This window comes from Cupressus sempervirens, chromosome 3 (assembly GCF_028749045.1).
Source record: "Cupressus sempervirens isolate cs-2001-9-10 chromosome 3, ASM2874904v1, whole genome shotgun sequence".
NCBI lineage: Eukaryota > Viridiplantae > Streptophyta > Pinopsida > Cupressales > Cupressaceae > Cupressus > Cupressus sempervirens.
In genome coordinates this window covers 159,895,893-159,967,981 of record NC_143120.1, presented here as the reverse complement: position 1 = coordinate 159,967,981, position 72,089 = coordinate 159,895,893, and positions in this window count along the sequence as shown.

The following is a 72,089-nucleotide window of genomic DNA, read 5'->3' as shown; positions in this document are numbered from 1 at the left end:
AAACCACCACACAACAATTTAGAAGTGACCTTTTATTTTTTGAGAAAATTGTATGTCGAGTTTGTTCTTGGGCTAAAAGTGCACTATTGGAGCATGAGGCCTGACCATGGAATAGGATTAGGAGTTCTCTAGGATAGACAATTGCATAGAGGAAGAAAATGATTTCCTACGTTCCCCCAAATAATGTATCCCCCCTCCTCCAGTGCAATATCCTAATGTGATTATAGAAGCTACCTTAGAGGCTATCAGATCCTTTCACTCATTGAGTTCTTTATTAGTTTCCCAGACTAGGTCAGTGTTGCCTCCTCGTGATGATGATGCTTGCATGAGTTCATTAGCCAAGAGCTCACATGTTTGTGTGCCCAATGCTTGCATTACATGCAAGAACTTATGCTTGGAATATTAGCATAAATGCTGATGATACTACTTTGGGGAGTATCTTGAGCATTGGAGAGTATTGACATGTTGCATTCATGACTGTGTTTGTTATTGATATCAACATAACATAGAACCTGTCAAGGCTGGCTAAGTAGTAGACAAAGTTCTTGTTGGTATAGAAAATGGTTTGATTGTATGGTGATGCATATTTATAGACATGTTCAGCATAGTGTCTTGATGACATGGTCAATTGCATAGTATCTACGTCGAAGATGTACAAAAGATGTACCTGACTTATAGAGAGAAGTTCAGAGATAGAGTATTAGGAAAGTAGTTCCTGATGCTTGTTAGTTATCTTACATCTAAGATTTAATGAAGATATGTGCAATCAAGTAGTGATAGAGGACACTCAGTTGATGACATAAATGAGTGCACAAGCGTTAAAATCACATATGTGAATTTTTTGTATAGACTATGAGCCGACAGTGCTATTGTAATTGTAATTAATTAATAATCTTATTATAATTAATTGGGAAAGCCTCAAGGCCAATTCAAGGAATTATTATGAAGATAAGGTTTAAAGGAAATATTTTTTCCTTAATTTTATAGTGTATATTAAAGTATTGTGATCATTTTTGAAGTGCAAAGTATGAAAAGGAGTAGAGTGCTTATTGATTGTGTGTAAGTGATCCAAGGGATTATTGGATGCAAGATCTATGATTTGGTTACAAGATCAAAAGAGAAAAGGTCTGGTTGATAGGACATAGAAAGAAGAAAGAACAATATATTACCATTCTATTATTCTACAAGAAATAATATAGAGACCATTTAGACAGTGGGTTCATTGGTCTTTCCCTTGAAGTTGTTTGGGTAGTGGGTCCAACTCCTAACAGGGTTGGCACAATTCTTAACAAGGTTGGAATCTCCTAACAGGGACTCATATGTATTAAATGTATTCATAGACTCCTATCAGGGTCCTTCCTCTAATAGGGAATATTTATATTAGTACATCATCTTATGAGTATAATCCCCACCAGGGTTTCCCCTTTGATTAATGGTTTCCCTAGTTAACATATCTAGTGTTATTGTTTATGTTTATCTTGTTTTGATTTTAGTTTATATTACTCATATGGTTAAGTTTCTTTAAGGTTGATAATTGTGATATTAGTTGGATAATTGACTAACCCTACCCACCGAGACCCCCCCACCCCCAGTTATATCTATGGACACTATATTCTAACAATTGGTATCAGAGCATCAGGTCCTTGAAGGATAAGCTTAACAAATTTGGGAGATCAATGGAAAATCTTTTTAGAAAGGATAGTCCTAGATTTGATGGGGCCAACTATGACCATTGGAAGGAGAAGATGAAGACTCATTTGTTGTGCATGGGTCTAGGATATTGGATCTTGACAAAGCATAAGAAGACAATCATTGAAGAAGCAAAGTTAGAAGGTTGCAATGAAGAAGAGAGAAATCTATTCATGTGTAACATGATAGCAATAGAATCTCTATTAACAGCTCTTCTAGAGAATGAGTATAGTTAGGTAAAGTCACTTGAAACATCTTATGAAATTTGGAAAGCATTAGAATCTACTTTTGAAGGTGATGATCATGAAAAGAGAATGACATTATAGAATTGGACGTGTGCATTTCAAGATGCTAAAATGATGGAAGGTGAATCTGTAATAAGTTATGTTGGTTGAATATCATAAATGGTTGCAAGAATTCAGTCTTATTGTGGAACCAAGGAAGATGATGAAGTTATATGGAAGATCTTGAAAGGTTTGACACCACTATTCAAGTTGATAGCTTAGATGATTCAACTAGTAATGCCTTGCACTAAGGATTTCACAAAGGAAACATTGCTTGGAAGATTAGAATTGGTAGAAGCATATTTGAGACAGTTTGGTGAACTTGAAAGATTCACAAATTTCAATGCCCTGGACATTCAACCTAATTTGATAAGGAGTGCAAGCACACGTAGAGATTTTTTTGGTAGCAACAGACCTAATGAAGACAAGAAGATTGAGGAAGGAATAGCTCTTCTTGTGAGAAGTGAAAAATATGGTAAGAAAATATTTAAATGTTGGACTTATAATGAATTTGATCATTATGCATCTAAATGTCCTAAAAGATAGAAAAATTATAAAGGAAAGTTTAACTCCAAAAGAGATAGAGATAGAAATTATTTGTATGCAAATGAAGATGAAGAATCAGATGAGAATGGTCAAAGTGAAAGTGATGATGAATTAGGATTTGTGGCTATCAAGGAAGATGATCTTGATAGAGAAATTAGAGAAGAAATAGCTCTTGTTTCCCAAGTAGAATAGAAATTTGATTGGATAATTGATAGTGGTTGTTCACATCATATGACTAGTAATATGAATAAGTTTTTTAAAGTTCAAGAATTGTGAGCGAGGTATTGTTAGAGTTGGTAAGAATGCAATGTATCATATAATAGGAATTGGATCCATTACTCTTGATGGTAAAACTAACACTAATGATGTTTATTTTTTTGATGGATTGAAGCATAACTTGTTGAGTGTTGGAAAATTGGTGGACAAGGGTTATCTGTTGCACTTCACTGAGAAGACCTGCATTATCAAAGGCAGAGATGGTAAGATGATTGGAACTAGCACTAGATCTAGAGGTAATGTATTTTAGTTGAATCCTACTAAAATGACATGTTTGGTAGCTAAAGTGGATAATAGTTGGTTTGGCATAGAAGATTCTATCACATAAACTTTGATAATATTGTGAAAGTTAGTAGCACTTCTGTAGTCAGAGACTTGCCAAAGATTAAAAAGCCTACTAATGTTGTGTGTAAGGAATGTACTTTGGCTAAGCAGAAGAGAGTATTATTTCCTAGAAAGAAGTTCACTACCACAGAGAAGCTAGAGATCATTCACACAGATCTAAGTGGTCACTCTAGAACAAGAGGATTCTATGGTGAAAGGTATTTTATGATTTTTGTTGATGATTTCACTAGAATGATGTGGGTAGCATTTCTTAAAGAGAAATTTGAAGCTTTTGAGAATTTTAAGATATCCAAGAATAAAATTGGGAATGAATCTAGTGCTAAGATAAAGTGTTTGAGATCTGATAGAGGAGGAGAATTCACCTCTACAGAGTTTAACATATTTTGTGAAGAGAATGGAATAAAAAAGTAGCTATCTACACCTAGAACACCAAAGAAAAATGAGATTGCTAAAAGAAGAAATAAATCAATAGCAAAAGTAGCAAGAGCAATGTTGTTTGAGGATGATATGTCTAAGAAATTTTGGAGAGAAGAAGTCAATGTTGATCCCATTTTGGTTTTGACATATGAGTGACAATACACTTAAGTAATTAATTAACATGTACTTAGTGCATGCCAATAAAGTAGTGTATGTTGATCATAAGTTGCCAGATAATGCATGTCGAGCAAGATATATAGTATGTGCCAAGCACCAATATGTGTTGAGTAGATAGTTTGTTCCTGTTGGTGTAAATATGTATTTACTATTTACACTTTACTTAAGTTTTCTTAGGTTAATGCATTATTTTATTATTTATTAGTTTGACACCTAGGAGTATGCGTACTCATATGAGTTGTCTTGTCTATAATACATGAGTTAACATCTAATTTAAGAACATGGTGTCTACAACATCTCTATATGAGATACACCTTGTAATGCTTATCCTCTCATTGTTGCACATACATTCATGCACAATGGAGGATAATACACTTCTGGTGGACATGTGCTTAGTTGTAATACTTATCTCCTAGCTCATTCTAGAGACATTCTAGATGCATCTTAGAGCCTTTATATATAGGCACTCCTAGTGTGTATGTACATACAACACATCAATTCAATTTGATATTGTTATTCTAATCATACTTTATTGGTCTAATTCTATGCTTGGGCTTGAGTTCCTTGATCTTGGATGATTTTTCCCTAAGGAAAATTCTTACATGGTATCAAAGCTAAGGGAATTTATCTTCACATAGCCATTGGAGACCATTTTCTTTCTTCACCTCTCTGAGGACCTTGACTCAGATCCAGAGTATCGCAGTCATTAGGAGTGTCTAGAGCCAAAGCGAACCTTGCCATTGTGTCTAGAGGGTCAATTGGTGAAATTTGACTATAAATTTGCCAACCCTAAGCCATAGTAAAATTTAAGGCAATTTTTTTTTGCAAACTGGCACCCAAAGGCCTGATTTGCAGTATTTGGTATGATCATTTTTTAGATCTACAAATTTATGTTCAGATCTATGTTTATTTTCTTTGCAATTTCTTCAAAGCATTTTGTTTAATTTTTTTTAGGTCATCAGGCCTGCAAAGAAGTTTTTTTTACAGGAACAGTGTGGTGAAATCCTAGCCCCCTACACAAAATATTCTTTGTAATATTGGCATATTCCATCGACACCAACCAACCACATAATCGGTAGTCTCCACACTATTTTTGATCATTTCAACAAACCATGATGGTTACATTTTAAACTAGTGGCATCCAATACATAGGCGGCTCAATTTACTTGGCCTCTGGTGGGCTTTGTTTTTAAACAAAGAAAATATTTTTTTGGCATGCATGTGGGACCAAAATTCACACACACTACCATTTTTCTTTTTTTGACCTGTCAAAGGCTCTCGCCAACCCTCCCGTCGTCGGCCCTCTGATGCTATCAACCTCCTCCCACTTTTAGAAAACCCTACTAGTGCTACATCATTCTTGCCAGTTGGTAACAAGTCCTGCCAGTGATGCCTCCAATTGCTAGTGAATGCAAAAACCCTCATCTGACATCCTATCCAGTTACACACGAACCTTCTACCACATTAGGAGAATACTTGGATCCCAATCAACTGTCGATAGCATACCACATCAACATCAACCCTGACATGTCAGCTTTTTGATAGCTCAACGTCCAATGTGGATCTTGCTCCATCACCTCAACAAGTTAGTAGGCCACATAGATTTTTGTACTATTGATGTCAGCATCCGTACAACTGACATCATCAATTGTACACTGACATCATTAGTTGTAGGCTAACGTCACTACCATGTCACCTTGGGAGGTCATTTTTTGCTGACATTAGTTTATTGTGAGCTTAAAATTGATGGTAGTTTGACCGTCATCAATAGCTCAAATTGTAATACCATAATGACCATTTAAACGTTAAATTTAACCCAGTGTTTTGTTGATCAAGCCTCTCGCTTGATTCAGTTTTGATTTGATAGTGTGACTTCGAGAGGCCATATCTTAGTCATCTAGACTCCAAATCAAGTGCAATTTTTTTGATTTTGGGTAAAATTTCCTAAAAAATTTATTGGTGCTATTATTTTCTAGTTTTGGTGCAAGATTTGTCAAAAATAGCATTTTTTGGTGACTATATCTATCCAATCCTGCATTTTGCAACTTCAAACACTCCATACGGGCTCATTTAGACACATTTTAAGGTTTCATTTTTTTGAAAGTGTATAATTGTTTATCTACTTTCTAGATCTGCAATCAGATTATAGGCTTGTGTGGATAGAAATATCACTTTCAGAATTAGGTCTTTTTTTTGCATTGTATTGCCTTGATTACACTTCAAAATTGTTGTACATCTGAGATACATTGCAAAGTACCAGATTTGAACCTCAAAAGGAGGTTGTAAACAACCAAATCAGAAGTCCACTTTGTACATTTTGACAAGTGGCCTATTGTAAAAACATTACATATAAAGTGCCAAAAACATCATTTTTTAGGGGGTTCTTTGATTAAGTGAATAGGGGGTGTGTCTTGTGTTCTTTTGTCTCTCTTTCTCTCTTGTGCTCTTTTAATTTTTTGCATCATGGGTTCACCTAAAAATCCACTTCTAACTTCACACAATTATACTACATGGAAAGATATTGTATGGAGTAGATTAATGGAAAAAGGTTTAAATCTATATGTTGATGGTACAATTACAAAACTCACTGATGCTACAACACTAGTTGATTGGCAAATTAAAGACAACCAGACTTTAGGAATCATTTGGAGTTGTGTTCATAGAGATCTCTTCTTCTACATTTCCAGAAGAATGTCAAAGGTGCTTGAGACAAACTTGAAGGGTTCTATGGTAAGGTGGATGAGGAAAAGGGATTCCAAATTGAGGATGATCTACTTCTATTGGATCCTAAGAATTTTGACACAATTCAAGGCTATGTTAACAAAGCTAATGAATTGATAGCACTACTTAAAGATTGTGGTAATCCCATGAAGGATGATAGATTGATTCATTACATCTTGAAGAGGCTACTTTAAAAGTATGCATCTCTTGTTTTGAGTTACAACACTTATAGGTTGACCATGGGAAGTGCCTTCACTAAGCCTTCATTTGATGCATTTAAAAAAAATTCGATATTGGAACAATCCAAGTTGATAGATATGGGAATTCTCCCGTCATCAAAGACCAAAGCATTGGTGGCCAGTAATGAGAACTAGTCAAATCAAGGGGGGAAAAGTTCTACTAACAGCAAGAAGAAGCAGTGGAAGAAAAAATCACAATCTAAGACACAACAATATTCCTCCTCACAAAAAGACAATTCTTCTTCCAACAATAAGAAGGATAAACTATAGTGTGCATATTGCAAGAAACTGAATCATGATGAGCATCATTGTAAGACTAAGATAATTGATGAGTTGGAAAACTTACTTAGGAAGAACAAAATCAATGTGCCAAATGCTTCCAAGGATTCAAATCCATCCACTTCAAAGGAAAAAGGACAAGCATTTATGGCAAGTTAAATTTCTTCAGGGGAATGGATTCTTGACTCAGGTGCCTCATATCATATGGGTTCTTCAAAAAGACACTTTTCTTCATTGAAGTAGTCCAAGGTACCTCACATCTTTGTAGGAGATGATACAAAAATGGAAGTTGAAGGGAAAGGACAAGTTGAGATGGAAAATGGAGAGTTCAAAGACGTTCTCTACATTCCTAACCTTAGCTTTATTCTCCGTTCAATTTACCAAATCACTCACTATGGAGGTGACAATAAAGTCGAGTTCCTTCCTGATTTAGTAATGGTGTGAAATCTTAAAGATGATTCGTTGGTTGCAGTGGGTAAAGTCAATCATGACACAAGGCTTTATTCTTTCTCCCACTTTGTGCCCAAGTCTCCTTCACATGCCTTGTTGACACAATCTCAATCACAAAGAAAATTATGGCATAAGTAGTATGGACATCTTGCCTTTTGCTATCTTCATCAATTTAGTTCAAAAAATATGGTCAAAGTTCTACCTAGAATCTACTTTTCTAAGGGTGAATGTTCAACTTGTTCAATGGATATGCATCTAGAAGAAAAGTATGAAAAAGGGAAGTCTTCAAGAGCATTAGTTGTTCTTGAGTTGGTTCACATGATTCTAGTAGGCCCTTTTTCAGTGACATCAGTTAGCAAGGGTCGCTATGTCCTCACTTTCATTATTGACTTTTCATGCTATACATGGGTCTACTTTCTTGATCACAAGAATGAAGTGTTTGATAAGTTTCTAGCCTTCAAGAGTCATGTTGAAAAGAAATCAAGGAAAGCCATCAAGGTTCTTCATATGGACAATATAAGTAGATATGTGAACTCAAGACTTTAGAGACTTTTGTGAACTTGAGGGTATTGATCTTCAGAATCTAGTGCCATTTAGTCTACAAAAGACAAGTGTTGTATAAATGAGGATCAAAACTCTTAAGTCTATGGCAAGTTGCATGATTCAAGCCAAGTCTCTTGATCCATCACTTGAAGTCAAAGCTATAAACAGTGCCAATCACATACTTAATAGGTCTCCTCATTATGTCCTAGATGGAATGACTCCTTTTGATGCATGGTATGGAAGAAAACAAGTTGTGAAGCACTTTAGAGTTTTTGGTTGTCCAACATGGGCACACATCTCTTCATGGGAATGCAAGCCACCACCACCTAGGCCTTGTAATTTCATTGGATATGAAGACAGTGTTAAGGCATATAGGCTTATGGATCTTGGGACTCATGAAATATTCATAGAGAGGAATGTTCACTTTGAGAAAAGTTCACCTAGCTTATCCTCTAATCCTCTCCATACTTCATACATAATGGAAATTGATAATGACAACAATGATAGTGATTCAACAGATTCAGATATGTGATCTAGATATCTAAATATTCCATAATCTAGATATCTAAATATTCCATAATCTAAGGACTTAAAAAAGCTTGCTAGAATATTTAGATATCTAAAAGGGACATTAGATTATGGAATTTGGTATGAAAGATCGAGTGATTTCACTCTATGTGTATATACTAATGTAGATTGGGCAGGCAGTGTGGATGATAGAAAGAACACCAGTGATAAAGCATTCTTTCTTAGAGGAAGATTGGTTTCTTGGATAAGAAAGAAGAAAGATTGTATTTCGCAGAGTATTGCTGAGATAAAGTATGTTGCAACAAAAAATAATTGCAATCAAGTTATGTGGATGAAGCAGATGATGAGGGATATTAGAATTGAGTTTGAAAACCTATTATCATTTATTGTGATAACACAAGTATAATGAGTATGTCTAAGAATCATGTATTGCATTCTAAGACTAAGAAAATATCTAGTAAGTATCATGTGTTGAGAGAGAAAACAATAGAAAAGAAGATCAAATTGGAGTATGTAAGTACTAAAGATTGGATTGTACATATCTTTATTAAGCCTTTTCCTAAAGGTACATTTAAGTACTTCAAAGGTATGCTTGGGGTTATGCCCCTACCTACTTCTGAGTAGATGATGTAGAGAGTGCATCAGTCTAGTAGTACAAAGAACTATTGTCATCTTGGACTGGATACCAATGCTTCCCATATGGGGGAGTATCTATGATGATCTAAGTCACTAAGGACTCTTGGTATTTGGTAATAAATAGTTTCTTTGGACACTCAAGCTAGTTGATGATTTGGTACAACAGATTGGAAACTAGTATTTAACAATTGGTATGTTGTGACATTGGGATTGAGAACTTTGACATTGATGTCAATGGGGGAGAAAATGCATGAAAAAAAATCTCCTAAGGTATGGGAGAGAGATATCTTTTTAGAGAGATTTAGAAAGATTCATGTAAGGAAGTAGGAATATGCACCTAATCTATTATGAATTGTTTAGTGTGAAGTAAATAATTGATGTCTGAGAAGAAGAAGTATGCACCTATGTGCATCTATTGTATTTGAGATGATTTTTAACATGTGGATAGTTGATGTCAGTCTCTAAATCTAGAGGATTTTAGACTTCCTTGATGAAGAGGATTTGAGAAGATGAGAACAATAACATCAATAGAGTATTACTTGGTATTCTTGGAACTTAGATGTTTTTCATCTACACTGTCATCAATGCCAAAGGGGGAGATTTTTACCATGAATTTTGTTGATACTACTATGGGGAGTATCTTGAGAATGGGAGAGTATTGACATGTTGCATTCATGACTATGTTTGTCATTGATGTCAATATAGCACAATTTCTGTAAAGACTAGCTGAGTAGTAGACAAAGATCTTGTTGGTATGGAAAATGGTTTGATTTTATGGTGATGCATGGTTACAGACATGTTCAACATAGTTTCTTGATGATGTGGTCATATATGGAGTGTCTGAATTGAAGGCGTACAGAAGATGTACTTGATTTACAAAGAGTAGTTCAAAGACATAGTATTGGGAAAGTACTTCTTGATATTTTTTGGCTATCTTACATCTAAGATGTAATGAAGAGATGCACAGTCAGACAGTGACAGAGGTTAGTCAACTAATAACATCAGTGATTGCGCAAGCCTTAGTATTGCACGTGTGAAGTTTTCTATAGATTGTGAGATGACAGTGCCATTGTAATTGTAATTTATTAATTATCTTATTATAATTAATTGTTGAAGATATTTTTTTAAAGGAAATATGTTTTCCTTGATTGTATAGTGTATATTCAAGTATAGTGATCGTTGTTGAAGTGCAAAATATGAAAAGGAGCAGAGTGCTTACTAAATGTGTATAAGTGATCCAAGGGATTATTGGAGGTGAGATCTTTGATCTAGTTACAAGATCAGAAGGAGTAGAGGTCTAGTTGATAGGACAAAGAAAGAGGAGGGAACAATACATTACCAGTCTATTATTCTGCAAGGGATAATACAAAGATCATTTGGATAGTGGGTTCATTGGTCTTTCCCTTGAAGCTGTTTGGGTAGTGGGTCCAACTGTCTTCCACAACTCTTAACAAGGTTGGCATAACTCCTAATAGGGTTGGAATCTCCTACATAGATTCAAAGTCTCCTAACAAGGACTCATATGTACTGAATGTATTCATAGACTCCTAATAGGGTCCATACTCTAATAAGGAATATTTATATTAGTACATCATTTTGTGGGTACCATCCCCACTAGAATTTTCCCTCTGACCAAGGGTTTCCCTAATTAATATATCTGGTGTTATTGTGGATGAGCATCATGTCATGGTTTCAATTTATATTACTCATATGGTTAAGTTTGTTTAAGGCTGATAATTGCGATATTAGTTGGATAATTGATTTACTCCTCCCCCCCCATCACCACCTTCTCAGTTATATCAATGGACTATATATTCTAACATGGGTGCCTTGATTGATTCTGATGCATATTAGTATGTATTTAGGGAGAAGGATACAATAGAATTGGGTATAGATGCTGGAGCATCTCATGATGAGGTGTCTCATGTGAGAGGTAAGGAGGGGAAGGCTGAACCATGGTCTCCTTGTGTCATGGTAACTATATACATTTTATTTCACATCATAGTCAATTTAAAATGGTTTTTTTACAACACTAATTTTAACAATTGTACACTAACACATTGTACATGTTTATGTGATTGAAATATTTACCTAGTGGCTAAGAAGGAGATGAGACAAGTGAATGAGTCCACACTTTGGGCCATTTCATTTGGCCTCGGTATGTCCATGGTATAAATTGTTTCTCATAAGTTTATTACTTTCCTAATTTATACTAAATCCTATATGGTTTCACATCTTGTTTTTATCTTGTAGGTTTCATCTTTCCTTGGAGGGAAATATGAAGGGTTGCAGCATGTCACATTGATAAGGGGAAGGTCATGAGGTCTTTTGAAGAGATTAAATGTAGCATACTTTTAGGTTGTGTGTACTAACAAATTTTTATTACATTCTTTATTGTACAAGGCCCAACCACTGATGATGACTTCATGTAGATTTGGCACTATAAACCCTTAGGCATATCTATTTATAGTTAGAGCCCTATTGTATGTGTTAGTAAACATTTTTTTCCCTTTTAGATTTGAAACTTGAAGAGAGAAAAACTCTTGTTAAAATAATAGATTTGAAATTCCCTGAGTGTGTAAGGAATTTATTTGCTTAGTATTATTTCACAATACTATAAGGTGCAACAACCAATTTGAAAAGATGTTCATTGATTCCCCCTTTGAGGGAAAATCTTGCCAATCAGTATTTTTAGAGAAATATTGAAAATTTTAAACAATCAATTCATAGAAATGAAAAGAAAGTGTATATTGAAAAACTACTTAAATTTTATAACCAAGATCATCCACATGATTAATCCCTATAGATGAAAATGATTTAAAATCCACTTTTATCACTTATCAATTCAATTTCTCTCAACCTCAATAACAAGACTCCAAATTCCATCAAGAAAATGTAAATCTCTTCACAAATGATCAATCTCCTCAAGGATAGAAATCATTTACAAAATAGGCAATATTATCTATTCTAGAAAAGATTTAAAACATAAAGCTACAAAATCTTATATTTCCTTATCATTTTTTAGAATGCAGACATCAAATCCAAAAGTATTTCTAGTCTCGTACCCACCGAGAGTTGACCCTTTTACAAAAGGAATTCCTTCCTTTAAAGAAATCCCACTCAAGTATTTTTTTCAACTATCCTAACTCCCTTTCCTTAAAATCCATTTTCCAATCCCTTACAAATTTAAAATCTCTTTCCAATTTACCCTACCAATGCAAATTACAATAATAACAATTAACTCTTTAAAAAGAATTAATTATTTTAACATTCCTTTCCAAATATAATTTGCTCCATCAACTTACCCAATTAACTCTTTTACTTTCACCCTCATATTATAATAATAATTAATTCTTTATAGAATTAACTATGTGAGAAATTAATGTTAATTTGAATTAATTTGATATTTAATTACTTTGCATTTAACTTGAATGAATTTAATTCATTATAGAATTAAATAATATAAATGTAAAATAATTTGTAAGTTTTAAAGGTTTCTAATCTCTCATGATATTGCGTTAAGAGGGGGGATACTTAGGGTTTCAAAACCCTAGGTAACAATGGCTCTCTTGGGGGCTACATTCTATGCTAGGATGTAGAGAACTCCAAAATCTTTGGCTGTCTCTATCCAGTGTCTACAATGGTCCATAGAGTTGTTAATCAATGTGAGTCTGAAAAATATAATATAAATAAAGTCACCCATATCCACATCACCAAATATAACCAAAAAGAACCATACCAATGTAGAATCAACCTCATCACAACACCTCCTATTGCATTAGCAAGAAGGCTTGCAACTGTCACTATTCCATTTGTTTTATGTGGAACCTGCTTCATATTAACACAACCAAGGGTGATGTTTCATAGAGTATAGAAACTTTCTTTACACATGTTGGTTGCATTCTCTCTTTGATCTTTGGTTTGCATGATAGAAAAAAAATGTAGCTAGCCTTTAAATTTCCCTTGGAAACATGGCAATGAAAATCATGGCTTGTCTATGACCTACTAGAGGCATATCCATCTGTTGAATTATTTTATGGATCTGAGGCTCAAAACCTATATCAAGAATACAATAAACCTCATCTAAATCCAAGTAACTAACCATAGACAGTGACACTCTTGCCCTTTCAAGAAGATCCATTGGCCACCTAGGAGTTGCAACAAGGATATTAAGAACCCTCTCCAATTCACGCAACTATTGGTTAATGGACACACCTCCATATGCAAAAACTACCTTCACATCAGTTTGATATACAAAATTTCTAGCCTCCTCATGTATCTAACTTGACAACTCTCTTATTGGGGAAACAATAAGTGTTAATGACATTGATGTCTGTGCTCCATGAGGTCGCTGGGGTGTTTGGCCCCTCATAATTCCTATGATTATTGGGAAACAAAATGCAGTAGTCTTCCCAAAACCTATTTGGGCATAGGCTATAAGATCATGTCCAACAAGAGAAATAGGTATTGCATACCACTATACAAGAGTTGACCTAACATACTTGCACTTGAGGGCATCCCCCAAATCAATTTTTGCAAATGTATTTATAGGAGGGGGAACATTTTCCCCACTAGTGTCCACAAGGATATCCTCATAAGCATCAAAGTTGATACTAGTATTTTCCCACTCTTCTAGCTTCTCCTTTTCCAATTCATCATCATCACCAAAAGGATCAAATGATCACCATCCTCAACATAAAGTGAGTCTTTTATAATCTACACACATTCACATATTCTCCAATTTTGTGGCATATGTCTAGTGTTGGCCTGTGTCCTACATGTGCACCATGCCTTACCATTTTTAATTCTTTTGAGATTGAATATGTCACTGGTCGTGCACATTCCTTGTGCTTGCCACCACACTCATGTATATATTGATTTCATTATAATGGTTATAAAACTTCATATCTACACAACTATTAAGATGTCTAGTGGGATTCATTCAAATATAGGTCCATTAATATTATTACCATGACTTCAGTGTTTAATTGAGAAACTATGATTTGTAGTTTGTCAATTTGACTCTGAACCTTTCAACTAGCTTGTGGGTCCATATGTTATACAATATTGAAGACCTCTCAACCATTCTCTATAATGTGCATTATTTGTCCTTCATGCTAAAATTATTGCAAATGCTTGACTCCAAATTTTGTTCACCCTAACCATGTTTGACTAGCACTGATAATATATATGTTAGTAAGAATGAGAATACTAACACCATTGGAGACCTCCACACTTAATGCAGTGTGTATCAAGATAACCACCTTCTGACTAAAATCAATGCACGAGATCCTATCTACCATATGGTGCCCCTTCACTATAAAATATCTATTTATTCTTGCAGTGTCTTTATTGAAAGCATGAGTTATTGCAATTTCCCTTTTCTAGTAAACTAGGAGTTATGCCACTGCATTTTGCTTATTATTTTGGCAACTATTTCATTTAGAAGCAAAATGCTTGTTGGATTCTCATGAAAAGAGATAAACCTCTTTACATTTTCATATTGTTTCTCTAATGAGAAAAAGATCTCAAGGAAAAACTCTTAAAGATTTTCAATCCCAGTCACCCTTGTTGTTTATGCAAACCGAGCCAATAGCTTGTCTTCCAAATCTTTTGAAACTTGATATATTTTAAGTATTAGATGCCTTCAATAGAAAGGATTACTTCAAAAGTACTACTTGTGCATTTGAAATGACCAGATTAATAGTCTCCACATTACACTTTAATGACACCTTATTACCGCAATTTCAAAATTTCTTTAACTCTGTACAAGCTATAGTCCCAAATGCTTGATAAAGAAGGCATATTGCTCTAGATTTTTGCTTTGACCTACTGCCATATACCCTCATATGAAAAGGCAAGATAGTTACCAAATGTAGGTGAGATATGATTCATGATATTATACAAAATTCCTCCAAGTCTTTAAATAATTGATTTTTGACCATAGCCTAGCACCAAATATTTGTTTGCACATTTAACCTTGTAGGGGGGTCAAGCTATTATGTGTGCAAAATATTGAACAAGACCCTTGAATATTAATATTAACAAAGGTTCTACAAATTCATTGACTTCAAAAAGGTAAATGTAACTCCATCATATAAGCTATCCACCATGAATATTTTTTGAAAACCCTAACTTCTTGAAATAAAAGTGCATAAATATCCAAAAAAATTGTACTTCCATGTTGTTGGGTGTCCTTTACTATGTTATCATTATGTTTCCACATATGGCCCTAAAAATGAATTTCAAACAAGGAATGAACCTTACAACTTTGACAATGAAACTCAATGAGCACGAGATATGACCAATCAATGGGAGGGCCTTTATTTCTTGAAACTCCTCCACATATGGATTACCTCAAGAAAAGGGGGAAGGTTCAAAGTTGAAAAAGCATTTATTGAAACAATAAACCAAACCAAACATAAACAACCAAGCTAAAATTTGCAAAAAAATGTGATTATTTATAATGGAGAGGGGAAAACCCTAAAAACTAATTGTGACCATTAACATGCTGGAGAAAGTAAGAGCCTTTCTAAATCATTTTTTGGAAAAATGAATGCATATTTTTTTGAAGGGAAAGTAACATGACCAAAGTAAAATTCATCTCATCTATGAAAGATATATGCATGGGCGGGAAATAAAAATAGAATCACAATTTCCTTCTACATTTTTCAAATCCACATCTTTCATAAATGTAGATGAAATGCCAATAAAGGTTTCCATACCTTGAATTTCTTGAACTATCAATTGCTTATTTGATTTTTCCACTGTAAACTGTTGCATTGATTCCTCCAAAGGAAGATAGTGGAAAATATTTATAGGAGGCTGAAAAATATGTGAATCTTTTTGTTCCTCTTGAGTGTCTTCGAAGTCCTCTTCAAGAGCATTTTCTTGTTCATGCATCACTTCACCAACTTCTTTTTCTTCACACATCTCTAATTTTTTTGGCTCTTTCATAGGAGATCTTCTTTAGATGAGGATAGCACCATAAAAAGATTTTAAAAATGCTACTCATTTTGCCACATCATCTTCATTTCTTGTAAAAATCCAATCCTTCAAGATATCTAGATATCTTTGAAATACCTTATGGTATTCATCTTCAATAGAGCTACCAACCTCCATCCTAGGGGAGGTACCTCAAAATTTTTAGAAATCAACTGCACAAGGCACTCTAATTTCCCTAGCAGAGTTGCCAAAAATTGTTAGTAATCAATTTTTTCCCTTTTAAATTTAAAACTTGAAGAGATAAAAAATCTTGATAAACTAACAGATTTGAAATTTCCTAACTGTGTAAGGAATTTCTTTGTTTAGTATTATTTCACAACACTATAAGGTGCAACAACCAATTTGAAAAGATATTCATTAATTCCTCCTTTGCGGGAAAATCATCCCAATGAGTATTTTCAGAGAAATACTAAAAATTTTAAACAATCAATTCATAGAAATGAAAAGAAAGTTCAGATTGAAAAACCACTTAAATTTTATAACCAAGATCATCCACATGATTAATCCCTATAGACGAAAATGATTTGAAATCCACTTTATCACTTATCAATTCAAATTCTCTCAACCTCAATAAAAAGACTCCAAATTGCAATAAGACAATGAAAATCTCTTCACAAATGATCAATCTCCTCAAGGATAGAAATCATTTACATAACAGACAATATTATTTATTCCAGAAAAGATTTAAAACATAAAACTGCAGAATCTTATATTTCCTTATCACAACCAAAATTTTGCATCAAAGTTTTCTTTTTAGAATGTAGATATCAAATCCAAAAGTATTTTTGGTTTCATACCCACTGAGAGCCGACCCTTTTATATAAGGAATTCCTTCCTTTAAAGAAATCCTACCCGAGTAATTTTTTCAATGACCCTAACTCCCTTTCCTTAAAATCCATTTTCCAATCTTGTACAAATTTTCCACAATTACCTCCTATTACAATAATAATTAATTCTCTAAAAGAATTAATTATTTTAAAATCTATTTCCAATTTACCCTACTAATGCAAATTACAATAATAACAATTAAATCCTTAAAAAATAATTAATTATTTTAACATTCCTTTCCAAATACAATCCGCTCCATCAACTTACCCAATTAACTCTTTTACGTTCACCCTCATATTATAATAATAATTAATTTTTTATAGAATTAACTATGTGAGAAATGAATGTTAATTTGAATTAATTTGATATTTAATTAATTTGCATTTAACTTGAATGATATTTAATTCATTCTAGAATTATATAATATAAATGCAAAATAATTTGTAAGTTTTAAAGGTTTCTAATCTCTCATGTTATTGCCTTAAGAGGGGGGATACTTAGGGTTTCAAAACCCTAGGTAACATCATGCATATTTCTCATTTTTTTTCTTTTTTCTTGTTTTTGTTGATAAAATTATACAAAACTAATTCTCATGATTGTTAATAATTATTCTCTTAAGTAAGAAACACTACTTGCGATATAGGGAGGATGTTAGCGTTTCATTTTTTTGACACAGTCTATGCTTCTAGAGGAAACGTCACCACAAGTAAGTTTAATGTGAATTCTTGATTATGTGATGAATTTATTATTCTATCTCTAATAATGTTATATGATAATTCTTATATTAATATCACAGTGTATACAAACATATATAAATCAGAGCTGGCAATGCTCAACCATTTTTTGAGGACATATGTGAGGACTCTTGATTGCCTCAAGAAGACATGGAGAGAGGTATGTATGAAAGTTTCCAATTGAAAATTGTCATTAATTGATTGATCAATGTGTATTTGAAGAATTAGTTTAGCTAGTCTAACTTGGGGTTTGGCTTTTTCATGCAGGAGTTATCAGACCCAAAGAGCACATCAAAGAAGTTGCATTTTGATGATCCACAAACATCATGGGACGTTATATGGTAGTTTTGAGATGCCCCTAATACTTTTTAAGATGGCATACTTGTCATATTGTATCTGTCAAATTTGATATTGTAGATATATTTTGATGAAATGTTCCACATTTTGTAATTTTGTTCGAGATGGCATATGTCTCATAGTTGTATATGAATGTATTTTTTTATAGACAGGTGCATATATATGACATATATTTACCATATTATTATTTTTATATTATAAATTATTGTCATTTTTTGTTCATATGTATATTATTGATGTTTATGTAATCTTCTCTCAAAGTTAACTTGAACATGGATAATTGAATGTATGATTAGTACTTTCATTTAAGTTATTTTACTCTGTTTATTGTATGTAGTGGGAGAAGAATTAGATTTGGAAACTTGCTAGTGGGTCACTTGGATGACTTAAACCAAATGAATACTAGAAGATCCTAAAGATCTCAAAGCAATGTAACTTGGGTCATTAGTGCATAACAAATGTAAATGGAATCATGAAAGGTCCATGTATGCAATGTTGGCATTGTGAGGAAAATGACCCTACAAGGGTCACTATGTAATTGGATGAGGGTAGGTGGTCTTTGAAAGGTTTAGACGGAGTGAATGTATATAATAAGGTCATTCTTGGTCATGCAATGATGTAACAAATATTGTTATTGTATAATGGGCTCAATGATGTAAGAACAAGTCTTGCTCCTTAACCCTAAATTCTCCTAGCGTCTACTCTAGGCCTCTTCTATAGCCTTTCAGGGTTCTTGAACTAGCCCCCACTTAGGAGGTCCACACTCCTAATCCCTTCATCTTTCAAATTGTTTGCACCAATGTAAAATGTAACATCAACTAATCACCACTCCTTAGGTTCCTTACTGGCTCATCTACACCAAACACCCACACATGGTTACAATCCACTCAACATGGAGGGATAGGATTTTTCTTATGAATTTGAGTCCATTCCAACAATAATCCACCAAAAATTCATTGAAATCTTTATCGATTCCAAGAAATTGCTCCAATTTAGGCGTAAAAGGGCTACAAGGAATTAGGCCTCCAAAATCATCTTTTGGCACTTAACTCAGGAAAAGGCTTAATGAGGTGGAAAACTAACCTCATATCTTGATACCCTTTTTGAGACCTTTGAGATTCACCTAGTCACACTTTCTCAATTTGTCCGTATAGTAGGATGTTAATTCTAAGCCTAAAATTAAGGGTTTGCAAATTTGTTGACAAGATTCATACGGGTTTGATCAAATCCTTATCTAGAAAAGAGGTATCATTTGGCAGGAGAATTCTCCACTCTCATGACCTGCTTTCCATCCACTTAGACTAAAGAATTCATTGCACTCAATCCCATTAAGTGTTATTTCAAACCTTGTGATCCATAACCATGCTCACTTGGCTTGCCTAGGGCATAATTGCAAAATAACCAAACTTTCTTTCTAAAGCCCAATCTCTTGCACAATTATACTACAAGGAGTCTTCTCACACATTCCAAGAGATTGTACCATTTCCATGGTGGAAAGGTGAGTTCAGACTCCATTTTCCCAAACTACCTGATTTAGGACAACACCAATGCACAAACCAAAGTATTTACAAAAAGGAAATGAAATTGATTCCAAAAAATATATATTCAAACAAAAAAATAGTAAAAAGCACCTAAAAAAAAATGAATAAGGTACAATATAGAATTCAATTCATCAAATGCCCTCAAGAAGCCAAAACTCCTTCCATGATAAAATAACACTAAAATATGCTTGCTCATTCAACCAAATCCTTCACAATTCAATCCAACCCTTTTTATAGGTTGAGGGAGGCCTTATATAGGTCTATTAGACCTGATCCAACTTCTTTAGGTGGTTACTCAACTATCTGATTGAAGTTGCACTTTTTGCAACAAAAGTTGATGACAACTTTTGCAAATTTACAAAATTGTCAAGCAACTTTACAACTTTTGTCCTAATTAGGGCAAGCTTGGTCCAAACCCAAGGAAATTATATGAAGTTCTTAGATATGTCACTTATGACATGAAAACATTATCCCAACCCTTAGTTGACTGATCTATCCCTCCATATGCATAGTTTCCATCCTTAGCAATAATGACAACAATTTGAACATCACCTAGCAACTTTAGAAAAATAAGTAGTAATGAAGGCCCAATTAGAAATCCTAATGGCTAAGTCCTACTCTAGTACTCTCTATCCCCCTTTATTTCACTAGTGACTTGGCTAAGGAAACTACAAGTCAATAATCAATTAAGAACCCTAGGTTGTTAGATAACCTTACCTAGGTGCTCCTACACCACTCAATATTGTCTAGTTGTCAATATGACCTATAAGGGCTAGGGCATAAGTTAGTAGTGATTCAATTGTTTTAAAAAGAAAATGAAATAAAGACATCAAAAAATTTCTTACTAAATTATGATGGTTGAAGAGGATCATAATTTTTGAGGTTTTCAACTTGATAACATTATATGTTTCAGTTTGTGGTCAGTCAATAATTAATAGGAAGTTAAGAGACCACAATTGGTCTAGGATGGGCATAGCTATTATATTATCTCAATAGCCAAAATGGGGTTTTCACTAGTGTTAGCCCTCCCATATGGAGCTAATGGAGTAGAAAAATTAATGCCATGATGCATTTTTTGAAAGATATATAATGTGACACCATTTATTTGATCTCCACTGCAAGATTTTGCATCAAGCAAGATTGTTATGCCATATGTAAATGAATATGAATCTCCCAAAACTGAGAGAGGTTATTGTAGACCTTGGAAACACAACACTTTAGCACTTGAAATTTCATTTGTACCCCTCATGAGCTTTTACCTATGACCCTATATAAATTTATTCTCAATATTGCATAGGGTACCTTGGGTACACTTTAGTCCAAGGTGGGTGCAGGTGTTCTATCGACTCAACAATTGAAATGAGGTTGTCACTAGGGTTCACCCATCCATCTATAACTAAATAAGTAGATAGATTGATACCATGATTCATGGTTTGAAAGATATGCATCGCGACACCATTTAATTGATCTCCACTACAAGATTTGGCATCAAGTGAGATTGTTGTGCCAAATGTAAACAAATTTGAATCCCCCAAAATTGAGAGAGGTTATTATAGACCTTGGTAACATGGTCAACATGGTCTTGTAAAACTTGAATTTTTTTCCATACCCTCACAAGTTTTGAGATATGGCCCTCTATAAATTGCTTCCAAATATTTCTTAGGGCACCTTGGGTAGACTTTGGTCTAGGGTGGACATGGATGTTATATTGACTCAATGACCAAAATGGGGTTGTCACTAGGGTTCACTTGCCCATATGAAGTTGACGAAGTAGAAAAATTGATGTCACAATGCACCATTTAGGGATAATTGACAATGTTGATGCTCCCTCTACTTTATTTAATGATTTTTACCACTTTGACTAACCTTTGACCAATTTAGGGACTAAGAGGATAAATGCTTCACCTTAAATGTCTAAATTAATTAAATCAAGCAGTTCACATTTGTAATTTTTCATATGTTCCATCATTATAAGTATTCAAACAAACAAATTATGAATTTATGTCTTCACCATGTACAAATATGTTCATAAAAGAAAAAGGTACTAGTACATGTAGTATTATAAATGTTTACAATAACTAAGAGAGGGGAGGTAATTAGTTACTCAAGGTCCATAAGTACCATTTGAAGAATTAAACATAAAACATTCACTATTATGCTTATCATGTTGTTGCTCGGTCTATATTTCTTGCATGTTCGTGACACCAATCTCTTTCCTAGAAAGAATGTACCTCCACTAGTGTTGTTTCTGTCATCAATATTTCATGTCCAATCAGAGTCAGTGAATACCTTTAGTTCAAATATATCACTTCTCTTGTAATAAAATCCATAGTCTTTTGTACCTTTCAGATATATAATTATCATTTTTACTTTCATCATGTGATTCTCCTCAGGATTCACTAAAAATTTAGCAACTATCCCAACTAATAATGCAATATTAGGTCTACTATCAAAAATATATTGCAATTTTCCAATCATGGATCTATACAATGTCAGGTTTACATCAACAACTTCATCATTCTTAGATAGCTTATGTCATGTAGAGATAGGTGTGCTCACTGGTCTTGAATATTCCATTCCAAATGTCTTTAGCATCTCCTTGATGTATTTGGATTGAGTAATGAAAATACCAAACTTCATTTGACATACTTCTAATCCAAAAAGGAATATGATTTCACCAAACATAGACATTTCAAATTCCTTCTTCGTTTCATTAGCAAATGATATACACAATGCTTCTATTCCTACAAATATAATGTCATCAACAAATATTTTAGATAGCAGTACTTCATTATTTTTACCATTCTTCAAATATAGATTAGTGTTATCATTTGTCCTTTCAAAACCAATCCACCAAATAATTATGTAGTCTTTTATACCATGCTCTTGGGGCTTATTTCAATCCATAAAGGGCTTTTTTCAATTTACGTGCCATATTCTTCTTAGCTACAAATCCTTCGAGTTGTTCAAAGTACACTTCTTCCTCAAGAATGCCATTAAAAAATGCAAATTTGATATCCATTTGATATACCTTGAAATTATTTTTCGCTAAATATGAACGCAAAGTTCTGACTCCTTTAAGTCTTTCTATAGGAGAAAAAGTTTCTCCATAATCAACTCCTTCTTGAGCATATCCTTTGCATACCAGTATTTCTTTGTTTCTTGTTACTTCACCATTTTCATCAAGTTGTTTCTAAAAAATCACTTTTTTCCAATAAATTTTTTGTCTTTAGGCCTTTGCACTAGGGTCCAAGTATTGTTCTTCTCAATCTATTCAATTTCCTCATTCATTGCCTTAATCCAATCTTCATTGTCTAGAGCATCTTTTACTGATTTGTGCTCAAATTCACAAACTAAGCATATATCATATTTGAGATTTTTCCTTGTCATAAAACTTGATTGAACATCGCCAATGACTTTTTTAGGTTTGTGATGTCTTATTACAAACTTTGCTAGCATAGGTGGTTACCTTCTCCATTCTTCTACAAGTTCATCTTGGAAAATAATCTCAAGCTCATTTTCTCTTTCTTGTTCAAGTTTTGGTCTAATTTTTTCATGCTTAACATTCTGTATCTAAAGAATGACATTAACTATCTATGACTTGACATCTTCAATCTTTTACTCAGTTCCCACTATCTATTTCTTGACAATTTTTTATTGCCCTACATTATTTCCTGTCTACTAGAGAACTATAGCTTGATTTGTTTGTTCATTTGGAGTGTTGGGAACACCATCATCCATAAAGATGAATGTACTATAATTTCTAGGTTCTTCATTGCATGTAATTCACTTCTTTTTGCAAACTCATCAACTTTCACATTTACACTTTCCACAAGTTTGTTAGTGTTAGAGTTCAACGCTTGTAAGCTTTACTCTTGGTGGAATATCCTAGGAATGTACCTTCATCACTCTTTGCATAAATTTTTCCATTCCTATTATCTTTAAGTATATAGAATTAATTTCCAAATATTTTGAAATATTTTACATTAGGAGCATATCCATACCATAGTTCAAAAGGTGTAGCATCTGTACCTTTATTGACTTGTACTCTATTTAGGGTATAGACAATAGTACTAACATCTTCTCTCCAATACTTCTTTGATATAATCTTCCCTACCATCAATGTTCTTGCATAGTCCATTATTGATCTATTTATCCTTTCAACTATCCCATTCTGAGGAGGGGTCCTTGGTGTTGACATCTATCTTTTGATTCCTCTGTTATTGTAGAATGTCTTTAACTTATTTGAAATTAATTCACCACCTCTGTTAGATCTCAAGAACTTTAGAATCTTCCCTATTTTTTAAACTATTGCTAAATACCACTTGAACAACTAAAAGGCATCAGATTTAGCTTTAAGGAACATCACAATCATCATCCTAGAGTAGTTATCAAAAAATAGAATAAAATACTTGCCTCCACAATAGCTTTGAACATCAATAGGTCCACATATCACTAGAAGTGTATGCTTTTCTCTTAAATCTAGACTTGGTCATTTTTCCCAATTAACATTGTTTACACATAGCATTGTTAGGCTTCTTCAGTTTAGGCAACCCTCATACTTTTTTCATTTTACTAATATTCACCAAACTGTCAAATTTCATAGGACATGAGCTCTTATATTATAACCAAACATCTTCTTATTGTAAAAACAAACATGCTTCATTAGATAAATTTAGATAGAACAAGTTACCTCTTGTCTAATGACCACTTCCAATTAGCTTACCATCAACATCATATATCTTAACCTTCTTGTAATGGAATTAAACATTGTAACTTGATTTGTTTAGCTATGAAACACTCAATATATTATAGTTAAGTCCTTTAACCTAGTAAACATTGTCACATTTTATCTTGTTGGTTAGTTGAATAGTACCTTTACCTTTTACAACACATGGGATATCATTACCAAATTTAACACATCCAACTTTGTATGGAACAATATCCTCAAATTTATCTTTATCATAAGTCATATCATTGGATCATCATACGATATTACTAAAATTTTCTCATCTTCATAATGCTCTTCTTTCATAGCAATATAGACAACTTCATCATCATTACTTTCAGATTCATTGTCAGTTTCTTCTTTAGCAATATAACAAGATTTCTTACCTTTGTCATCTTTGTTTCTCTTGTAGTCTCTATCATATCTTTTTCCTTTGTACTTTCTTTCATTTCATTCATCCTCATCCTCTCTTTCAGGATACCTAGCAACAATATTGTTAGGATAAACCACGAACAGAAATAAAAATTACATGCAAATATAACCAATAATAGAAAATAATAGATCACATAGAAATGAACATAAGGCACCAAGATTTAACATGGTTCACCCAATCCTTGGGCAATGTCCACCAAACAAGTCTGATCTTATTACAATACAGTGATTACAACCTGATTACAATCAGTAATCCCTTACAGCTCAATACTGCCGCAAGAACCAATTTCGCATCACAACATAATGAAAAATACCCAACCCTAAACCCTTTTATATAAGTATTAAACCATTTTAGGGTTATAACATGTTGGCCATAATTAGCCATAACTTTAGTGGCAAATCTACGAATGGCAAATAGTACCAAAACGATTGGCAAATAGTACCAATTTTTTTTTTTGAGGCGATGCCCAAACCCCACTAATTATGAAGTATGTATAGTACTTTCCTAATCAGTCACCATAATCTAACAATCTCCCACTTGAGAACTGATTAGGCTCCACACTAAACAACAATCTCCCACTTGGAGACTGATCCTGTAGCAATACCACTACCACATGGGGCTCCCACTAGATCAAACCACCCTGGACTCTGTTGTTCTTTTATTCATGTGCAGTCTAAAAGACCAACCAAAGCTGAAGAGGAGTTCAACATCTCCCTTGTTACAACCTTTATCAACATATCTACTAGATTGTCATTGGTATGTATCTTCTCCAGCTTTAACTGTCCATCCTCCAAAATTGATCGAATGAAATGGTACCACAACTGTATGTGTTTGGTCTTAGAATGCAGAGCTAAATTCTTAGCAAGATGAATGGCACTCTAACTATCTGTGAACAAATAATTATCCTTCTGAGGATGTCCCAATTCTTCCAAGAAGAACTAAAGCCATATCATCTCCTTGGCTACCTCTATAGCAGCAACATACTCTGCCTCTGTAGTGGATAGAGCATTAATCTTTTGTAACCTAGAAACCTAGCTCACAACTATCCCACCAAAAATAAAGACATAACCTGTAGTACTTTTCCTGGTATCAATATCCCCTACCAAATTTGAGTCAACATAGCTCTATAAATAAGTAGTAGAGCCCCCAAAGTGTAAACACTTATTGGACGTTCCTCTCAAATATCGGAGAATCCACTTGACAGCATTCCAATGCTCAAATCCTGGATGACTCATATACCTGCTAACGACTCCCACTGCATGTACAATATCTAGCCTAGTGCATACCATAGCATACATCAAGCTTCCTACAGCTGAAGCATAGGGTACCTTGGACATTTTATCCTCCTCTTCCTATGTCTTGGGACACATCTCCTTAGTCAATTTGAAATGACCAGGTAAAGGTGTGCTGACAGCTTTAGCATTCTCCATAGAGAAACGTTGCAACACCTTCTCAACATAATCAGCTTGAGATAGTGTCAATGTTCTGTTCTTCCTATCTCTACAAATCTTCATACCAAGGATTTTTTTTGGTGCCCCCAAATCCTTCATAGAAAATGCATGTGCTAACTGGCATTTTAGCCCCTTAATATGATCCATGTTAGACCTAGCTTCAAGAATATCATCAACATATAGACATAAAATAATGTAGCTATCATCATCCAACCTCTTAAAATAAACACAATAATCTGAACGACACCTATTATAGCCATGCTCATGCATAAACCTGTCAAATTTCACATACCATTGCCAAGGTGCTTGCTTCAAGCCATATAAACTTTTCTTCAATTTGCACACTAAGTTCTCCTTACCTTTGAACTCAAATCCTCGTGGCTGGGCCATATATATTTCTTCATCCAAATCACCATGAAGAAAGGCTATTTTAACATCCAACTGCTCTAAATGCAAATCTTCAGTAGCCACAAGACTTAAAACAGTACGGATAGAAGTCATTTTAACAACAGGAGAAAATATCTCATCAAACTCAATTCCCTTTTTTTGTGCAAATCCTTTTACAACTAACCTGGCCTTAAATCTTTCCTTACCTCCTTCCTCTTCTTTCAACCTGTAAACCCACTTATTTTGTAAAGCCTTTTTACCTGCAGGCAACTTGCATAGATCCCATGTCTTATTCTGTAGGAAAGAGTCCATTTCATCTTTCATTGCAGACTCCCACTGAATCTTAGTATCCACCTGCACAGCTTCATCATAACTTTCAGGTTCACCAGCATCAGTAAGTAAAATAGAATGCAAGGAGGGAGAAAATCTTTGTGGAGGTCTAATTTGCCTCGTTGACCGTTTAACATTCACTGGTGTGTGTGGTATTTGTTGTTGCAGTTGTTGCACATCATGAGGAATGGCTGGAACATCAGCTTTTGGAGTATCATCCAACACTACATAATCATCTTCTTTCTTCTCATGTTGCTGCAACAAATCTTTGTACAACCACTTTCTCATTGAATATGAAATCTTGACTTCTAACAATTTTAAGATTTTCAAAATCCCAAAGCTTATAACCAAATTCATTAATGCCATATTCAACAAAGAAACATTTCTTTGATTTAGCTTCTAGCTTGGTTCTATTTTTAGAGTCTATATGAGAAAAAGCTCCACAATCGAAGGTCTTGAGAAAAGAATAACTCACCTTCTTACCAGTCCATGCTTCCTCTAGAATACCATAGCCCAAAGGAGTAGAGGGACCTCTATTAATCAAATATAGTGCAGTATTGATAGCCTCTGCCCACATGTGTAAGGGTAACCCAGCATGCAACCTCATGCTCCTTGCGCACTCCATTATAGTCCTATTCATGCGTTCAACCACTCCATTTTCCTATGGAGTCCTTGGAACAGTTTTCTGTCTATGAATACCATTAGTGGAGCAATAATCTTCAAATTCATGACTGCAATACTCACCACCATTATCAGATCTGAGACATTTTAATTTCTTACCAGTCTCATTTTCAACCAAGCATTTCCATTTCTTAAAAGTTTGAAATACATCAGATTTTTGTCTAAGGAAATAAACCCATACTTTTCTAGTTGTGTCATCAATAAATGTAGCATAATAATGAGAGCTACCAAGGGAAGATAACTGAGCTGGTCCCCATACATTTGTATGCGCAAGCTCTAATTTCTCCTTTTTGTTTTCCTTCCCAGTCTTTACAAAACTCACTCTCTTTTGTTTTCCATACACACAACTTTAACAGAAATCCATATTAACACATTTCAGACCTGGTAAAACTTTCTTTGAAAGAAGTACTTTCATACCTTTCTCACTCATGTCCCCAAGTTTGTTGTGCCACAATGCTGTATCAGAATCTACAACAGCTATTTGTTCTCCTTGCTCAACTGCAACAATTGTTGCTGAATATTCATTTTTCTCTGAAACAATCAAAGTAGTAGGAACAATATGACCTATACAAAGATATAAGGTGCCTACTTTCACATATTTTTCTACTATAAGGGAACCTTTTGAAACCTTCCAATTTTTATCATTAAAAGTAACTACACAACCCTCATCACCGAGTTGCCCAACTAAAATTAAATTTCTACTCAGCCTTGGAACATGTCTTACCTCATGTAGTAGCCAATGATTCCCATTCTGCAACTTAATTTTTCCCTTTCCAAAAATCTGATAGGGTTCATTATCCCCCAAATAAACAAGCCCAAAATCCCCTTGGACATAATCAATGAAATAACCTCTATGAGGTGTAGCATGAAATGAAGCACCAGAATCTAAAACCCATGAATCATCAACACTCTCTAAAGACAGAAGCAAAGCATCCTCTTTGAATTTGTTACTTACCACATTTGCCTCCTTGTCTCCATCTAATTTATCTCCTTCATTTTTCTTTTGATTCTAGCAATATTTCTTTGTGTGCCCTGGTTTCCCATAGTACCAGCAATCATTTGGTCCTCTCGATTGAGACCTCCTCCCCTTTGACTTTCCTCTTGATTTTCCACGATTTCCAGAGTTACTTCCTCTTTCAGTCATTTTGCCCCTGCTTTGTGCATTCAAAGCACTTCCTGATGTAGATCCACTTGAGGATTTCCTATGAGTTTACTCACTAAAAAAAACATCGATCACATCTTCATATTTTAGGGTACTAGATCCAGGAATAGAATTACTCACCACCATTACCAAGCCATTCCAGCTTTCAGGCAAAGAATACAAAATTAAGAGAGCCCTAATTTCTTCATCAAAATTAATACCCACAGAAGATAACTGACTAGTAATAGTATTAAACTCATTTAAATAATTTGCAATAGATCCACCTTCTGCCATTTTCATATTAAATGAATGCTTCATGAGAAATACCTTGTTTGAAGTGGAGGGCTTTTCATATAGTGTTGCTAGGGTTTTCATCAAATCTTCTGTCATCTTTGCTTTTATAATATTAAATGCCACCGATGGTGCCAAGCATAACCAAATGCTTCTGAGTGCCTTTCTATCCAAAAGATCCTATTTAGCCTCTGACATAGTTTCCTGATTCTTGGCTTTGCCTTCTAATGACCATAAATCCTTCTGATATAGATAGTCTTCCATTTGCATCTTCCATAACTAGAAGTTCTACAAATTAAACCTGTCAACCCTCAGCTTACCCTCATCTTCCATCGCTCCCACTCAACCATGAGACTCCCACTTAATCGTGAGACTTTCCTGTAGAGGATAAGTGAAAGACAACCTTGCTCTGATACCACTTGTTAGGATAAACCATGGACATAAATAAAAACTACATGCAAATATAACCAATAACAAAAAATAATAGATCACACAGAAATGAACACAAGGAACCAAGATTTAATGTGGTTCACCCAATCCCTGGGCTACATCTACCAAATAGCAAGTTTGATCTTATTACAGTCCAGTGATTACAACCTGATTACAATCCATAATCCCTTATAGCTCAATACCGCCACAAGAACTAATTTCGCATCACAACATAATGAAAAATACCCAACCCTAAACCCTTTTATACAAGTATTAAAATGCTTTAGGGTTATAACATGTTGGCCATAACTAGCCATAACTTTAGTGGCGAATCTATGAATGGCGAATAGTACCAAAAGATTGGTGAATAGTACTTTCCTGATTAGTAACCACAATCTAACAAATATGACCAAATTTTTTCCATGAGAAACAAATAATAGGTAGTTTACCTTTATATTTACCTCTTCCTCTTCCAAATCATTTTGCAATAAGGGATTCAAATTCATTAAGCTTATAATCAAAACTATTAATGTCATTCTTCACAAATTTTTCTTTCCTTTTGCTAAGAACTAGTTGTGACTTAAAGGAAGATTCAATAGTAGTAGGTGTATAGTTAGCAAAGTTAGACATCTCAAAAAAAGTTAGTCTACCAATTACACCTTCCAATGTCAAAGTGTTACCTAGTGTGCATCTCAGTTCCTAAATTGCAAACACTCTAATGGCATATACAGGAAGTAGAGTTCTCAATGCGTTTCTTATTAATATTTTATCTTTAATTTCTTCATTTGTACCATGAATAGAATGTTAGTCTCAGAATTTTTTTGACATTTGAGTGCCAACACACTTAACTACTTTCTACATTGAAGCCGAGCACACTATGCATGCTGAGCCACAACAGGTGCCGAGTGAAGATCAAGTGCCAAGTGATCTTCAGATGCCAAGTGAAGATCAAGTGCCAAGTGACTTCAGGTGCTATGATACAGGAGCCAAGTGACATTAAAGTGTCAAGTCACAGACGATGCTGAGCAAAATAGAAATGTAATAGGAGCCAAATGAGATAGTTTTGTTACATGTGTCGAGCATCAAAAATTAGTAAGTGCTGAGTAACGCAGAATGCACATATGTGTTTGTAACTTCACTAATTTAGATGTAAATTGTTTCTATGGTTGACATTGAAGATCTAGAAGGATCAAACAGATAAGATCGAATATTTCATTTTTCCTATGCAAATAATTAAAAAAAATGAAGAAGGCATGCAACCAATAACAAAAGTGCAAGGAATGAGTAGGAAACATAGATTCAATATGGATCATAGATCCACACCTAACCCTAAGTCTTTGAATGTCTTTATAAGGAAGACATAATATCATTGTATTATGGATGGAAAAAGGAGTGTATGGGGAAAATATAGTGGAGTTCAGAGTTCAGAGTAAAAAAAAAAGCTTAGAGGAAGAGAGCAATAGTTAGACATTCAGTTGATCAAAACAAAGCAAAGGATACAAACAAATGTCAGATCTCAGAGGATCAAGATTAGAGAAAGTAGATCAAGTGCCTGTATTTAGCAATCAAGGATTGTAAGCTATCAGGTTTATTATACCTAATACTCTCTAGACATTGTATTAGAAAGGAAACCCTATTTTGAATAGGTTAGCTTAACAACTATTTTGTAGATCTTTTAAAAAGGTGATTAAATCCTTTAACAGGTTAACACTTCATGTAAAGTGTTTATAAATCCTTTAACCAGGTCACTATTGACAAAGTGTAAATCCTTTAACAGGGCAGAGCATCAAAAGTGGTCAAACATCATTGCTGTAGTGATTTTGTGGGTATCATCCCCACCCTAGTTTTACCTTCTTATTCCTGGAGGGTTTTTGGGTAACCAAAATCTCAAGTGTTATGTGGTGATGCATGTTTGTTTCTCATGATTGTTTAATGTTTATATACATGCATGATAATTTTAGTTATATGTTATTAAGGATTTTAAATAGGTTAAATGCCAATACTTCTTATTCACCCCTACCCTCTCAGAAGCATTCTTCCCATTTGGATATTCCAACAATTGGTATCAGAGAAAAGTTCTCTCCAGAAGGAGCCTAACAGCTTGGAGGAAAAGATCTAAAGATGGAAGTTTTCAAACTTGGAAAGATCATTGTGAATTAGGTGATTGATGTGCAACTGGCTCTACTCAAAGTAGAAGAAGTTAGAGAGGAAATGAGAAAATCCTTGAAAAGAAGAAAGGAGATTGCCATAGTTGAAACTAATATAAACTATAGGGAGATTGATACCACACAAGTGTTTTCCAATGGAGAAACTAAAGAGTTTGATGCAGCAATAGTAGAATTGATGGAGAAAAATAGAGTTCAAGCAAAAGAGATAAGATCTCTCAAGATGGAACATGAATCATAGGCCATAATGTTATGTGAAATCATTGAACAAAAGAAAAGAGCGATTGAGGATAGAGTCATGATGGAAGATGAAAAAAGGAATCTTGCAAACAGACTTGAAGAAAAATGTACTAAATTAACAAGAATCTCAAACATGCAGATGGATACACTTTCGCAAATGATGAACCTTCATCATGAGCTGGATATGAAGGACATTGAGATCTCTACACTGAAAATGCAAAATGAGCAATTGCAGAATGACTTGAAAAGAGAAAAGGAAATTTCAAAGAGCTTCAACAAACCCAATGAGGCCATCAAGTATTTTGAGCAGTTAATGAAATCCCCAAGGTCCAACCATGACACTCAAGGATTAGGATATACCAGCACTGAAGAAGGAGAGTCATCCAAGACTGTAGAAGAAAGAAGCAACAAAGGTAAGAACACCAAACCTACCTATCATTTCTATGGTAAGAAAGGACATACCTCTAATGTATGCAAAAGCAAGAATGCCCATTAGCATGATAAGCCTTAGAGTGCAAGCCATTGTCATAAGTGCAAGAAGCAAGGACATCAAGCACATGAATGCAGAACTAGGACTATCAAGACACCAAGATTTAAAGGTCACTATTACAACTGCAAGAAGTATGGATACAAAGCCTTTGAATGCAGATCAAAGCCTATGTGGACACCAAATCAACATGTAAGAAGGAACAACTATGTAAACCATTACAATCGGGATTACAACACTAGGTATAGCTATCATTATTGTCAGGAATATGGACATATCCCTTAAAATTGTATAAGGACACACTTTAGAGGGAATTATAGTAGGTGGCTAAGTCAAACTACTTGTTTCAGCTGCTTGAAAACTGTCCATATTAGCAGAAACTATCCTACAAGGTCTAATGCACCAAAAATTGAAGCCAACAAAGGAAAAGAAAAGATTGATGTCAAAAAAATAAGAGGGCAAATGAATAAGACTTGGAAGAAGAAAGATGAGTACAACACATCAAGTGAAGAGATCACTTCCCCCAACGGGTCAAGTGATCACACTTCATCAAACTAAACATGAATAGATGCATGGGACTGATATACAAAGTTATATCATACACTAGTCCCAAGACAAAGAAGTACTGAAAAGAAGAAATCAGCATAAGCAAAGATACCAAGTCATAATATGAAGATTCTTACAAAACTGCCGAGTTGTCCTCAGAGGCCGAGTAAAACTCTAGTGGGTGTCAAGTTCCTAACAGCAATTGAGTTGATGACTGATGCTGAGTTGAGTAACTCCAATAGAAGTTGAGTGAAGTAGAAATGTAGTGTTGAGTAATGCTAAAAATCCTTCAGAAGTCGAGTGGGTAGTTGAGCATTTAATGCGATGGAAATAGGGTATATTATCAAGATTTTAATCATTTTTCTTCATCGTGAATGAGAAGCAAAGAAGAGAAAGAGAGCAATGTAACTTCATAGCGAAGAATCCAGTGTTCCAAGTAGATTCCAACCTCTTACAATGCATTTTCATCTATCTTGAGGTATTTTCATTTGTGCCGAGCTATGTAGTTTCATATTTCTTTATAAGGAAACCCTAGTTTGCACAAATGGTTTTGAGTTCTAAGAAAACCCATGAAAAAGAGTCATTTGAGGTCCAGCTAGTATCTAATGAGGTTAAGCAACTTGATTTCCATCCCATCCCTGAAGTTTCATATAAGAATGATCCCACTGGAGCCCTTTCCCGCATGCCCTCAAAAGGTGTAATGGTTCAGGACATAAGGAGATGCTATAATTGTAAGATAGGAGCCATAGGAGATATGGAAATAAGGGAAGCCTATGAGAAGTTGAGTGTCGATGGAGTTTTGAAGGATGAATATAAAATTGGTGAGAGGAAGGGTTTAACACAAGCTTTGGGATTTCCCACAGTATTTAAGATAGAATGGATTAGACTTGTGTTAAGTAGAATTCATGATGGTAGTCTGTGGTTAGAAGATGTTCCCATAAAGATCACGAAAAGAATCATTCATAGGGTAACTGGATATCCTACCCTAGATCGGTACAAGACCTTGAGAAGTGAATCCAAGGAGGTTATTGAGAAAAAAACAGGTGCCAAGTGAAATAAAAGAGGAATGACAATTGTCACCGTTCAAGATCCTCTCATTGAATTTGTTGTTATAGTTCTTGCCCATAAATTCTATCAATCTAGTAGACTCAACAGTGTGTCATGTATCATAGTAGATGTAGGCTACAAATTGGTGAAAAAGGATCATACTTATGATCTTGTAGAGCTACAACTACAATAGATTAATGAAAATTTAGTAGCTATAAGAAGGACAAAGGGTGCCTAGTTCAAATTTGGTGCAATTTTGGTTCGTGTATTCTTCTATGTTCAGAATGAATTTCCTTCTTTTGGAAAAGTTGCATGGAGAAATGATAGAAATATCATAGCCCAAATTAATGAATATATAGAACAAATGGAAGACAATTTTGACATGTTGATGACAAGTTATTTTGAAGATTTTAAGAAATCAATGAAGCAAAGATTCAGGATTCTAGTTTCTTTAGTTGAGAAACATGTAAATGATGTTTGTTTTCTTGTAGATATTGACTATACCTATGTACAAGTCATCCTACCAAGAGTGACATGGTTAAGGCCTCTTGGTTATGAGATCAACATAGATGAAACATCTACAACAATAACTGCATTATTGGTAGAAGAGATAGACAAGAGTGCCCCACACTTTGGCACTTATGATGTGGTAAGATCAAAGGTGACTATGGAGTTAAAGACTACCTCCACACTCAAGAAAAAGGACAAATTGGTTAAAAATCTAAAAGCAAAACTTGGTGAAAGCACAACAAAAGGGGATGAAGAAGCAGAAGGAGATGAAGAAGAGCAAGAGAAAGGACCACCTACATTAACCCAAGACATGGGTGAAGATGTTGAAGTAGAGGAAAGTGAAGAGAAGGATGCACCCAAGGCCGAACCCAAGAAAAGGAAAGCAAAGAAGCAACCAGTTGCACGGCCTAAGGCACAAAAAACTGGAACAAAACCTAGCCCAGTAAAGCCAATTGCAAGGGCAGATACAAGGGGAACAACCAAAGCAGAAAAAGAACAAAAAAAGAAGAAGGCAATAGAACAAGGTGGGCCTGCAGAGCAGAAGAAAAGAAAGTTCATTACACCATAGGAGTCAGAGGGAGAAGAAACAGAATCTGATTAAGAACAATTCAGAATGGTAAGATGCTCCACTTCATCCAGATTATAAAGCATTTATAATGATATTAGAGATAATGCATATTTGTTTGGTCTTAAGACCATAAAGTTCAATAAGTTGTCTATAGAACAACAAAACACAGTTGAGGAGTCCATCTACACTATGATGGAAAAGTTCAAGACTACTCCACTTGAACTTGATGACTCAATACCCAAGGAGCTAAGCACATTAATTAAGAATAAGTGGCATTACTTCCTCGAAGAGGAAAAGGAAATAAGAGAGTCAACTTTGGCTCCTGTAATGCCAGACCTTACAAAAGGTCAAATCAATAAGGCAAGCAAGAAATATGCAAGCAAATTTGTACCTAAATACCGAGCCTTCAGTATCCTGCAGAATCAAATTGAAGATGTTATCAAAAAGTCAACACAAATATGGAAGGTAATCTATGGATTGACTACAAGAAAGGAGGGAGAAGAGGACCCTTTTGAAGGGAGAAATGAAGAAGAAGATATTGATGAAAGTGAAAAAAAGGAAGATGCCCAAGAAGGTGAACAAGCAACAGCTGAGGAGCAGCAACAAGAATAGAGTGTCTAAGACACCCAATTGCCACCACCTAGTCCTCCACATATTGCAACTACACCTGCAGAATTTGTAAAAATAAAGGATGTTCCTGACACCTCTTATCAGAACATTAATCCACTAACTGTAGAGAATCTCAAAAAGATTCTTCACCAAACAACATTACAATCACAATTGTGCACTAGCCCTATTTTGGTGAGTGTAGATGAATTGCAGAAAGCAGTAGCTAAAATTACCAAGGAAAAGGTGAATCCACAAGAACCACCTTCACAACTTCCTACATCTACTAGCACTCAACCTAAAGAGCATGAAGTCAAAGATACAACTACTAAGGTTGACACTTTAGTAAGTACACCTCCAGGGGAGACAGCTAAAGAGAAAACAAGATAGAAAGATACCTCAGTATCTACAGCACAAACACAAGGTGCATTGCCTAAGATAACTATCATTGATCAAGGTAGAAAAGAATAGGACAAGGAAGGGGAGAGCCCTAAGGAGAAGGAGTAGCAGGAAATTCAAACATTAGCCAACTTGCCTAGAACAAGGACTCCCACTAAAACTTCATTGTAGCCGAGCTTTGCAGTACCATTACAGATATCTATACCAGGCTTGAGTTCTACCAAGGTTGAAAGGGTACTTCACTGTGGAGACCCTACTCTTGATGAAGAGATAGTCATTCTCAGGTATGACTTTGACACCATGACCATTGCCCAAATGACTAAAGTGCAAGAGGCACGTGAAAGGAAAAAGAAGCAAGAGGTACTTAGATATGAGTACAAATAGAGGCAAGCATTAGTAGAAATTAAGGATATATTTCTAGATGCTCTCAACTTACAGGTACCTGATGAAACAAAGCCCATAATGGAGCAACTAGCCAATATAGTGGAACAGGTACAAAGTGAAGACCAAGAGACTAATGTAAAACTAATGGAATGATCTAAAAAGTAATTTCAAGGGCAAGTAAACAAGAAAATTGCAAATGAAATAGCACTATCACAAGTTGAACTGGCCAAGAAAATTGAAAAGGTCAAATAGGTACTTGAGAATATATTCTCATTGTACAAAAAGTTGTGTCAATTCTCATATTTCACACAAGAGACGAGCTAGAGGATAATGAGCTTGGAGAGGAATTTGAATATTTTAAGCATACAGCTACCTAAGGATCTAGCTCAAAGTGAGAATCATTTTGCTCAAACACTTCATACTCAAAAGGAATTAGTTGAATTGACAACAGAAGAGAACACCATCAAAGAAAAATTGCTACAACTTCAATCTTCCATCACCCCACACTTGGAAATCCTCCAAAAGTAACAAACCTATGCAAAAAATGTTCTAAAGAAAGACCCTAATTTTTCTAATTTAGATGGTCTTGTTCATCTTGCTGGAGAGACTGCCATCCAGTACAAATCTCTTGAAATTGTTTTAAGTAATTGAGATGCTTCTCTCAGGATGATTATGGAGGTAAATAGTACATTTTTGGCGAAATATGGTCTTAATCCTTAGAACCCTTTGACATAAGTGTCAAAAAGGGGGAGATAAAGAGAATGGGGGAGGATGAGATATAATGTTATATCAACATTCAGCATGAGACACATCATGAGACATATTCAACACAACAATTTTGGTTACCAAGACAAAATAGATAATGGCACAATCAACTTAGGGGGAGTTACAATAATTTTACAGTATATATTATTTCTTACAAAATTTTGATCAATTTTTTTTTAACTTTTGTATATATATCAAGAAGATTAGTGAATTTACTCATAAGGTCAAATAAATAATGCTTAGTTAAGTGTTTTTGTCACTCATGTCAAAGGGGGAGATTGTTAGTCTCAGAATGGTTTTGACATTTGAGTGCCAACACACTTAACTACTTTCTACATTGAAACCGAGCACACTATGCATGCTAAGCCACAATAGGTGCCGAGCAGCCTTCGGGTGTCGAGTGAAGATCAAGTGCCAAGTGAATTCAGGTGCTGAGCATGATACATGAGCCGAGTGATATTTAAGTGCCAAGTCACAGATGATGCCAAGCAGAATAGAAATGTAACATGAGCCAAATGAGATAGTTTTGTTACATGTGCTGAGCATCAGAAATTAGTAAGTGCCGAGTAACACAAAATGCACATATGAGTTTGTAACTTCACTAATTCAGATGTAAACCATTTCTATGGCCGACGTTGAAGGATCTAGAAGGATCAAATAGATAAGATCGAATCTTTTATTTTTCCTATGAAAACTACATGTAGCCAATTAAAAAAAATGAAGGCATGCAACCAATAATAAAAGTGCAAGGAATGAGTGGGAAACAGAGATTCAATATGGATCGTAGATCCACACCTAACCCTAAGTCTTTGAATGTCTTTATAAGGAAGATGAAATCTCATTGTATTATGGATAGAAAAAGGAGTGTATGGGGAAAATATAGTGGAGTTCAGAATGAAGCATTAAAAAAAAGACTTCGAGGAATAGAGCAACAGTTAGACATTCAGTTGATTAGAACAAAGCAAGGGATACAAACAAATATCAGATCTCAGAGGATCAAGATCAGAGAAAGTAGATCAAGTGCCTGTATTTAGCAATCAAGGATTGTAAGCTATCAGGTTTATTATACCTAATACTCTCTAGACATTGTATTAGAAAGGAAACCCTATGTTGAATAGGTTAGCTTAACAACTATTTTGTAGATCCTTTAAAAAGGTGATTAAATCCTTTAACAGGGTAACGCTTCATGTAAAGTGTTTGTAAATCCTTTAACTAGGTCACTATTGACAAAGTGTAAAGTCTTTAACAGGACAGACCATCAGAAGTGGTCAAACATTATTGCTGTAGTGATTTTGTGGGTATCATCCCCACCCTAGTTTTACCTTCTTATTCTTGGAGGGTTTCTGGGTAACCAAAATCTCAAGTGTTATGTAGTGATGCATGTTTGTTTCTCATGATTGTTTAATGTTTATATGCATGCATGATAATTTCAGTTATATGTTATTAAGGATTTAAAATAGGTTAAAGGCAAATAGTTTTGATTCACCCCCCCCTCTCAAAAGCATTCTTCCCATTTGAATATTCTAACATAGAATTGACAAATTCTTTGATTTTTATGTAGTATTGCACTATATTCTCACCTTCCATCATTCTCATGTCATCAGATTTACCTCTCAGACACTTTGATTTGGCTATGAAGACATTGTCATCACCTCCATATGCAGTTTTCAATTTGTCCCACATCTTCTTTTCACTGTCACATTATTTTAAATAATCAAACTTGGAATAGCTAGGGTTAAGGAAATCTCCAACATTTCTTGATTGTGTTCTTTCTTTTGCTTTAGTTGTTCAACTATTAGAGGAGTAATTATTACCTCTACATACTCATTATCCACAAATTTGATAACAACATCACTGATATTGGATATATGTAACCTCATCAAGGTTTTCCATGCAAGAAAGTTGTCCTTGTTCAACTTTTGTACCTCTCTTTTGTGAATCATGTTCTTTAGCTTTGAGTACCTTCAAAATTTTCTCTGTCAGCACTTAACTTTGATACCAATTGTTAAAAATGTTTAGATTAACTAGGGGGGGGGGGGGGGGGTGTGAATCAATTACTCAAGGTCCATAAGTACCATTTGAACAATTACACATAAAATATTCACTATTCTACTTATCCTATTGTTTCTTAGTCTCTACTATACTGATATAATTATTGTCCTAAACACAACATACTTTGTTGAATGTAAACTTTAACAAATGTAAAACATATAAAGAATTCAACACAAGTTTGACACTATGATTTTTATGTGGAACTCCAATTTGGGAAAAAACAATAGCAACATGTCACCATGTTTTCACTTCTTTTGAAGCAAGCTTTGTTAAGAGCCAATCCTACTAAAGGTTTATAATACACATTGTTAAATGTTACTTGGTCAGAGGATTTAATCACCTTATTAGGAGTGACCTTGTCAGAGCAATTTGATCATTCCATTTACAATGTCACCTTGTTAAAGGATTTACATAGACTATTAAGTCCTTCAAATGAATGTTAGGTCAACCTCTCTTAAAAGGACTTCAATAAAAAATGTTTACATTGATTAGAAAGGAAACAATAGGGTTTTGATCTATATGATTGCAACTCATTTTGCAAGTTCATATCACTACTCAGTTCATGTGTTGATTTACTGATAAGCTCCCCATTGTCATCTCCATTCTTGATTCACTTGGAAACCCTTTAAGCAATCAATCTTCTCCTTTCAACAAAACTTAAGCCATCTACTTAGATTCACTTATCAATATCAGCATCATCTGTGCAAGCAATATCCTTATGCTTTTCTCTTCCTCTTATACACTTATGTTTACACTTGTGCATCTCTGATCCACATTCTCTATGCACATGTTTATGTTTGGTTCTCTACCTCTTTAAATATGCCATTCTTTCATTGTCATTTTCCATGATCACCATAGATATTAGGGTTTACCATCTAGCTCATTAGGTTTATTGTATTTTTTCATCTTCCTTCTTTTATAGAATATTCTCATCATTTAATGATCCAAATCATCAATCTCATTTTCAACACAATTTACATCTCCCAAGAAACCAACTGAGTCGGCTAGAAATCACAATTTTCTCAAATTCATTCCAACACTATTACTTGGAAATCACTAAATTCTGACACTCAATCATCACTTAATCACTCGATCATTGTAAAAATATTAGCTTGACATCAAATATCTTTCTTGGTTGATACTAATGCTTGATCAACACTAGATTTACTTGACACTTACTATGGCTCGGTTGACACTAGTCTCACTCAAAAATTCTTAACCTTTTGCTCTGTTTCTCAGCTTATCTTTACAATCTTGATATAAAAAATCACTTTGTCTTATCAAAGTCTAACTAATCAAATGTCCACTGTAGCTTCATTTCCATAACTCAACCTTTCATCTAGGTGTTATTGTTATGAACAATTTCTCAAATACTCTCTTCATCAATTAAATAGATATGACACTTAGATTAGGTAGCAATTTGTCTTGTTAGTAGATTTGACATCAATGATAGAACAAATTTTTTTCCAATTGTAAGTTTCCAACATGTACATCCTTGTACAATCCAAGTTGCCACATAAAATTGCATTTTATATATTATAATATTCAATTACATGAATGATAAGATCTTTAAACTCAGATATAACACTACAAAAAATTCTAGACTCAAAAATAGTATAAATGTCTATGATTTGAAATGAATCTAGCTCCACACACTACTACTGTTTATGAAACCTAGATTCCAATATCATAAAAAATATCAGTATTATAGTCCCATTATAATAAATAAATAGTGATCAATACCCCAAAAAAATATATAATCAAAAGTACGGTAGAGGAATTTCATACATCCATCATATTTTTAACCACTACATTTGGAAAGCATGAGGATAAGATCAGTTAATTGGAAAATAATATATTTATTGGTTCACTTAATCATTGTGAACATAACAAACTAAATGAAGACAAAAGCATAACAAGAGAGTGCACCATGGACTTTACTATCAGTTTGTTTACACTAATCAAGTGTGTTTGAATCATCTATATCTATGATATACGTATCCAACTACATTCACAATCCATATATTTACAAAAAAAAAAATATTAAAAAAAAAATGTAGCAAATGTACAAAGGAAGAATTGAATTTAAGTGTAATGAACATTATAAACCCTTTGTGTGAGTTGCTATCACCTAGTGAAGTGTTTCTATAGGGTCTTCTATCTTCTTGAGGGTCTCCAATAGGGCTTCATGATTAGGAATACTAATAGTAAAAAATTCCTTTGTCATTTGTCTTCCTTGACACTTCAAAAAATGTCATTTGTGTGCATATATGAGAATGGTTTTGTGCTTCTTATAGTCTTTGAATGCAACAATCCCATTCCTTTAAGCATGTATGTTCACAACTATGCTCCATAAAAAACAACTGAACTAGTAGTATATGTGAATCCATCATCATCTATGATTAGTTGTGCAAGCTTTTTTTTTTTTAACCTCTTACACAACGTGCTGACCAATAATCTAATTTATGATCATTCCCATGTGGTGCAACAAATGAAAATACATGTCTTGAATAAACAAGATTTGATAAATGGTTGTACTCAACTAAACTTTCCATGTCATCATTTTTGATAGAGAGCATGAGAGACAATGGAGTAAGATAATGTGGAGCTCATTTATCTACCCATTCAGTCATCCCTCAGCCTATGACTATGCCTTGCATGCTTATAGAATTTTTTTCTTGAAATTTGAAATAAAATAAGACATGTTGATTTATTTTGCAACCAACTCACATCTGGAGCTCTCATCTCCACTCTTTAATGTGTATTTCACCATTTAATATACCTTTTTTTGCACTATTGCCCTTCCAAGATCTTGCTCACACCCCTCATGGAAACATGTTATAAACTTGATAATACACCACATTTTGAGTACTTCTCATTTAAGAAATCATTTATATAAAAGAAACAACCATCAAATCTAAGACATAAAAATTGATCTAGTAAGTTTTTTGATGATTTTAGAAGCCTATTAGCACCACAAAAATTCAACATTTCATTACTATGCAAAGTAGAATAGATGGAGCATAATAGTTCATGGTGTATATAAAATTTGACATGATATTTACAACATGTATTTTGACGTGCAAGTGGAACACAATAAAATAGATTTAAGGATTCAAAAGCCCTTTGTGATATATGCAATGTTTGATTACTCTCACAAAATTGTTTGAACAACATTGTTTGACTTACCACCAAATAATGTTTAGAATGTGGGCTGTGGTCTCTATTGCCAATTCTCAACTTCAACATGTCCTTAGCATTTGGTGAGTTTCTTGAGCTAGAGTGTCAAAATTGTGTAATTTATTTCTTCACATCATTGGTTAGCTTCTTATCAAAATGTGGAAGTCTCCCACCATAAGCTCATTTATCATTTTGAAGAGGGTCATCAAGTTTCTCTCTTCTAGCAAGTGCTCTGTTCAAAGTTTTACAATTTATGTTGAAGTCAAGACAAGTCTGTCTCATAAATCAAGCCTTTCTCAATGATTGACTTACATGGGAGGTTGTAATAACCCTCTGAGTAGCTCTCTTGTCCTTCTCCCTTGTATTTTTTCCAATTCTATTGAGAGAATTGAAAATATTTTCATAAAAAATGAAATTCTCTCATATTTCTTATTCACATGTATCTTTAATTTTGATAGCATAGGTCTCATCTTATGCATCTTAAACAAATGCACAAAAAATTGGCATTGCTCCACCATCATCTTTTTGCTAAATTTATAATGAATCCCACAACCAAATGGTTCTATTTGATCTCTTCCCTTTGAAATTGCTCATAATGGTTTCATCAATTTCAAGTAACCATTTTGATGTTCCAGAAGGTCTTTAATTTGAATTTTCTCTCTCTTCATTACAAGGGACTCCATTTTGATTGTAACTATGAGATGTGTAACCTTCTTGTAAAACATTACTATTGTCAATCAATTCATATTAATTCCTTAATTCTGTATTTATATTGTCTAACTCTACATTTTCATCTTCAATCCCTGTAGGGTCATTCTCAATTGCTACATTTTAAACTTCCAACCTTATATTTTCATCTTCCAACACTACATTTTCATCTTGAATCAATATATTAACAACCTCCATATTTTCAAATTCAACATCATCTTCACTAGAAACCATAGTTATATGGGAAACTTCAATCACATTTAACATACCTTGTCTCTTCTTCCAATGATTATCTTTATCCTTTTCCCTATAAGCTTCAATTTCTTCAATTATCTTCTTCCTCTTGCATGTATTCTTTTGATGACCATTTCTCCTCATGTTGACAAAAATTTTAGGATGTCAAACAAACTAATATATCTATATTTAAAAAATAGGGATCCCAAAGTTTTCTATTTCTGTGCAATAGTTTGAAGCTCACATAAAACTGCAAAAAAAGTCATGATTGTTGGGTTTGGGGACCCAAAGAATCATTTTCAGCATTTTGTGAGTAAAAATTATTAGATGCTTGATTTCTCTAGCCAAATTTTGAAAAACAAGTCAAATGTACATGATAAAAATAATATATATTTTATATATCTAATATTATGTACATGTTTCACATATATTTTATATATTTTTAATATCAAATTCTCATTTAACATATGTTTAATCACATATGTTAATTTAATATATTTTGACCACATGTATTTCATAACACATGCCATTAAACATATGTATATTAGTAATTTCACATATGTTTTCTTTTTAGGCCAAAGTGGGCAAGCCACTGGATATATTTAATATATTAAGTAAAAACTAGTTCAAGAGCTCAACTAGGAAAGAACCAGAAAGAAAACCCAACATCATCACCATATTTACAATTGACTTAATCATTGATACATACAATATGGTTGTATCAATGAACAACCTATCAAACTTTGAAAATTTTCAAATTTAACAAAGTTTCATCACATAGCAGGTATGATGGACTCAAAATCAATCAGAACAAGAATTTCAAAATTCTAAAAAACATGCCATAAGTGAGGAGAGGAAAGCCCAACAAGACAGAAAGATACCACTAAGCTATCTTTCATTCATATCTTCAGTAGGAGTAGCCATTGTAGAGAAATCCCATCCAAAATCTAGACATGATGCAGGGGAAACATCCTAGCCTAAGCTTGAGCCCTAAGAAACAATAACATCCCAGCCCAAACTTGGGCCCTCAGCAACAAAATTTGAAGGCACGTGCCAACCACTAGGTGTATTAACATATGGGTGCAGAGGACGAGTGGTTTCTACTGAAGCAAGGTGACTAAGACTAGGTTCTTTGGAAGCCAGGAACAAACAGGTGCTAGGTACACTAACCAAGTGAATAGGGGTGGCCAAGGGTGTCTTCATTTTAGAAATTTTTTCTTGTGCATCAGAAATTGGAATCCCAAAAATGTCAATAAGAGCAAATGCAATTTTCTTCACCTCCTAAGTCAACTAGAAACCTAAAGCACAAGAAATGAATTGCAAGGTCTTGAGCAAGAATTGAGTGTTGTGCTTCTCAAAGGTTTTCTGCATTGCATCAAAGGTCATCATGGCCTAATGGTTCTTCATGAGCATTGTTCTTGAAAAAATGCCACCAACTAAGGCATTGCCAGTCCATAAGTCATAATTTTGCATCGCATGTTTCAGTTTATTGTTTGCCCATAATTTTGGCTGAACCATCTTGATGGCAATAATTTCCAGTCTTGACAAAGATTGAAGAAGGTCCATGGCATTGGAGAGAAATATGGAGACCAAGATTGAAGGAAATAAAAAATTCCTTGTAGATGCAGAGAAAAGATCCTCCCCAATTATGGTTTGAATCGCATGCCAGATGTTATATGAGTGTATAATAAACATACTATCCAGAGCTACATCCTCATGAGGATGAGAAATTGCATCTTCATCCAATGCCGATTGAAGCTTGATTCTAAAGTTTTTGGGCAAGATGCTGCAATGAAATTGATGGAAAGAGTTGCATTTCACACAAACATCTTGTGAGGATGACATGTTGGAAGTAGTTTGAATGGAAAACACAATAGGTTGGATAAATATTTTAGATTGAAATCCATTTTGCATCTTAAATTAAGTCCCTCAGCATACGCACATAGGAAGTGGAGTACCTGCACTCATGTGTAATGAATATAGTACCATTAAATCAAAAATTAGTTGCAAGTTGAGCAGGGCAAAGCACAAATATGACATGCCCAAAATTGAAGATTGAGCAATTTGATCTGCAACCATGTATGTTGAAATTAATTTTGTCGAGTGCAAAATGCCACATGACCAAATTGAAACAAAGTCGTACTCAATTAGCATCAACATTCTTTTTACTGATCAAGATTTTTCATGATTTTGCCTTAATCTCACACATGAGAGCCTAATTTATGAAAGCTACAATAAATGTTCAATGTCCAAATTGGATGGTGCGCAATGACCATGGGATGATGTCAGACTATCCACTATGGCATACTCAACACAAATGATGATATGAATTTCTTGGCATCATCCAAAATATGACACATGAAACACTCTCGACACATGGAACACATTCTTCATCTAAATCTTCTCAGCACACTTGGCACTAGAAACCCACTCAGCACCAAAAACAAACTCGACATCTGAAACAACTCGGCAACAATGATAATTCAAACTCAACATCAGTAGTAACTCAACACACAAAGTGTGTTGGCTTACTCAAGTGGCTTGGAACATGCATTATAGAAACTTGGCATCAGTAGTGACTCAGCATAAATGATGATATGGTTTTCTCACCATCATCCACAGTTCAACACATGAAACACTCTCGGCATGTGGAACACATTTGGCATCTAAATCTTCTTAGCACACTTAGCACCAAAAACCTACTGGGCACCAGAGACACACTCAACATTTGAAACAACTCAGCAGCAATGATAATTCTAACTCAGCATCAGTAGTAACTCAGCATGTGAAGTGTGTTAACTTACTCAATTGGCTTGGCACATGCATTATAGATGGAAGTTGACACCTAAGGTCATTGGCTTAGTAGGTGTCAACCATGACTTGACATATGATAGAATGTCCACTATAGCATACTTGACATGTATGACTTGGCACCTAAGGTCACATCATCCATAGTTGAGCACATGAAAAACACTCAGCATCTAAGTTGCACTCGACACCTGAAGCAGTTTTGAACACTCGACACCTGAAGCATGCTCGACATCTTAAGAAACTTAGCACACATAAGGATCACCCAGCCCCTGAAGACCCTAACAAACCTAGCATTAGCTATGTCACAATTCATATTGATCACTCAGCACATGAATCACATTTGGCAATGTTCTGGTTTGCATAGCATCATCCTCAGTTTAGCACATGAAAAACATTTGGTATCTAAGACGCATTTAGCACCTGAAGTAGTTCTGCACACTTGACACATGGAGCATGCTCGACATTTGAAGCAACTTGGCACACATAAAGATCGCTCAACCCCTAAAGATCTTGTCAAACCCAGCATCAACTATATCACAACACATATTGATCACCCGACACATGAATCCCATTTGGAACCTAACATATAAGAATTACTTGACACATAAAGGCCGCTCAACCCTAGAAGTCCCTACCATGCTCGGCCTTAGCTATGACTCGACACATAATGAGTGCTTGGCTCCTATAGTCTCTTGGCACCCATAGGAAAATAGCTTGGTATAAACAATAAACTCCTCTTCTAAAGGTCAATGACCATTAGTTCCTGTAATTCTTTATAATGCTCTATGATTGAAGAAGGGTTAAGTGTAGAAATTGTAATCCCATCGCATCCTAAATTGGAAAGATAATCTGCCATTTTATTGTCCTCTCTGTATGAGTGTGAAACTCTAATCTCCTAAAATTGATCAATAATGTTCCAAATTTGCTGGAGCACATATTTGAGTTTCCAAGAAGATGATTGTCTCTTGATGCAAGCAGAGATTATAACTTTAGAATCACCTTCAATCTGTACTATGAATAATAATTTAACATGTTTTATTCACATAGATATTTAATAACATAATATAAATTATATTAAATCTGCTATATATGTTTCATATGTTCCTAGGACCCCTAGGGACCTATTTCATGTGTTCATATGGGTCAAAAGGGATCATATGAAAAACCTATGGACCCTTTCAAAACATTTCATTACAACATATGTCCTTAGAGGGGTCAAATTTAATTTGTTCAAATGGGTCAAAAGGGGTCATAAGATAACCTATGACCCCTAGGGACCTATTTCATTATTTTGAATGGGTTGAAATGGGTCATATGATGAGCTATGATCCATCTCAACACATTTCATGAAAAAATATATCCCTAGATATCCTAGGACCCATAAGGACCTATTTCCTTTGGTTGAATGGGTCGAAAGGGGTCGTAGGACAACCTATGACCCTTTTCAATGCATTTCATGACAACATCATTCCTAGGAGTCCTAGGACCCTTAGGGACCTATTTCATTTGTTCAAATGGGTAAAAATAGGTCATAGGATAACCTATGACCTCTTTAAACACATTTCATGATAATATACATCCCTAGGGATCTTACAACCCCTAGGGACCTATTTCATTTGGTTGAATGGGTTAAAAGGGATCATAGGAACCTCTATGACCCCTTTCGACATATTTCATGACAACATATGTCCCTAGGGGTCCTAGGACCCCTAAAGATCTATTTCATTTGTTTAAATAGATAAAAAATAGTCATAGGATAACTTGTGACCCCTTTCGATACATTTCAAGACAATATATAACCATAGGGGTCCTAAGATACCTAGGGACCTATTTCATTTGTTAATATACATCAAAAGGAGACATAGATTAACCCATGACTCCTTTCAATGCATTCCATGACAATATATGTCGCTAGGGATCATAGGAACCCTAGGGACCTTATTCATTTGGTTGAAGGGATGGAAAGGGGACATAGGAAAACCTATAATCCATTTTGATGTATTTCATAACAGCATATATTCCTAGAGTCAATGCATTTCATGATAACATATGTCCATAGGTGTTCTAAGACCCTTAGTGACATTTTTCATTTGTTAAAATGAGTTGAAAGGGATCATAGGATAACTGATGACCCCTTTAAACATATTTCATGATAACATATGTCCCTAGGGGTCCTAGGACCCCTAGGGACCTATTTCATTTGGTTGAATGGGTCGAAAGAGGTCATAGAACAACCTATGACCTCTTTCAATGAGTTTTAATGAAAATATATGTCCTTAAGGATCCTAGTCTAGACCTATTTTATTTGTTTGAATGGGTCAAGAGAGATCATAGGATAACCTATGAACACTTTGACATATTTTAGGACAACAAATAACCCTAGATTGTCCTAGGATCCCTATGAACCTATTTTATTTGTTCATGTGTGTCAAAAGGGGACATAGATTAGCCTATGACCCCTTTTAATGTATTTCATGATGACATATGTCGCTAGGGGTCTTAAGTCCCCTAGGGAACTATTTAATTTGGTTGAATCGGTTGAAAGGGGTCATAGAACACCTTGTTATCCCTTTTAATACATTTCATGACAACATATGTCCCTAAAGGGCCTAGGACCACTAGGGACTTATTTCATTTGTTTGCATGAGTTAAAAGGGTCAATAGATTTCATGACAATATATGTCCTTAGAGGTCCTAGGACCCTTAGGGACCTATTTCATTTGTTTGAATGGGTCAAAAGGGGTCATAAGATAACCTATGACCCCTTCTCACACATTTCAAGACAACATATAATCCCGATGGTCTTAGGATCCCTAAGGACTAGTTTTATTTAGTCATATGTGTCAAAAGGGGACATAAGTTAACCAATGACCCCTTTCGACACATTTGATGACAAAATAAGTCGCTAGGGATCCTAAGACCCCTAAGGACTTATTAAATTTGGTTGAATGGGTCAAAAGGGGTCATAGGACAACCTATGATCCCTTTTGACACATTTCATGACAACATATGTCCCTAAAGGTCCTAGGACCCCTATGGGCCTTTTTCATTTGTTTGTATAGTTTGAAAGCGGTTGTAGGATAACCTATGGCCCCTTTTGACATATTTAATAACAACATATATCCCTAAGACCCCTAGGAAACTATTTTATTTGTTCATATGAGTCAAAGGGGTCATAGATTAATACATGACACTTTTTTGACACATTTCATGACAACATATGTCCCTAGGAGTCATAATACCCTTAGGAACATATTATAATTGTTCATATGACTTGAAAGGGGTCATAGGATTACCTATGACCTCTCTAGACACATTGTATGACAACATATGTCCTTAGAGGTCCTAGAACCCCTAAGGACCTATCTCATTTGTTCATATGGATTGAAAGGGGTCATAAGATAGCCTATAACCCCTTTTAACACATTTCATGATGACATATATCCCTAAGGGTCCTAAGACCACTAGGGACACATTTTATTTGTTTGAATGGGTTGAAAGAGGTCATAAGATACCATATGACCCCTTTCGACACATTTCATTACAAAATATGTCCCTAGGGGTCCTAAGACCCCTAGGGACCTATTTCATTTGTTAAAATGAGTAAAAAAGATTTATAGGATAATTTATGACCCCTTTCAATATATTTCATGACAACATATATCCCTAAGGGTCCTATTTTATTTGGTTGGATGGGTTAAAAAATGTCATAAGATAAGTTATGAATTCTTTCAATTCATTTCATGACAACATATGTACCTAGGGGTTTTAGGACCCCTAGGGACCTATTTTATTTGTTTGAATGGGTTGAAAGAGGCCATAGGTTAACCTATGACCCCTTTTGATGCATTTTATGATAACATATGCACCTATGGGTCTTAGGACTCCTAGGGACTTATTTTATTTATTGAAATGGGTTGAAATGAATTTCATAACAACATATGTCCCTAACCTATTTCATTTGTTCATATGGCTGGAAAGTGGAAAGGGTTGATAGGATAAATTATGACCCCTTATGACACATTTCATAACAACATATGTCCTTAGGGGTCTAGGACCCTTAGGGACCTATTTCATTTGTTCATATGGGTTAATAGGGGACATAGGTTATTTCATGATAACATATGTCCTTAGGGGTCTTAGAACCCCTAGGGACATGTTATAATTGTTCATATGGATTCAAGGGGTCAAATGATAACTATGATCCTTTTCGACACATTTTATGACAAAATATATCACTAGAGGTCTTAGAACCCCTAGGAATCTATTTCATTTATTCTAATGGGTCAAAAGGGATCATAGGATAACCTATGACCCCTTTCTACACATTTCATTACAACATATGTCCCTAGGGGTCCTAGGACCCCTAAGGACCTATTTTATTTGTTCATATCCATCAAAATGAGTTGTAGATTAACCTTTTACCATTTTTGACACATTTCATGAAACATATGTCCCTAGGGGTTAGGCTTAATATGGGTCAAAAGGGGTCATATGATAACCTATGACCCCTTTCCACACATTTCATGATGAACATATGTCCCTAGGGGTCTTAGAACCCTTAGGGACCTATTTCATTTGTTCATATGAGTCAAACGTGATAATATGATAACCTAAGAGCCCTTTTGACACCTTTCATGACAACATATCTCCCTATCGGTCCTATGAACTCTAGTAACATATTATAATTATTCATATAGATCGAAAGGGGTCATTGGAAAACCTATGGAACCTTTTGACACATTTCATGACAACATATGTCCTTGGGGGTCCTAGAACCCCTAGGGACCTATTACATTTGTTCATATGAGTTGAAAGGGATAATAGGATAACCTGTGACTGATTTTAACACATTTCACAAAAACATAAGTCTCAAGGGGTCCTAAGACTGTGAAGGACATCTTTTAGTTGCTTGAATAGGTTGAAAGGGGTCATAGGATAAACTATGATCACTTTTGACAAATTTGATGATAAGATATGTCCGTAAGGGTCATAAGATCTATAGGGATGTATTTCATTTATTCAAATGGGTCAAAAGGGGTCATAAGATAACTGTGACACCCTTTGACACATTTTATAACAACATATTTCCCTAGGGGTCCTAGGATTCCTATGGACCTATTTAATTTAGTTGAATGAGTCGAAAGGGGTCATAGGACAACCTATGACCTCTTTCGATATATTTCATGACAACATATGTCCTTAGGACCCATAAGGACCTATTTCATTTGTTCAAATGTGTCAAAAGGGGTCATACCCATGACCCATTTTGACACATTTCATGACAGCATATGTCCCTAGGGGTCATAAGGCCTTGAAGGACCAATTTCCTTTTTTTGAATGGGTTGAAAGGGGTCATAGGATAACATATGACCCCTTCCAACGTATTTCATGACAACATATGTTCGTAGGGATCTTAGGACCCATAAGGACCTATTTCATTTATTCATATGGGTCAAAAATCATATTTCATAACAACATATGTCCCTAGGGGTCCTAGAATCCCTAGGGACATATTATAATAGTTCATATGGGTTGAAAGGGGTCATATGATAACCTATGACACCTTTTGACACATTTCATGACAAAATATGTCTCTAGGGGCTCTAGGTCCCATAGGGACCTATTTCATTTGTTCAAATGGGTCAAAAGGGGTAATAGGATAAGTACCTATGATCCCTTTCAATATATTGTATGATAGTACATGTTCCTAAGGATTCTAGGACCCTAGGGACATATTTCATTTGTTCAAATGGGTCAAAAGGGGTCATGGGATAATATATGACCCATTTCAACACATTTCATGAAAACATATGTCGCTAGGGGTTCTAGGACCTGTAGGTCTCTATTTAATATGTTTGAATTGGTAAAAAATGGTCATAAGATAACCTACAATCCCTTTTGGCAAATTTCATGATAACATGTCTCTAGGGTTCCTAGGATCCCTAGGGACATTTTATAATTGTTCATATGGGTTGAAAGGGGTAATAGGATAACCTATGACCCCTTTCAACACATGATCCTATTACATGGGTCTTAAGTCACATATTATCATATCAAATGGGTCAAAGGGGTTCATTTAGGATTCACTACCTATGATCTCCTTTGCCCAATTAGAAGCATATTGTACTAAAAAATATATAATTATATAATCTACAATATTCTACTAAAATATAAAAATAATATAATACAATATACTATAATATATAATAATATAATGTAATATGTTATAATATAATATATTATAATCTACTATATTATAATATATATAATAATACATTATATTATAACATAATATATTATATTATAACATAATATATTATATTATAATAAATAAATATAGACTATATTGTAATGTGTCATATATTATATTAAAATATAACATTTTATAGTATATTGTATTATAGTATAACATGTATTTGATTTGAAATGAGATAAAAGTCATTTAAATTGAAACATGAAATATATTTCAAATTTCAAATACCAAATTTGAATTGGCGGGCATTTTTGGGTACCAGATATCTCGAGTACCCAAAATATTGGGTATCTAGTTAGACTCGATATATAATGATCAACACTCAAAAACCACCAAAAACATATTTTTCCCTCTTTCTTTGAGTTTTATACTTTGAGGGTGCACTGGCAATTTTCTTCCACTCAATTTTGATGAAATGAAAAGGGTTTCTTAAGGACATGGTCATCTTTCCATTGATATAATTTCTGTCAAAATACAAGCTCATTAAGTAATTATTACTTATTTTCTAATGGAGTTACCTATATTGTGCTGACTGACATAGCAATTAAAAAATATCTATAACTTTCAAATGACACATCCTTTTTACAATCTAAAAGATACATTACATTATATGCTACACTTGCTGCAAGGATTATTATTATTTTTAAGTTTTGAATGGTTAAGGTGGTTAGATATGAGAGATTTTTTATTCTAAAAAAATTGTAGTAGAAAATTCATAGTTAATTATTTAGTTAGAATAAAATTATTCAAAAATATGCATAGCGTCCATACATGAGTCTACTTGTTATATATAGAATCTTATAAAAATAATATTTTTTGATTTTGATAAAGGTTTTCAGACATACACCTACTTCTTATTTTTCACTTGATTATTTTGTACCACTACATTGAAATATAAAAAATGACCAATCAAATTAATTTTTTTTCCATAAAAGGACTATTAGTTTAGAAACTACATTCAATTTCCTACATATTGTATTCTTACAATATTTTTATATAAGATTCATAACTACTTCAAAAATTTACATCAAATTGACTAATCTTGATTTGCTAAATTTTCATTGCCACTTAAGGCCCTAGTTTAGGATACCATGACTCTTTACACACACACACACACACACACACACACACACACACACACACACACACACACACACATGTTTGTGTATGTATGTATGTACGTATATAGCTCACTTGAGAAAAGTGAAAATTTTGGGTTGTCAATTCCAAGTGGTTTTTATCTTTACAAGGTTTCCACATTAAAAATCTTCATGTAAAATGTGTGATTATTTCTATATTGCAAGTTAGTTTTCATGTTATTTATTTTTTACTACCACACTATAACAATTAGGTAATATAACAATTTTATTATTGATGGTAAGTAATAAATGAAATTGCGAATGAAAAGTTTAGAGAAAATTGATTATAATTGTTAATTAAGAAGTTGAATGAGACCACTAAGTGATTTTATATGATATTTATATAGTTTGTTTGGTACTGAAATTTTTGAAGGGATGATAGGATAACTAAACATAACAAATTCACCCCTCCCCCCTCTTAGTTATCTCACAATCGGTATTATATCACAATGCTTGCAGAAAGAAGTTTAAAGGAACTTTAACTAAAGATATGAAGATGTATAAGAGATAGGTACTAAATTTAAATAACAAAAACTTCTCATCATGGTAAGATAGTGTTAAAGTTGATAAAAGATAAACCCACAGCTCCCAAGAATCACCTGCATAAAACACCTATCATAGAAAGAGAGAAGCAAAAACTATGGAGGCAAGAATTTCCAAATCCATAGATGAGACATTCTTGATGAGAAAATAAGAGATTGCTATTATCAACAATGAATTGACTAATTACAAAGAGAGATCATCCTTATAAAGGAGATCGAAACCCTAAAATTCTCTAACTTGGGTTGCATAATAATAATTAATAAAATAATTAATTATTATATGCCTAAATCTTAGCTTAAGCAACTAAAGTTAATTAAGAAATATCTAATTACTCTTACACCCCCCTTAAGATAAACTTAGGGAGTAGTTAACAACCTAAAAACTACTATTGAAAGTAGATTTGGGTCTCAAAAACTAGGCCTGGTGAGATACCCAAGCACAACCAAATATTTGAAAAGAGGAGAAATAGAGAAAACCACATGGGAAAAACCCTACTCCAAAAAGAGATGGAAAACATGCTGAAAAGAACTAGTGAAGGACTGAAGAAGCCTCCAAACCACAGAATGCCCCAAAAGATAGGAACAAAAGATGATCATGAAGAACACCACTGGAGCATGTAGAAGATGCAAAGCTCTATCAAAAGTAATTGGTGATTTAAAGAACCTCCATTGAAATAGAACTTGACTAGCTAGAGAAGATTGTAATCTGCATCGAATCAGGAGGCACACAAAGGAAAATAACTAAACTCAAAGATACAGATGGCATGAAACACTAAAGCTTGAAGAGATGATCAATCAAACTAAGGAAGCATAAGAAGCAATAGGAGAACCCCTCCAATGCAGACAAGGCTAACGTGACAGGGAACTAGAAAAGTGGGCCAAACACTAGTATTTTTGGACATCTTTTTCAATTCGCATCCATCAAAATTGCAACTAGAAAATATCAAAAATGACTGTCACTAAATTGGAGTCACAATTTTGATGCACAAGACAGGTGTTGATGTATCGACAATAATATCTGTCAAAAAATATTTCAATCATTGTCACATGGTGATGCAGGAGCATCCAGAGGTATAAGGGAAATCCTATGTCACCCAAAAAAATGTACTTAGACTTAGTTTCTATTTCATTTGTTTTCACTTTTGGATACCCATTTGGGTCAAATAAAGGTCCCAACTCTCACAGTTCCACTATCAATGTTCTAGGATAGAGTATTTGAGCACCTTTGGATATGTGTAAATGCCAAAAAAAATAGGAGTATGTAATTGAATCATAATTTTGGTGAATTAGAGGGTGTAAATTGGCTAAATGAATGTAATTTTAATTTAGAGCATTCCAAAAAAAGAACCAAGTCAAAAGGCCGCATGGTTTGAAAGTTGTTGCAATTTTTTAGTTTTTGGAGACTTCTTAAGAATGCTTCAAAGTTAGGTTAGGGGCATTAAATGACCTCGAATAGGGCCAAAAATGGGGGATGAGTCAAGTTGGTCCATAGGGCTATAGAGTGCTTCGAGAGCTTTCTATAAATGTAAACAATTCGTCAATCGGAGCTATGGTTCAAAAGTTATGCCTCCCGAAAGTTCGATTACCGTTTCTAGATTCTTCTAATTTTGTGCCGACTTCTAATGCAACTTCTGGAGCCTTCTATTTGGTTGGTGGATGCCAACTAGCACTTTCTATAATTTATTCCTAATCCTTAACCATTTGAGGTCTATTTAAGAACATTTTTGGCATTGTAAAAGGCAGTTCGGAGTGGAGTTTGAGAGAAGGTACTGGGAGAAGAATTTATCTCTAGATTTATGCTATTGTAAGCCCATAGGGCATGTTTTGGAGTCTATTTCTCTTCACTAAGTGTACTAGAATATTTTTATAGTTAATAAAAATTTCCCTTTCCTGTTGTGTCCATTTTGTGCTTGGGTTGTGTCTCCATCAAGTGGTATCAGAGCGGGTTTTCCTGAGTGTGTAGACAGAGTGCCGACTATGAGGTAGTTTGCACCAAGACTGTGTGGTTGTGGGTTTGAATTAAGAAGATGCCTCCATGAAGAGAGCATGGTGGAAGGGCCAGAGCTATTAATCCTGAGGGGGTTAGAGCCCTCCAAAGGCAAGTACAAGCATTGCAGGAGGAGCTCCGTAGAGGAACAAATGTTACTGCAGGTGACGAAATTGAGGACGACAATGAAGAAGAAGAAATTGGACCAGAAGGGGAAGTTGATGAGGAAGTTCTAAATCAGGTAAAGGAAAGGCTTTTTAGAGCCATTAATAAGTTTTGGAAAAGACCTACAATTGATGTGGGTGTATTTTTAGGAAATCTGAAACTAGATGAGTTGATCGACTGGATCAATGAACTGGAAGAGTACTTTGAGTATGAGGATATCAGGGACCCAGATAGGGTTAAGTTTGCAAAGACCAAACTAAAAGGATATGCCAAAATCTAGTGGAAAGAGGTTCAATTGGAAAGAAATAGAAGAGGAAAGGAGAAGATCACAAGGTGGGATCGCATGGTGGACAAACTAAAGAAGTTGTTCATTCCTGTTGACTATGAGCTTGATTTGTTTAAGAAGATGCATGGGTTAAATCAAGAAAAAAAATCAGTCTAGGAATATACAGAGGAGTTTTATCAACTTCTAATATTAGCGGGGCATGCAGAAGCAAATAAGGAGAAGGTTGCTCATTATATCAATGGGTTGCGACCTAACATCCAAGAGGAATTAAGTCTAGTAAGAATGACCAGCATTGAGGAGGCATACCAGTTTGCCCTACGAGTTGAAGAGAAGCTAAATAAAAGGTTTGAAGGGAGACAAAGAGGGCATGGTCAAGGAGGAAGGGGTAGTGGTAGGTCATCTGGAGGTCAAAATGAAACTCAAAAGAAAAATGAAGATGTGGGTACTAGCAGGAACTAGAGGAACGAGGGTTTCAACTGCTCCCATGATCAAGACTTTGGAAATAAGAGAGGAAGAGGTAGAGGATGTGGAAAATGAAGAGGAGGCTTCCATGGTACATGTTTCCATTGCAATGAAGAAGGTCATCGTGCCTTTGAATGCCCTTAATGACAAGGAAGGATAGATAGGAGAACTAAGGGTCAAGCTAGGGTTTCTCATGTGGAAGAGGATGCACAATCATCACATTCAAAGGATGCAGAAAGAGGAGAGACTTTAGTAAATGAAAGGGTCCTACTAAGTGGTGAGATTGAACCAGGACAAAGGAGGAGTTTATTCCGTACCAGGTGCAAGTGTGAGGATAAATTTTGTGATGTAATCATTGATTGTGGTAGCACTGATAACTTGGTATCAGAGGAGATGGTCTCTAAGCTAAAGCTCAAGAGGGAGAAACACCCCTAGACCTATCATATTCCTTGGGTGAAAGATGATCATAAGGTCCTGGTAAGTGAATAATGTTTAGTGAAGTTCAAAATTGGGAGTTACCATGATGAAGTTCTCTGTGATGTTATTCCAATAGATGTTTGCTATCTATTGTTGGGTAGACCGTGGTAGTTTGATAGGCATGCAACACATGATGGTCATGCAAACACATACTCTCTAACAAAGGATGGAGTTTTCCACAAACTAAAGCCCATGAAAAGGGAAGGTGAAAAAGTATGTAGCAGTGCTAGGATTTGTCTTGTTGATGGAAGGAAATTTTTAGATGGCATGAAACATTAACGTATGTGCTATTCTTTGATTCCTAGGAAAAATAAAGAAGGTAGTAGTGAAATACCACTTGAAGTTTCAAATTTACTAGGTGAGTTTGGAGATATCGTCTTTGATAATGTTCCAGAAGGATTGCCACTGGTAAGGCAAATCAATCATCAGATAGATTTAATCCCAGGAGCTAGTTTTCCTAACAAGGTTGCTCACAAGATGACTCCTACTGAAACTGAGGAGCTAAATAGACAAGTTCAGGACCTATTGAGGAAGGGCTTGATTCGGGAGAGCCTGAGTCCATGTGTAGTACCTGCAATACTAGCACCAAAGAAGGATGGAGAGTGGAGGATGTGTATAGACTCTCAAGCTATAAATAGGATAACCATCAAGTATTGGTTTCCTTTACCAAGAATGGATGATCTTATGGACTACTTGAGTGGAGCTCAGTACTTCACAAAGATAGATCTAAAGAGTTGCTATCACCAGATACAAATATGAGAAGGAGATGAGTGGAAAACTACCTTCAAGACCAAGGAGGGTCTTTATGAGTGGTTAGTCATGCCCTTTGGATTGACGAACACCCCAAGCACCTTCATGCAGCTTATGAATGAGGTACTTAAGAAGTTCTTGGGAAAATTTGTTATTGTTTATTTGGATGATATTTTAATTGTTAGAAAGACTTTGGAAGAACATTTATTGCATATTCGTATTGTTCTTGAGAGGTTGAGGGAAGAGAAACTATTAATTAATTTGAAGAAGTGTACCTTTGCTAATAAGGAATTAGTCTACTTGGGGTTTGTTATATCACCTGAAGGTCTCAAAATAGATCCAGAGAAGGTAAACACCATCTTGGAATGGCCTACTCCAAGGTCTGATACTAAGGTAAGATAATTTCATGGTTTGGTTAGTTTTTACAGGAAGTTTGTTAAGAATTTCAGTGGCATATGTGCACCCCTGACTGACACAATAAGAGCAGATAGAAAAGAGTTCAAATGGATTGCAACAACTACGAGAAGTTTTGAATTGCTGAAGGAGAAGCTGACAGATCAACCAGTGTTGGCACTTCCAGATTTTAGAAAGGTGTTCCAGGTGGATTGTGATGCTAGTGGAAGTGCTATTGGGGCTGTATTAAGCCAAGAAGGTAAGCCTATTGCATATTTTAGTGAAAAATTCAATGATGCGAAAAAGAAGTATTCTGTTTATGATCAAGAGTTCTATGCAATAGTTCAGGCCTTAAAGAAATGGAGGCATTACTTATTGCCAAAGGAATTTTTTTTGTACAAGGTAAATTGAATCAGAGGCATATAAAGTGGGTAGAGTTCTTGCAGAGCTATACATTTGTGTTGAAGCATAGAAGTGGAAAATCTAACAGAGTTGCAGATGCACTAAGTAGGAGATAATTTTTTCTTACAGTAATGTAGGTTGAAGTAGTTGGGTTTGATGAACTCAAGAATCTGTACCCTGAGGATCCTGATTTTGTTGAAACGTGGAAAGCTTGTAAAGAGCATGTTGCTGTAGATAGAACCAAGTGGCTAGACTATTTGATTCAAGATGCTAAGTTGTTCAAGGGCAGTCAATTGTGCATTCCAAGGAGTTCCATGAGGGAAAATATGATTAAGGAGAAATAGAGTGGAGGGATGGCAGGACATTTTGGTCAAGATAAGACCATTTCCATTCTCAAAGAACATTATTTTTGGCCTCAAATGTCATAGGATGTGAAGAAGTTTGTACATAATTGCCAGGTTTGTCAAGTGGCGAAGGGATTTAGTCACAATACTGGACTATGTCAGCCATTTCCTATTCCATCAAAGCCATGGGAGGACATAAGTATGGATTTTGTTCTTGGATTGCCAAGGACACAAAGGGGTAATGACTTAGTATTTGTGGTGGTTGATAGGTTCTCCAAAATGACACATTTCATTCCATGCCACAAAACTCATGATGTTGTCCATATTGCAGACTTGTTTTTCATAAAGGTGGTAAGACTACATGGTCTCCCAAGGAGTATAGTTTCTGAAAGAGATACTAAATTTGTGGGGTATTTCTGGAGAACATTGTGGAAGAAGTTGAGAATATACTTGAAATTCAGTTCCACACATCACCTACAGACTGACAGCCAAACATAAGTGGTAAATAGAAGTTTGGGCAATTTGCTGAGATGTTTAGTTGGGGATAAGCCCAAGGGGTGGGATTTGATTCTACCACAAGCAGAGTTAGCTTACAATAGCTCTATAAATAGGAGTACTGGTAGATCACCATTCCAAATTGTATATGGAAGTAGCCCAAGGACTACACCAGAATTGAGGAAGATAGAGCAAGGGGAGAGGACAAGTGCTAAAGCTGAAGAATTTGCTGAACATATCAAACATCTACATGAGGATGTCCAGGCACACATTACCAAGATGAACCAACAGTATAAAGCTAGGGCTGATCAAAGGAGAAGACATAAGGAGTTCCAAGTAGGGGATCTAGTCATGGTACACTTAAGAAAAGAAAGATTTCCAGTCGGTACTTACAAAAAGCTGAAGATGAAGAAATTTGACCCCTACAAAATTTTGATGAAACATGACTCGAGAAATGCATATGAAGTAGAGTTGCTAGATGGAATTCACATTTCTCCTATTTTCAACATTGCAGACTTAACAGAGTATCATGATGATGGTGCAGATGAGTAGCTAATGTTAGAGCCATGTTCGATTCCTACTTCTAAGAAGGAGGAGATAGAGGAGATTCTGGATAGTCATGTGGGTAGGAGTACTAGAAATAGGCAGTATGAAGAGTATTTGGTCAAGTGGAAAGGATGACCGATAGAGGACTCAAGTTGGATATCAGCAGCTGAGGTTTCCCATTTGGGATTTCCTTTACCATTCATAAAGTGACAGGGTCACTTTTCAACCTACACTAGGTGTCTGATGCAAGAGCATCCAGAGGTATAAGGGCAATCCCGCATCACCCAAAAAAATGTACTTAGACTTAGTTTCTATTTCATGTGTTTTCATTCTAGATACCCATCTGGGTCAAATAAAGGTTCCAATTCTCACAGTTCTACTATTAGTGTTCTAGGATAGAGTATTTGAGCACATTGGGATATGTGTAAATGCCAGAAAAATAAGAGTATGTAATTGAGCCATAATTTTGGTGAATTAGAGGGTGTAAATTGGCTAAATGAATGTAATTGTAATTTAGAGCATTCCAAAAAAAGAACTAGGTCAAAAGGCCCCACAATTTGAAAGTTATTATAGTTTTTCAATTTTTGGAGACCTCGTAAGAATGCTTCAAAGTTAGGTTAGGGGCATTACATGACCTCAAATAGGGCCAAAAAATGGGGGACAAGAAAATCTGGTCCATAGAGCTATAGAGCACTTCAAGAGCTTTCTAGAAATGTAAATGGTTCATCAATCAGAGCTATGGTTCAAAAGTTATGCCTCCCAAAAGTTTGATTATCATTTCTGGATTCTTCTAATTTTGTGCCGACTTCTAATGCAACTTATGGAGCCTTCTATTTGGTCAGTGGATGCCAACTAGAACTTTCTAGAATGTATTCCTAATCCTTAACCCTTCAAGGTCTATTTAAGAACATTTATGGCATTGTGAAAGGAAGTTTAGAGTGGAGTTTGAGAGAAGGTACTAGGAGAAGAATTTATCTCCAGATTTATGCTATTGTAAGCCCACAGGGTATGTTTTGAAGTCTGTTTCTCTACACTAAGTGTACTAGCATATTTTCATAGTTAATAAAATTTTCCCTTTCCTGTTGTGTCCATTTTGTGCATGGGTTGTGTCTCGATCACATGGAGGCATCAAACAACTAGTTTAGAATGTCAAAATTACGATGATCATGAGAGATGCTTCGATGGGTATTGCACACCATCAATGGTAGGATTCATCAAACTATCAATGACTATCAAAGATGATTTGATGGCTCTATCATACTCTTGATAGAAGGATGCATCAAAATATCAATGGGTTTCTTATACCATCGACATCAATAAGCATCATAATATTGATGCTAGTCAAATTTTTTAAAAAAAATCTTATCCTTTGACACTAATCGAATTGATTTCCATTGATAGCCCATTAGGGCTCGAGGATTTTCCTATAGAAGCTGCTACTATCAATTTTTAACTATTTCTTATATGTGTATGGGTACTCCAACTAATACTAAAAAGTTATGGTAGCTCTGAAGTAATTAAGGAGTCAAATATGCTAAGAATTTATTTGTAAATGGTGATATATTTCAACTTCAATATTGTTTGAAGACTTTCATATATTGGATTTAGATTTCATAAATTGGTATAGTAGTAACAAGTTTTACATGGGGTTTATAACATTATAGACAACATTATTGTAGAAATTGAAAAGAAAAAAAATTGCATCAATTGGGAAAGAAATTTGATTATAATACATAGAAGGCACAACAAATAATACTCTATTTTGAGTAGAGGAGTCTCTTTTATTAACAACTGGTACAATACTTAACAAAATACATGCCTTTTATTGAGTCTACCTACTTCAATCATAGACATCAGATTGAACACATGCCCAAGGTTGCGAATGAATAACCTATACTAAAGGAACTTGAAGATCATAGGTGAAACTACAACTAAAGTAACCTATAGTGAGAGTGAAGAAAATAGCATTGTTTGAATAATAGTTTAACCAATTTTATTAACTGCTCAAGTTATGGTGGAACTAAGTCTTAAACTCATCATTCTATAGAGCATATTACATGTAATAATCACATTTTATTAAAACTAAAATAAATTGGAGAATTAGTGGTGAAGTGTTGGAGTTATCAATGCAGTAAAATAGTGAAATTGAAGTTGAAATCAATTTTAATACTCCTCTTGATGCTGAGAGGATGCACAATCTTATCCCATAGTGTCAAAAATAATCTTATCATATAGAGTTTTAAAAAAACAAAAATCTTACCCTTTGATTTGCATCAGTGGTCTTTAGTTTGGAAGATGCTTCCATCTTCACTTTTGTCACTTGTAGCCTCCAATATACCTTTTTAGCATAAATTCTATAGAATGTGGACTCTTTCATGCACATAACTCTATATCAAATCAATGGGAGTTCTCAACATTTTCCTATCATTCTTTCTAAAAAATATTTGTTGTATTTCTTAAGTTAGCCATCTTAAAATGTTTACAGTGATACTGATTTCATGCTTGAAACATTGCCTCGATCATATGTTTGAATGAGAAACCAGAGTCGTAGTTTTATACTTAAGGGACAATTTTATGACTACATTTTCCAAGTCTAATAGTGGCCAATTTTGAACACATTTTTGATGTAGCAAGTCAATCATCAATATATGTGAATAATGCACATGCTGGCAATAAACAAGATTGAGTTAGAGAACTATGACAACATAAGTTCATTTATGTCAAAGCATATCAAGAAAGGCTTTGAATATGAGAGTGATTTTAAGAAATGAAATTGGAAAGTTACTTTGTAGGGTCATTCCATGACAAATAATCAAATGTTTTCATGACATACAACACCATTGTGGACAACATAAAATAAATATCATTATATATCATTGCCATTGGTTATGAAAATAACTACAATAAAGTAATGATGAACAATTTTTGCATACTAACAAAGGCATGCTGTTATCTTCACATCCTGTAGAATTCTTAACCTTTTTCTCTCAATATAGACATAACTTTTTCTATGACAAACTTTAAGGAGCTTGGAGAGAACATGGATCTTGGGGTTTCTTTTCTATTTTTGGCAAAATAAGGATAATAATAAATTATAACCTAGAAGAAACTCTTGGTATCAATTGAATAAACTCTATAGTCTTTGGTGCCTAATGCTCTCATACCCCTCCAATATCGGAGTGATCTTTCATCCTATGATCTACATTCATTCACCTTCATTTGACTTGTATAGATTCATAGCTCATACTTGTAGAGACTCTCATAAGATATTGATAGTAACAAAGATAGTATAAGAAAATTGAAGCCAGTAAACTTAGAAGATTAATATACCTTAATATTGAAACTCAAATTCTTTCTCCTCCTTGGTGGACAAGTGTGATATACAATCTCTTGTGAGAGTAGCTCCATGTATGCATACAACTTATAGATAAAGCAACATGTTGTCCATTTCTACTAAAGAAGCAATTGGTAATCAACAATAAATCATAATCTACATACAACTTATAGAGAAAGCAACATGTTTTAATTCATAGTACTTATGTTAAGGCAATTTTAGGGCATTCATCTGGAACCTACTATTTTCACACACTAAAAGTTAGCACCATGTTGGAGACTTCAAAGTTTGAGCATCTCCATCTACAATATAATGACATGATACAAAACAAAGTTGTAACTAAATGCTTTTAATGAGTTTAGTTTGAGCTTCACTTGGTTTCAAGAATCCTTCATATTCTCTACTTAACAAGGCCAACCATGTGAAAGTGGAAGCTCATTTGGCCTCTCCCCCATATAATCACTCTAAATTCCCCATTAATAACTAAGTAAATATTTCAATCATTCATTTTAGAAGTATATCATTGAATCATTATAATCACATAAAATGCATTAACACGACATACAATTAATTAATACATATAAACATTCATCAATAATTTTTGAAAAAATCAATAATTATATTCATATAACAATGATTAACATGATATATAATTCATTAATACTTATAAACATTCATCAATAATTTGTGGACACATCAATCATTATAATCACATAATAATATTCAATAACATGGAACAAAATTTATCAACATTCATTATCAATAAGCAACATTCATAAAAATCCATTAATAAGCAACATTCATTATCATAAAAATCCATTAATAAGAAACATTCATAAAAATCCATCAACACATTGATCATCAAACAACGTTTTTAACATTCTTTTTTTTTTTTTTTTTGAAGATAAAGGCTAATAGGCACATCCTGACTATCTTCAACATTCTATGGCTCTTTTGGTTATGATCTTATGACATAAGGCTTCCTCTTCTTTCATCAAGGACAAGGCTGATGCGCCCCTGCAATAGGAAATAAATGCATTTAATTCTAAACTTTTTTTTAATGTTATTTCATTAATCTAAAGAACATAACAAGGATTTTTCTTTACCTAATAGTGCCACATCATCTACTATCACATTTTTTTCAGCCCCAACCTCAACATGCTCAACACTAACATCACACTTTACATACTTAAAAATTATCACATAAAGGTTACACTAATTGTAATTTAAGATGTTAAATTTTATTAATAATTACATGATTAATTTTCAAAAGAAATTGAATATGTACCTATATCATTGTGATGCACATTGAGGTTTTTGTCATGTGTAGGATCCACACCTTTGTCATCAAGAGTAAGATATGTGCTAGGAGTAGTAGGCTATAGTAAAATGTCATGCACACATTTTATCATTGTTCAAAATTAAAATCAAATAGATTATTTGTCATGAACTTATCAACTACTGTTATTATTAATTTGGCCTATTTACCTATGTGTCAACCACTACATAGAAACCTTCTACACCTATTTCACCACCAGAATCTGTGTGGTGGCAGTCAACCATTGCTTTATAGCCTTTCTTGAAGCCAATTTGTTTGTTCTCTTCTTTGGATACTAGATAAAATTCAATGCCGTACATTTTTTGCATAATATCATCAATAATTAATGTATTGATTATTTGTAATTTTATATAAAACAAACTGATATGAAATTTCATTTACTACTACTTATAATGCGTGAGTGAATTTTCATACATCCACCACAGTCAAGATGGTGTTGACCAAGCTTCTCTTTCCTAGCTTATGTTGCCTTTGATGTGTCTTGCAACCTGTATATGTGAACTTTGAGATATGTTAGATTATATAAATCCACAATCACACTTCTAGAAATATGTTAGATTATATAAACCCATAGATGAATTTAACATGTAAATTGTAAAAAAAAGTTATTGTTACCAGTTTTTTCACAAAGATGATGAGTTTTGGAAGATGGAAAGTCATCCATCTTGGATGAGCTCTTAGAGGAAGCGAAAGGTCATGTTTTTATAGAAAACAATGTAATCTTAGATAGAAGAGAGGAGAGGAGTTAGAAAAATGAAGAGCATGGTGTAAGAGTTTGTATAATAAATCGGTTAGTTTTTGTGAAATATTGCTGAACATTATTATTTTGATTGTAGTCTTATCATCTCCTTCTTTGTCTCAAGGTTATGGTGATTATTAAGTTTCTTATACATGGAAATGAATATCTAGATCTACTATTCATATTATAAGTGTGCATAACATCTTTGGGTTATGGAAAAAGGCCTCACTACTCAATATTAGACAGTAAATGTTGTGCAAATTCAGAATGAAGAATACATTGATTGTATGACTCTCACTGTATGGGGATTAGGGAAGGTGTTAATTATTTCTTGGTTTTCTTGATAGTTATCTAATGGGTTTGAATCATAACCATTACTCTTTGTGAAGATTTGACCATGAATCAACATATTAACTATTGTTGTAAGCAAAAATAGTGAATCAACATTCTTGAAAAAAAATGTGACAGAGGCTTGGTTATGGTGTACATGTGTGTTTGAAGGTTGGTATGCATTCATGAGATGTTGAAGATTCTCTTGGAAGGATGGAACATATGATAGACTAAAGTTTATGAGACACATACCTATTTTTTCTAGGTGGTGGGTTAATTCCTTTATCTCTTAGTCTCTTCTCTTTTGAATCTTCAATGATTCCATTCCACTCCAGTTGTGGCACCATAGGAGGATGCTCATACTTTTGGTTGAGCTTTAGAGCCCTTCTATACCAATCTCTCACAATCTTTAGATGTTTGCAAGCTTTTTTTAGAAGTTGGGCTCTACTCAAAATATTTTGACTAAAGAACTCCTCCATAGTTTTTATGAGATGATATTTTAATTCAGGAACTTGCTCAGTCCAACTTTTAACAAAAAAAAATTGTTAGATAAAAAAATTAGTTCAAGCTATGTACATTGAATATATTACAATAGATGGATGAACAAAAAAATGTAACAACAAATTCTATCAAGCTACATACCTTTTATGTAATGTGGGCCCAAATTTATTCAATGTTAAATCATAAAAGGTTTCATAAAAAAGATCATTTCCTACAAAATCATCATGAAATCATTAGTCAAAAATGAGTTATGAATAAGTAAACTACAATTACACTCTAAATAATTACAATTTTGAAGTACCTTGAAGCTTAGAAAATTTTAAGGGAATCATATCTTTCTTGGCCATCAACAATGATTCCCCCAATGATCCAGTATAAGTAACATGGGCTGCTCCAGGTTAGGCTAGTAGATTGTTGATAGTACTGGTATTAGTTCTATCACCATGAGAAGGTGTACCTATCCCTGCATAAATTTAATCAATGGCATAATATACTCAAATGAACAAGAAAGTAAAAATACTATCATATTTAACACATAAAAAAATGTAGCAAAATAAGGATTTACCAATTCTAGTTGCATCAAGTGTGGATGTTTGCATGCTCCTTGTTGCCGATCCTACAGTTGGCAATCTAGGAGTGCTGACTGACCTTGTGGGAGTAGGTATATGGAAATCATCAGCACTTGAAAAATAATCATATACATATACATACATACATACATACAATGTATTTTTTATGTCCCCTATTTTCCTCTAATAGAATTTAATAATAAATAATAAATAACAATGGCATCGCTATCAGGAGAAACTCTCCACTCATGAGTCATTCCAAATAAATATTATCAAGTCAAGGGTAAGAATTATACCACTATAAGTGGAACTAGTCCTATAGCAATATATCGGGAGAAACGTATCGTCATATCACAACAAGCAATATTTGAAAGATAATTGCATATGTTTAAGGATCAAAATCAAACATAGTGATAACATCATTGAGAACACTTGCAAGTTTTCACCAGTAGATGAAGAATAGAAAATGCATCACTATGAGTGATAGTAATTATAGTGTGAGTAGGAATAGATTGTAGCTTACTTACACTGTCATATTAGAGACAACTACCAATCTCATTAGTTTCATAGTTCAAATTAAAGATCATCCTTGCATAATTGTTATTAGTCAAAATAATAGAGATAAACTTAACATTATTGCATTGCACTAAGTGAAGATATATAGACCAAAATCATCTTACATATACCTAATTATTGTATTAGAGATAACAGTGATATTGTTCTCATATATCATATCAATTATATAACATAAGAACAATCATTTAAAAGTGGTACTATAGACTATTTTTCTTACATCAATCATTATCAATTTTAAGTGTTATTTGAGACTTTAAGGAAAGTAGTCTCTTGTAGTTAAGCTTTGTAAGTTGTTTGTACCTATTTCTTATGTTTTAATAAAAGGATACATTACATCAAGGGCATTATCAATGAGGAGCTTGTAATGAAACAAGCATTCGTAAATGAATTTATATAGATTTGTAAGTTTTTTTTGACAATGTCAATGAAATCATATTAGAGGCAATGATAGAAAGTTTTAGACTGACTATTATGTACAACACAAATATTAGAGTCATATCATCACAAGCTCATAGACATGGAATTGATCAAGAAGGTATATATTTAAGAATATATCATCATAAAGGTTCAACAATTATAATTAGAAAATATATATGAGTTTTCCACATAAAACTAAGATAACATATTAGGAACGAGCACCAATTACAGAGTATGGATAATGAATTGTATCAATATTGATTATCAAAGAATGAATACAAGTGGTTAAGAAATTATCAATCTTAAGTATCTGATGATTGAGAATTGAAATCACATACCTGTAGGACATATAGTGGTACCCTCATCAGGTGGAAGAACTCAGTGTGGTCTCAAAAAATCCTATAACAAAACATACATATTGTGGCTCATGATCCATAAATTAGTATAAAACATAAAGCCTTATTAAACTATTGTCCTAGCAAAAGATTCATTGTTTCTTACTTCCAGACACCATTCTCTAGGACACAATTCATTTCTTGTGGCCTCTTTCTCTTCTATTGGATGATAGGATCCATCACAAGTCCACGAATTTGTAGATTTATGTTCTTGAGGGTCTTTTTATATAGGCTAATAGGGTCACTGATAGGTGATGTCATCATCACATAATACTATTGCCACCATATCAACAAGTAATTACTATTGTGCAATATGTTCCTTTCCCTTTCCCTATGAATCAAATTGTGACAAAAAATATCAATAAAAAAATCAAATTAAGTCCAAAACCTTCACGAAAGTAACATAATAATCTAACATTTTGTAAAATTATAATTGCATTAATTTTTATACAGAAGGTTTACTTGTGTTGGAGAAGAGGTGGGAGCAACATCCCTACCTCTATCATCTAATTGATCAACCATGTTTCCCTGTGACAAAGAATATATATAAAAACATCAACATAATAAAAGGAATAGTCCACTTAGCAAAAAACTTATTATTAAAATGGTATATTGTATATAAGAGTTCCAATTTGAAGTTATATATATATATATATATATATATATAAAAGTTACAAGTACCATGATAGTAACTTTCTTTGTATCTATGTGATTCAAATTGTAAGCTATTAGCAAATCTTCTCCTAAACCTATTGATTTTATTGCACATACAAAAACATGATTTCCCTCATGTGCTGCAAAAATGCAATTGGGTTGCTTATTAGTTGACCTAGGATGCATACTATTTATAAAACCTACAATGTTACTTTTTTCTTTTGGCCTTCCATCAATGTACACATCAAGTCTTTTACTTTGATCATTTTCTTTCCATTGTAGATAATTTGCTGACAGTGCATACCTATGAATACTTTTTTTATATTGAACTATTTGCATCCATTTTTTGTAATTGTAACAAGGTCCTACATACTCCATCAATTCAACAACTTTTTTATAACTTACCTTTATGCCATCCATGGAAAATAGGCCCAAACCATGTAATGATGTTGGAGCTATACGATATATCTTGTCGTTAACACAAAAACCAGTCTTAATTGGAGGTAATTCCTTGAGTACCCATTCTTTCTCAAGATGTGTGTACCTCAAGGGAACCTTGATGTCTCCCTTTGCCTCATCATCATAAGAATGTAACCCCCCTTAAGCAAGGAAAAATTGCATGCATTTATTGAATTTATTCTAATCTTTTTCCCTCTAGTTTGTTTCTCTTTCATAGACCTACAACATGTCTCATTGTCGTCTACTATTCCCACATTTCCCTCACTTGAGGAAGACAAATTTGATAGATACATATTTGGTGGTACTTGGAGCCCATCAAATGAGAGATATAGTTGAAGGAGAGAAATATTTTGCTATAAAATGAGGCTAATATTGATGAACTTTACCTAAAGTTAATGTCAAAGGTAAAGAGAAAGCAAGCATGTAATCAACTTATACCTCCTGATCCATGTCACTTTGTACGATCCTTGTTAAAGGGGTCTAGTTTCCTACAAATGTAATCATTTTTCTTAAGTTAGTTACAAATTACATGATACTTATGCTAAAAATTATGCATAGAACATAACATGAACAATATGCATATATTGCAAAAAACATAACATTATATATTTTTTAATTGGTTACCTCTAAAAAAAACATAGTATAAGTAATCAACACCTAATACATTTCCATTGATCATGTCATTGATCATATTTTTTGTCCATCCCATCATCATTCAAATCATCAAAATTACCATTGTTAGTATCATGATCATTACTTTGACCATCATCATCATCATCATCACTATCACCATCACCACCATCATCATCTTTGCCACCACATCCACTATCATGTTCATCATCATCGTCATCATCAATGCCATCACCATCATCATAAACATCTTCGCAATCATCATCATCATCATCATCATCTCCTTCTTCATCTTTGCCATCATCAACATCATCATCTCCTCCTCCATCTTCAACATCACCATCATCTACTTTGTCTTCCACTTCTTCAATATCTTCTTCTTTAATTATATTATACTTTATCGATATTCCTCTTGGATCATGTCTAATGATAAAAGACCAACCTAGTTTATGTGGAACACCAAAATAAAACACTTGCTCACATTGTCTTGGAAGAACATAGGGCTCATTTCCAACTAGCTCAAATGACCTTGTATGTATTAATCATTATAAATCCATTATCATGTTCAATAATAGTTCTATCAAGATCATTTTGATTTAGTCATAGCTTGTACCATTTGACACCAAATAAAAATTATTTAAAGGAATTAAAGTCACACTCAATTATATCATCCAAAATGCCATAGTGTCTATTTTTAGATTGTTGAGGATGCATGTTGTTTCTAGACAAAATATTGGTGACCTCAAACATTATAGTTATCCCAGAATCATAAGTTCTCTTAGTCTCATCCACTTTTTTTATGAAAAATTTATGACCATTGTAGTATGTATCTCTGTAGTGCTTGACCTATTATTTTTCAAACTTGTCAAAATTATGCATCCATCTTTGAGTTGATATTAATCAAATGGGCCAAAATAGATTAACTTACACGTACCTTTTCAACTCTTAAACCATTTGCTAGATCAATTACCATTGGCATAATATTGGGATCTCCATTAAGATGAGCTTCTTTAACCAATGAAGCAACACCTTCTCATGTTAATGAGAAACCATTTTGTTGAGATTGTTCAATCCATACCATCATTCAATTAAAGATTGTTTGCAATATACAAATGAAGTGCATCCCACTCACAAGAAACTGTATAAAATAAATAGACCAGTTAGAAACAACTTATATTGATGATGGATAACAACTAATTAACTACAATAAAATCTTATAATTACCTCTCATTTTTCTCAATCTACCTTTTCCCGTCAAGTACTCCCCTTCAAATTTGTTCATGGAGTTGGGATCCCAAATGCGATCTACATGGATCTTTGATACAGACTTAAGAAGATATTCACTAATGTAAATCATGGTCTAGTAGACCATACATCCCTCGACCATGGAACCCTCAGGATGTGCTCTATGTTAAACCAAGCCCTTCAAAAATTTCAAGTGCCTCTCAACCATCCACATTGACCTAGTTGGTACAGGTTCACACAATTCGATCTCCTCAACTAGATGATTGAGGTAGTGTTCTTGTGCATTAAAAAAAGTTGAAGGTAGACACTTTTTAATCTCACACAAAAACTAAAGAATTTTTCTCTTCCATTGCTTTATGTCTTTTTTATCAATTTCTTTAGATGACAATCACCTAGAAGATATTCATCACACAAAAATATATTAACGAGACTAATAACACTTCTATACAATAATTATAATAAATAACATTTCTAACCTCATGTATTTT